The sequence below is a fragment of the Pristis pectinata genome, chromosome 14 (genome assembly GCF_009764475.1).
Source record: "Pristis pectinata isolate sPriPec2 chromosome 14, sPriPec2.1.pri, whole genome shotgun sequence".
NCBI classification, from domain to species: domain Eukaryota; kingdom Metazoa; phylum Chordata; class Chondrichthyes; order Rhinopristiformes; family Pristidae; genus Pristis; species Pristis pectinata.
The window spans coordinates 22,175,038-22,247,126 of NC_067418.1; the positions used below are offsets into that span (position 1 = coordinate 22,175,038).

At 39.9% G+C, this 72,089-nt stretch overlaps 1 long non-coding RNA gene across 1 annotated transcript; it reads right to left on the reverse strand.

The window, feature by feature from the left end:
- Positions 1-16,395: 16,395 nt before the first annotated feature.
- LOC127577881 (uncharacterized) lies at positions 16,396-23,752 on the reverse strand. Its single transcript, XR_007957457.1, has 3 exons — positions 23,721-23,752; positions 18,219-18,457; positions 16,396-16,514 (listed from the first exon to the last, which is right to left on the reverse strand). It is a non-coding gene; the product is annotated as an uncharacterized LOC127577881 (long non-coding RNA).
- Positions 23,753-72,089: the final 48,337 nt, after the last annotated feature.

A 72,089-nucleotide genomic window follows, 5' to 3' on the forward strand; every position in this document is an offset into this window, starting at 1 on the left:
ACCTTACTGCACAGGAGACTCATTAATAGGAAGAGGAAAAAGAGTTGAAAGAGGAGCCGGATATGACGACAATTCAGGCATATTTGTAGTTTTAAATCAGTCCAAAAGAAGAAAAAAATTAAACTAAAAACAGCCTCACCCCCCACCCACAAAAGCCCGAAAACTGGCCAACAGACAGCCAGAATGCTACTCAATAAATCCCTTAACCCCACCTCTTTTAGTGGCAAATCTCCAAGTTAAAAGGAATGCAAAACACCACCAGTAGTCAAAACATGAAGATACAAATACCCAAACAACATTTCAAAATTATAAACAGGCTTGCTGAGAAAATTCTACGCAGTCAAAAATACTGACCGTCGACATTTAAAAAACACAATCTTACTATAATTTCAAAAGAGAAAAAGCAACCAGTCACCCAGTCAGATTCTTAATTATTACAAAAATAAACCATTAAAAATATTAAAGTAGAGTAATATAAGGGAAAAAAAGAACTGTAAAATAGAAACATGATAAGTATCCATGTTCCAGAACCAAACATGAAAGCGTTAACAAAGGGCAAAAAAAGATCTCCAGACTTAAGATGTCCAAATCTTTCAGTTAATTATTACCTTGTAGACCAAATAGGTATAAAAATCAAAGAATAGCACATTTATTGACCATCTGAAGTCAAAAGGTAATCTTTGAGAAATTCTTCAGCTTCATTCACGGAATTAAACCATTTGCGTGATTTGTCAGGGAGTACAATCCTCAAGCGAGCTGGGAACAGCAATGCTGGTTGATACTTCCCTTGATAAGACGTGACATAATCGGGTTATAACGCAATCTCTCTTTCATAACTTCTGGGCTGTAATCTTCAACCAGACGAAACTTCCAATCTTTATATTGGATCATTCCTTGATGACGAGCGATTCGAATCTAATGCTGTTTAGTACTCACATAGTGAAATCTCAATATTACTGGCTGTGGTTTTTGCTCTGCTGGGGGTTTTGGTCTTAACGCTCAGTGAGCACGATCAAGTATGGGACGTACAGAGGAAACTTTAGAGCCAAACACATCCATCAGAAGTTTGGAAAAGAATTCAATAGGATTACCAGTTCCAGCATCTTCGCGAAGGCCAATAATCCCCAAATTGTTGCTCTGACTGCAGCTTTCTAAATCAATAATCTTCTGTCTTTGCTGTTCCAGTATTTGGGTGGTTGCAGTTAAATCCTTCTCCATTAAGCTCAATCTGTGATCTCTCTCTTTGCCAGCTTCATCCAGTTCAGCAATTAATTGCTGTTGTTTAACATTTTCCTGTTTAGTTGTTGTTAGTCTGTTTTCAATCTCCGTTAACAGCGTTTCCAAAGTGGAAAATTTCTGATCAAGTTTTTTATCCAGGAGTTTAGAAATAGCTTCCAAAGTAAGATGAGGGTCTCCATTCCCTTTGCTTTCAGCTGCACCTTTAGCTCTGGTGTTCATTTCCGGCAATTAAAAATCAAAATCAATCTTATAAAAGTATTATAAAAGTCTTATTAGGTGGTGGTGTACAAAAAATTAAAAAGTGAATGGAGCAGTGCCAAGATGTGACCTACTCCATCTAGTGCCACCAAGAGAGTCCTAACCTTTGAGGTGGGATTGGAAGCCCATCTTTGCCTGGTGAGATAAAGCAAAGTGCAGGGCCACTAAATCTGTCAGCTGCAATGAACTGTGCCCTTGTGTTTAACATCATTAAGTAGGTGTCAGTCCCAGTGCATATGAAAGAAATAGCTGGTCATCTACAGAATTGTTGTTGTAACCCCAACACATCAGGTGAATTTTGAAATCTCCAGTGTGAACTATTGGGTGGAATGGAATTCAGTGCGGATCAAATCTACTCATTGGTTGGCAGCTTCAATACATAAACCCACGATCTTGATCACAGTTATTTAAAAGTCTTTTAAAAGCACTTGCACATATCTTTTGAGTTCATCCGTCATATGGGTGGCTGCTTGTGATTGTGGTCTTGGGTTGATATTTTGCAGTGAAGGGAATGTATCCATTAATTTAATAACAGTTTCCCATGTTCTTTTTGTGAATTACATAGTAGATGATAACATCAAAATTATATAAACCTTCACCAGAGTGTTAAGTTATCTGTATCTTCCTGGAATATTCCTTTGCTATTATGCCTAATGATGGTCCGATCGCTGTTTTGCTGAGACACCCGTAAGGCTCATTTTCAATGTTGCCTCTTCTTTTCGAAATGGAAAGACAATTAGGATTGCTTGGTCATAGTTGAATGACATAACAGGGAAAGTCACGAGAAAATTGTCATCTTCTTCCTCAACTGAACAATCCATGAATAGAAAGTTTCACCCACCTCCATGGATTACCACCAGTCATGCTCTTTTTCCACCACAGTTGCTCATTTCCCGAAAAGTGTTTCTTGTGTCAGGGAGAATAAGTGGATCTGTACAACCTGCTGGTGAATTGAGGTTTACCCCAAGCATGCCTCTGCAGCACACACACATCAACTTCGGTCTCAACCCCAAATGTCAACTGTCCATTTCCCTCCGTGGATGCTGCTTGACATGCTGAGTTCCTCCAGCATTTTGTTTGCTGTTCCATGAAGTAGTGGAAGACTTCTCCTATTTCAGTCTGAACCTTACTAAAGTACTAATGTTCCAAAAGTGGCATAACTCAGACCTGAACCAAAGGATATAAATCAACTGGCCTTATTCCCTCTGAATACTGGAAGACTGGTTCACATGACTTCTATGACCTTTCAGGTTTGTGACATTGTAAGCATCTAAGAAATTTAGAGACAAATATAGCTTATGTTTTCACTTTACAAATACATTGGTAACACTATTCAAAAGTGTATAGGAAAAGATAAACAAAGTTTCATTAGCAGTTAAGCAGATGGTTGCAGAAAGCTGCTTGCAGGAATGAATAGTGATGGACTTCAGAAAAGAAAAGTGTCAATAAAAGAGAAACAAAGGACTGCAGATGCTGGAATATCTAAATGAAAAACACTATGATGCTGGAGGAACTCAGCAGGCCAGGCAGCATCATTTTTCTTTCCTTTCCTAGTCTATCTCTCTTTTTTCTACCCCTTTTTTCCTCCTTACTTTTGACTCATCCCCCAGTGGATCTGCTCTCCCCTCCTCCCCCACACCTGCCTATCACTATTTCTTACCTGCATCCACCTGTCACCACCTTGTTCCCACCCCACCTCCCCTCTTTTGTCCACCTATCACTGCTCTGCTTTTCCCTCCTATACATTGGGCTTCCCTTTTCCTACCTTCAGTCCTGAAGCAGGGTCCTGACCCAAAACATTGACCACCTGTTTTTCTCAATGGATGCTGCCTGGCCTGCTGTGTGTCCAAAATGAAAATGAGTTCATTTGCCAAATGAAGGATACATTTCATTTAAAGCTTTCTATTTTGAATTTCGGTTCAGTAATTCAGGTTAATTTAAACTATTGCCTGTCAATAACTTGATTAGCATTATGGAAAAAAAATTAAGATTTTCTTTGTCTATATTCATTGTCTTATTGGCAGTTACTGATCAAATCGCTTACTCTTTGGATAGGAATGGCACAGCCTTCAGAACAATTAAAGCTACTTCCATCCAAAAAAGATAGAAGTACACACCACATAAAAATTCATTCTTTTCAAGATGACAAGGAGTGATGAATCTGAGATGTGTTTCAATGTAAGAGTATTGGGGAAAATCAGTGAAGGAAAATATGCCAAAATCAGGGAAGACATCTGCTTTAATTGTGGGGGAAATCCATCTTTCCTGACAAATTCAACAGCCTTCACCTACCTTGGGGGGGGGGGAGTCACAAGTTTAATAGAAATAATATTTGTCACTTTCTTTTTCTTCTTGCAGCCTTTACTCGGGATGGTGGATACTGGGAGATTGGGAGGAATTAGAGGTGGTGATGGCTGGGTGTGGTATGTCGAGACCGTTGGAAGCTGTAACTCCCAAAAGGGACAGTGACAACTTGGGGAATAGGGTAAAAGTGAGGGGACAACTGGGGAACACCTAAATTGACATAGATGATAAAGGCCCATAGATTTGAACCATTACAAGGAAAATATTAATTCTCTATATTATATACCAGTAGAGCCATGGGACAATATGAAAACATAATTATAACATTGATTTCTGTATGGAATTTACTTCAGCAATTTATTCTGGAAATGTACTGCCCTTTAAAGTTGATATTAGATTGTGAAAGATTAGGTATTAAAGGGAGGCTTTATGCAAGTCATGTGAATTAAACTATAGTATTTTAGGTGTTAAAGTGTTTCTGGAAATGACAGGTCAAGTGAAATCTTCTCACATAGAAGGTAACCAAATAAAGAGCTAGGCCTAGTTACTTTTGTTCAGCTTACTATGAACATTTGATATTATAAGGCACTTATACGAAGCAACATCTCCATTGTTGTGTTAGAAAGTTTTAGTTATGACTTGCAATTCAATAAGGATTGGAATTTTTTCCTAAATAGTGCTGTGCCTCACTTCTATGTAGGAATTTTTCAGGGAGATATCTAAGTTAGCAGGTAATTTGCCATGTGTTGTAATTTGCTTAAATTTACAGAGAAGTAATAAAGTATGTTTTTAAAGAATGCAATGCCTTGTAGAAGCTCACTGAATTTAAAGCCTAATGATGAATTAAGGAAAAGACAAATGAAAATGGAACAAGCTCAGAAAGGCAACTTGCTCACTATGGACAGTTGGGCTGAAGGGTGTGTTTCTGTGCTGTATAACTCTGCAATTATTAGTCATGTGTACATCGAAACACACAGTGAAATGCATCTTTTTGCATTACTAAGAATGTGCTGGGGGCAGCCTGCAAGTGTCGCCACTCTTCCGGCGCCAACATAGCATGCCGACAGTTCCTAACCTGTACATCTTTGGAATGTGGGAGGAAACCGGAGCACCCGGAGGAAACCCACGCAGACACAGGGAGAACATACAAACTCCTTACAGACAGCGGCGGAATTGAACCTGGGTCACCGGCACTGTAATAGCATTACGCTAACCGCTATACCGCATTCCAGGTTCCAGGCACGCTAACCGCTAACCGTGTTCCAGGCAGATAAACTCCGATTTCTATGAAAGAACAAATATAAATGATAAAAACTCCAGCCTGGGAGCACAACTAATGTAGGAGGGAACATTTCCTTTGTTGAAAAATTGTTTAATGAAGCTAAGCGAAGGCTATTTCTATTAAGCTCATTTACTCAGTGGCCAAACTAAAATTGTACAATTTGGATGAAAGTTCTGGGCTCAAAGAGTGACGCTATGGAAGTAACCCCTTGCTGAACTTGTCAAAGACAGCAACCTGCTTGATTAATACAAATAAACTGGTTTTTATGAAGAAAATTTGTCTGTCATCAGTCCTGAAATTACCTATTACTAAGTCAAACCTGTTCTACTCCCATAGTTGAAGTAAACTAATATTCTGATTAATTTTACAACTTCCTTGGTAATTTTGTGTTCCTACAAAACAGCACCTCTCAGAAGTAACCTTTACAAGTCTAAAAAGTCTTCATCCTTTCAGAAACTAAAGAAATAAAGATCAGTCCACTAGCGTTTCCCTGTACTAACTCTTGTGCTTCTGTGTCACTCTCGTTTCTTAGATTTAAGAACTGGACACAAAATTGGAGTTTTGGTGTGCCCAGGTTACTTCAAAGTTTGATCATTACCTCCTCTGACATTTAATTCTACCATTTTAACTATACATTACGTTGGTTGAACTTGCTGAGTGGAAAATCTATTATGATTTTACTATACTTGCAAATTTAGGGCTGTAAAATGATGATATCATTCACTGAGGGAGGATTACTGCTGCTAAAAGTCTCCCACAGACAGAAAATGTTTTAGTTCTATTGTTTGCCCTTGAGAACATGGATAGGTTGATGAAAGTCAATTTGGGATTATCCACCCATGAAGCTGTTAAATGCCTTTCCTTCAATGTTATGTTGTCTATCTCACTTAAATAAATGTGAAGTTTAGTCCCAAATAATACCTGTAATTGTATGCTTTATGTACTGCATTATGAGTTCACAAAAGCCTGCGCAAAGGCAATACTTTTGACCGTGAAATAAAACCTCTTTAATAGCCTACTTAACTACACTCTTTTTCTTTTCACAGATTAGCCTGAGCTGTCTGGTGTGCAGAGGATATTTGCATTGGAATCCATGTAGACATCCAGCACAACTTTCTCAAGCACCAGTTCACAGAAATGTGCTTGAAAGAAGGGTAGGACTGCAGTTCAACTTTCTAGAGCATAGCAGTTTCAGGGGAGATTAAGGGGAGGTAAGAGAGGAGGTGGCATCGTCGTATTGGCTTGGTATTCAGGGACGATGTCCTGGAAGGCTCTTCAAATCAGACCATATGGATAGAACTTAGAAATGTGAAGGGCGGGGGGCAATCACTTTGTTGGGGTTATACTACAGATATCCCAACAGTTAGCAGGAGATAGAGCAGATATGTAGACAAATCACAGGAAGGTGCAAGAGTGGGGGATTTTAACTTCCCTGATATTGACTGGGATTGCCTTAGTGTGAAGAGTTTAGATAGTGTGGAATTTGTAAAGTGAATCCAGGAGAGTTTTTGGAGTCAATACATAGATAGTCCGATTGGAGTTAGTGCTGTACTGGATCTAATCTTGGGAAATGAGGCTGGGCAACTGATGAAAGTATCAGCAGGAGAGGATTTTGGGGATAGTGATCATAATTTTGAAGTTTCATGATAGTTATGAAAAGGGATAAGAATGGTCCAGAAGTTAGGGTCCTAAACTGGGGGTTGGGGGGGGGGGCAGTGAGGGCAGGGGTGCAAAGGACGTTTTCATTAACGTAGAATGGGAGCAGCTGCTTGTGGGTAGAACAACATCAAACAAGTGTGTCTTTTAAAAGTGAGATGGTGATAGTTCAGGTCCAACATGTTCCTGTAAGGATGAAGGAAAGGATGGCAAGGTTGTCAAGGGTTTGATGAAGAAAAGCAGGCATATGGCAGGTTTCGGCAACTGGGAGAGACCCTTGAGGAGTATGGAGATTATGGGAGATGACTTAAAAAAAGAAATTAGGAAGACAAAGAGGCCATGAAATATTACTGGCAGACAAGATTAAGGAGAATCCCAAGGCATTTTATAAGTATAGTAGAAACTAGAAGTTAATCAGAGAAAGAGTAGATTCCTATAGGGACCGGAGTGGCAATCTGTGCATGGAGCCAAGATATATGGGTGGGGACTTAAATGAATACTTCTCTTGTGTATTCACCAAAGGGAAATATATGGTAGACAGAGAGTTCAGGGAGAGGGACAGTGATATTCTGGAGCGTGTTAACATTCGGAAGGAAGAGGTTTTGGATGTCTTGGAGCAACTAAATGTGGGTAAATCCCCAAGGCTGGATAAGATTTATCCCAGGCTGCAATGGGAAGCAAGGAAGGAAGGACCATGATGGAGATTTTTGTATCTTTAGCAAATGTTGTTCCTTTATTCAAGAAGAGCCGCAGGAATAATCCAAGTAACTGCAGGTCCGAGAGTTTTATATCAATGATAGGGAAATTGTTGAAAAAAAGAGCTAAGGGACAGGATTTATTTACACTTGGAAAAACAGGGATTGATTCATGATAGTTAACATAGCTTTGTTTGTGGGAAATCATGTCTCACAAATTTGAACTTTTTGAGGGAGTAACTGAGCATATTGATGAGGTAAGTGTGGTAGATGTTGTATATATCGACTTCAATAAGGCCTTTGACAAGATCCCACGTGGTAGGCAGGTCCAGAAGCCCATGGAATCCAGGGCAGGCTGGCAAATTGGATCCAAAATTGGCTTGTTAATAGGAGACATAGGTGTTGGGGGAGGGTTGTTTTTCTGAATGTAAGTGTGTGACCAGTGACATATGCTGGGTCCTTGATATTAGTGACATATGCCAAAGATCTGAATATGAATGTAGGAGGTATGATTAGTAACTCTGCAGATGACATAAAATTTATGGTGTTGCATATAGTGAGGAAGATTGCCTTAGGCTACAGACTGATATTAATCAGTTGGAAAGACTGATGGAATGTAACTCAGACAAGCGCAAAGTGATGCATTATGGAAGGTCAAATAAAGGTAGTACATACACAGAGGGTGGTCAAGCCCTAGGCAGTGTTGATGAACAGAGGGATGTTTGGGTACTAGTCCATAAGTCCCTGAAGGTGGTAGCACAGGTAGATATGGTGGTGAAGAGGGCACATGGGATACTTGCTTTTATCAGCCATGGCACAGAATAGCATATCAGGGACATCATGTTACAACATTGGTGAAACCACGCTGGAACACTCTGTGTAGTTCTGGTCACTACGCTATAGGAAGGAGGAGATTGCACTGGAGGAGATGTAGAGGAGGTTTACAAGATGTTGCCTGGATTGAAGTATTTCAGTTATAAGGAGAGATTGGATAGGCTGGGTTTGTTTTCCTTGGAGCAGAGAAGGCTGAGGGGTGATCCAATAGAAGTATAGAAAATTATGAGGGGTATGGATAGGATAGACAGTAAAAGTCTTTTACACTTGGTGGGGTTACCTAAAACAAGAGGGCACATGTATAAGATGAGGGGGAGTTTTTTTTTCGAACAGTGGTTGAAATCTGGAATGCACTGCCAAAGGAGGTGGTGAAGGCAGGTATTTAACAGTTAGCAGGTATCACAACATTTAAGAAGCATCAGGACAATTACTTGGATCATCAGGGCTAAGAAGGCTATGGACTGAATGTGGGTAAATGGGACCAGTGTAGATAAATACAATGGTCAGTACAGACATGGAAGGCCAAAGGGCCTACTTTTGTGCTGTATGACTCCAGATCTCAAGATCTTTAGCATGCTCTAAGCATGGCCAAGGTGTCAGTTGTGATGTATGAAATGAAGCTGTATTAGGAAACCTGATCATGAGAAAGCCGTCAATGGCCAGTTCAAAGAATGGAGCAGAGAGTCAGGTAAATGCCCAAATTATTATGATTAACCTAAAAAGTAACTAGAAGAAGTTGAGATCAATCTGTGATACATAGAGGTTATATTTCCACATGGGATCTCACTGTTATCTCCCAAAGTTTGTCTGAATATCTGCAGAAGAAAAGGCACAAACTCTGGAAAAAACTCAACACTATGATAATGCACTAATAAATGGCTGTGCTCCCAATAATAATGAAGGTAACATAGTGTCTATAATACATTTATCTTTGCTTGGGAAATATAATTTGATCCTTTAAGCTGTCTAAGAAAGACCGCAGATGCCATTTCCCTGTACTCTTATGAAAACCAGTGCTCCCGGACGAGAGGCCCAAGGGTTGCACAGCCCTTTGATGCTTTGAGTTCTAAACGACAGCTAAATCCTAGTCGAGGGATTTACCTGTGCACCATGTGACAAGCACCATATTGTCCATGCAGCATCTCTTGTGATACCATTTGTCAACATCCATCTTCATCTTGGCACTGTTCCTTTATTCTTCCATTAACTGCTTGCCCTATAAAGCCATTAGCCTGGATGAGACAGCCAGGGTCAACCAGCAACTCTATTAGGATAGCCTGGCCTGCTGTGCATGTCCCATAGCCCTGCTATTAGCAACACAACACAGACAAAGAAACATGATGTGTTTCCACCCGCACATTAACCGATTTGGCCTCATCCTATCAGAGGCATTGCCTTTATTCTACCTATCCTTCCCCCACCTTCCTTACAATTGAAAACTAATCTGTCTTCTCTGTTTCCCAAAGGTACCAGACTTTGAAGGTCTCAGATCTGAAACATTAACTTGAGATGTCCTACAGATGTTCCAATCCAGATTGGAGGAATTAGTTACGGGGAGAGATCAGATAGGCTGGGCTTGTTTTCCCTGGAGTAAAGGAGGCTGAGGGATATGGAGGTATATAAGATTATGAGAGGCATGTATGGGATAAGATAAGATAAGATATCTTTATTAGTCAAATGTACATCGAAACACACAGTGAAATACATCTTTTGCGTAGTGTTCTTTGGAATATGGGAGGAAACCGGAGCACCCGGAGGAAACCCACGCGATAGTCAAAACCACTTTTCCCACAGTGGGGGTATCAAAAACAAGAGGGCATAGGCTACAGGTGAGATGATAGCATCTTAAAGGGGATCTGAGGGATAAGTATTTTTTACATAAGTTTCAGTGTGCCAGAAGTTTGTGAATTTTCTGGTTGCCTGTTAATTTGCTACTTGTCTTTCAGCTGTTGCTTATATCAGCCCTGACTATGACTTGTATTCAACAGAAATTAAATACTTTGAATGCACACAACATAACTAATCAGAAACTGCAACATAGATTGGTGAATTGTGTACATTGGTACAGGCCGTCACCAGGTTACAAACACCTGACTTATGGACACTGGTGGATACAAATATTTTTAAATCCAACAGTCTGGCGTACATACATATGTTTGTTCCTACAAATGGCAGAAATAATTTCCCCTCTCTCTCTCTAGTTTTCGTAATTATTCTTTCTTATCAGTCATGTGCTTTTGATGCCATTCATTACAATACCGTGGAGATGCAGTTACCATATCAAGCGATTTTTGTGTATTTTCCATCTTATGGGCAAAATCGACTTCAGGACATTTGTAGAAATGGAAGCTGTTTGTTGCCTAGGGATGGCCTGTATAGTATTGAAATTACTAGATTAGTATCCAGAGGCCTGGACTATTGATCTGAAGGTATAGACTTGAATCACAGCATGGCAGCTGGGAAATATAAATTTAAATTATTAAATCTGGAATTAAAAAAGCTTATCTCAAGAAAGGTGACCAAAAAATGACGATTATTAAAAATCATCTGGCTCACCAATGCTCTTCAGAGAAGGAAATCCACCATTCTCACCCAGTGTGATCTTTTATTGTGAATCCAAACAACCAAAATTATTGATTCTTATCCAGCCTCAGGAACGGTCTCATAAGCCATTGCGTTCAATGGGCAGTAAATGTTGGGCTTCCCAGAGATGTCCCAGGAACGAATAAAAAGGAATTGAATGTTCATTCAATAATTCCTTTAATGCTACTTTCATTCTATTAGCAGTAAACTGTTACCTCTATGTACAACCAATATCAATAAGTGGAAACTAACTCAAATGAGACTTGATCACATTGTGGACTTAAACAGATTGTTAAGCTTGGCTGTGCTGAACACAGAACTGGAGGACCAAAGTACAAACACGCCTCAAGCAAAACCAGAATAGATATATGGAAAAGCAATTAATCCCTTGCACATTAACATCTACAAGATAAAAAAGGGTAATTATGGCTTCTCAGTTGTTGGAGTGAAGACATGTCATCAGGAAAAGAAGCACAAGTCCAGCTTGAGCAGTGGGGATGTAATTATAGATATTGCATCAGTCTTAAGATTTGCTTGGTTAACATGTGGAGGGATTTCACAGAACTTCCACACTCCAATTCTAATGCTCTCATTTAACCTTATGATATGACAGACTGTGTAAAGCCCAGTTATCCCAGAATGGCATGTGGCACTTTACATTATTAACTACATAGACTGGGATTTTTGGAAAAGAGATATATGCCTGATGGTTAAATGGGAGGAGAGCAAAGAGTGTTCAAAATTATGAGAGTGTTTGCTTCAAAATATTGCTAGTTGGTAGAGGGTGACTAAGTGAAGGGTTAAAAATATTTTAAAAAACAATAATAAATCCATGTCAGTGATTCAAGTGAAAGATAATTTCTTGGAGATTGTTCAGAAAGTAGAATTCATCACCCAGGGAATGATCTGTTTAGAGGGAAGCTGGGAAAGTATATGAGTGAACAAGGAATGGAAGATTATACCGAACAGATTAAATGAAGTGAGCTGGCAGAAAGCTTGTGTAGAGCATAAATAAATAGGTCACTTCTTACAATATTTTGTCTGCAAAATAGTGAGTTGATGCTGTGACTGTACCTACTCATTATCTGTTTTCTTATGCTTATACAAATCATTTTAAAGTGGTAAAAGTGGGAACATGGGAAGAAACTTTTATTTAAATTTACAGTAGTTACGATCCAGAACTCGTAACCTATAAGATTGGTGGAAGTGGAGTCAATCAGGTTCAGAAAGAATTGAATAGGCATTTGAGGGGAGAAAATGCAGAGTTACAGGGAAAGAGCAGGGGAACGGGATTAACTGGATTGTTCTACAAGGAGCAGACTTGCTGGGCTAAATGGCCTCCTTTCGCCATAGCTTTCTAGGATCCACAGACTACTTGCATGTGTTGGAATATATGTACAAATCCACTTATGATCCACTGATTGCAAGCAGTATCTACTAATTATAATGGGCAGATAATCCAGTGAAGTTTTTTTCATTTATTAGAAATAATTGTTTTGAACCTTGAAAAGCTTATTTTCAAATCAAGTATCACTTTATGTTTGGTAAGGGTTTAAGTAAACATCAAAGTAAAAATAAGATGGTTCATTGCGATGGAGGGTGTGGGAATCTTGGGGAGTGATAGTATTTATTTTCCTGCTTGCACAATGCAGTATGAAGTCATGGTGATATTAACTGACAAGTTCACATTATCTTTGTCACAAGGCCAGCTCTTGTTCGTACGAGACAGAAAGCAGCCTCACCATCCAGGGTACATACACCACTCTGGAAAGGGGTTCTGCGATCTTCATGTGCTTGGAATGTTAAAGAGAGAAAGGGCATGTGGGGAATTTATGTTGTGCCTACTCTTTTTCCTCTTCCTGATATCAATTAAGTAAATTATCCAGAAGAGGTCTTCACCTCTCTGATCCTCCACATTGGCTTGCGCTTAACAAGACAGCTGCAGCTCATAGGCTATAGCTAAAATTAAACTGGAGCTCAGTAAAATCATTAGATTCTAATTCCCATTTGTGCCATCAGCTTTGGGAGGGCAGGAAGTATGTGTTCCTATTGAAAGGTCCAGTATCCAAGCCAGTTTAAGAACACTGAATAAGCTGAGCTGTGGACTGGTAATTAGGTGGATAGATAGGTCTAAAATCTTTCATAAGGTATCACTTTTATAAGTGCTACAACAAAACAACAAGGTCAGGGTCACCTCTAGAAGGTGTTGCACTTTGACTAATTTCTTTGAGATCAAAATCGCATCCATAAAAATCTCTAATGGCAAAATTGCAGCATAAACATAGAATTATTTAGCCTTCCAAGGCAATCATTGTCCATTCATCCACGAGGAAAATGGAATCATATTCTTCTTGAAAATTATTTCCTCAAATCTTGTTTTTTTTGTAATCCATATTTCTGAAGTAAAAGCAATCAAATCAAATAATAATAGGACAAATTGTGATGATCTGAAATTTATGTGGTTGCATTTTATTTTAAAACAACATTCCTTGACACCATGACACAAATGCATTAATTCATGGGTGGCTCAGCACTGATGTTAAATGCAATAAACCAACGTGGTAACATTCATTGTGCTCCTCACCAATGCAGTCAAAATTATATTAGAGAATAAAAGATTTTGGAGAAAAGGGCTTAAATGACATTATAATTTTTAATCTTTCCTACCTGCAATATCATCTTTGTCAGTGACAGACAAAAACTCAGAAAACAATCTTTAGATTCAATATTTTCTGATTGCAAATACCTCACATATAAAGTGCCATTCAATGAAATCATGGCTTATCTTTTATTTCAGTGCCACCTTCCTGCACTAATTCCATAGCTCTTGATTCCCTTAATATCTTAAAATTTACTGATCTCTACCTTGAATAAATTCAGACTCATAGTCCTCCTAGGTAGACCACTCAGCCAAATAACATGTGAAAAGAGTTAGCACCTTGGATTAAAGAAAGGGGCAATTTATAAATTATTTAAATGGCACATTGGATCAAATAAATGCTTTGAACAATGTGAAGAATAAACTGAAGACAGGTACCCATTAATGAAGATATCTTACCCAATTAAAATAAAACTACAATTAATTTACATGAAAAATATGTGACAAACCATTATTAAAACACTTTTTGAAAGATAGATGTATAGTAGAATCCATCACAAAGGACCCTCACCATCCAGGACATGCCCTCTTCGTGTTACTACCATCAGGGTGGTGGTACAGGAGCCTGAAGACCCACACTCAATGACCATCTGATTTCTGAATGATCCATGAACCCATGAACACTACCTCGTTATTCCTTACCTCGTTATCTCATTTTTCCATTATTCCACCAAACATGGAATTGAGGGATCCAGAAAATAAAAAATACCAAATTGATGAAATTATTCTTTAAAAAATCAAGAGTGATTTTGGTGCACAAAAGCACAACCTACACAATGCAATTTCTGACAGAGGCTACAACTGCTGTATTAACCTGATGGTGGATCATGGGAAATGGAACTCAGCTTTAATGTGCACTCTTCATGGAAGCTTCAACAACTTTACGTGGAGAAAAGTGAAAATGCAGAGGAGATGGGACACATTTAATCCAGCACAGAACACGTACAGATCAGAACAGTGTCTCTGGAATGGAAATCTGTAGCAGGCAATCAGATTTGGTCGCCAGCAAGCAGATGTCAGTCAGGTGGGACGATGCAGAAGCAAAGCATTAATGTTCCAGCAAGGCCAATTTAAATCACATGTGGCTGGCAACTTGGTGCAGGGTTTGTTCTATATTTCACTCCGAGAGAAAAATGCAGCTTGCTGTTTTGCACATATTTGCATCAATTTCAATCATTAATGAAAAAATATTGTGCTCATCACATGTCCAAATAATGCAGAAGAAATAGGACCGTGCGAGGATGAATTGCTTCTGTTCAATTTGTTCATGGGCAGAACTTCAAACAAAAATGGGTGCATGACACAGTAAAATGTACATTTCAAACATAAAAATTAGACTCAATCATGTGGCTTTTGCATTTTCCTTAGACTCCAATTATTTACACTGATTTACACCATTTTAAATTTGGCTGTAATCTTCCAAGCTTTGAAAGAAACTTGGGACCAACCTGTCATCAACATGCAAATACATTTGGAAAATTTTTAGATTTACTTTTCGAGCTCTATCCATGGAAGAAATACCGAGCTTGTGTATTTTTATGCCTGTTGCATAAATCATGACCATCCCCTTGATACAAATACATTCTTTTTCAGCTAAATCAGTAGGATTTAAGAATGCAAACTCCAAATGTGAATGCATCTCACAGTGAGCCAGCAGGTTATTTTTCACTATCTGGATACTGCTTCAAGTGTATCATCAACAATTAGCATAGGCCACAAAACAATAAAAAATTACATAGCATATGTTGCATGTTTTGCTTGCAGTATATAATGTTGGGAACCAAATAGAATTAAATGTTTTTTTGTATCAGATGACACATTTAAAAGGTACTTGATAGGTATATAGATAGGAAATGTCTAGAGGGATGCAGGCCAAATTGGACTAACTTAGGTGGGCATCTTGGTCAGCATGGATGAGCTGGGCTGAAGGGCCTTTTGCCATGCTGTATTACTCTTTGACTCTATCATGTCTTAGTCTACAATTAATACAGCTGTAGCGGTAATGAACAGCCACTTGGTGGTATTATTGTTATTCCTATTATTGCAATTGCTACTATTGATTGTTTCAACTGGAGGTCATCCAAATAAAAGCAAGCAAATAATATTGTTAAACAGCAACAAACTGGTATTACAATGGTTGAGGAAATAATTGTCCATATCCTATGCTGCTCCATGACTCTGATTTCCTAGATGCTTGCACTATTCTGAACTTCTTCTCAATACCAAGGATAATTCTGTGATCAGGCACAGTCTAACTCCGGTGGTCCACAGAATTTGGAGAGTGGCAGTCCAATCCAGACCTGGATGAAACTCCAGATTCAGCTTATCCACATAATTTAACTGAATCGTTTGCATACCTTTTCCCAAGTACAGCGTGTAACATCTCACGATGAAGGTGAGGGCAAATAACAGGGTATCAGGTGTGTAGCAATTCTGAAAAGGATGCAGCAAATCTTTTGACTTCCTGGAGGACCTTCCAGAATTGCCATCTTCACACAAACAAGAACCTAGAGGTTTTACAGGATAAAGTGGTTGAGAGGAAAGAGGCAAATTTGGAGCAGGACATTCTTACAGAACTAATGTGGAAGAGCAATAAAGGCTGGCCACTCAGGTGATCGCTAGTTCCTCGATATGTTGGTTATGAAAATAAAGGAAGAATTCCAAATCCAGGGAGACTAATGGGTATCCAGCAAAGGCAAGGGGCTGTGTTTCATGCTTCCAGCAGGTCTTCAGCTTCAACAGCAACTACTTAGCTTGAAAACTGTCACTGAAACAGAGAAACCTGAAGGAAAACATTGTGAATATTGTGGGTGCTGGAAATCTAGAGTAATAAATTAAAAGTCACAGCAGGTGGAATAAAAAAGCAAGTAACATGAAATTTGCACCTATCATTCACTGATATCATTTGAAGAAGAATTCCTGGCATCTTTACCCTGGATGAGGAGAAGGCAGCATGTGTTGGCTTTGTCAGCCACACCCACATCTTATGAATGAATGACAATTCCTTTGGAGAGAAATAGACATGGTTAACATTTCAGGTGGATACACCTTCATCAGAACTGAAAAATGCCAGAGTCAAATGGTTTTAAATCAATGCAGAACCAGGGAAAGAACAAAAGGAAACCTCTGTAATAGAATGGAAGAAGGTTCTCTTTGAACCTTCTGTTATTCTTTCCTACATATCTGAAACTGTATCAACAAATCAGTGATTGTGAGAAGGACAGGTTTCCTTTCATACACATATCAATGGATTGTTTTCTCAGCCACTCATTAAATGGCCCTTAGAATTTTTGTGCAATAATTGCTTCACATCAGCTTGAATGTAGAATGCTCAGTGGGTACCCTTAAATGTTACAACCCTGATTTTCAGATTTTCCTCTGTATTCTTTTGAAAATAGAAAGCAACATATAACATGCCCATACTGATGATAAATGAAGCAATCTACCATGAAGAACAAGCTCAGCAAACCATTGAGGTGTGGGTCATAAATGGAGTGAGACTTTGTCTTATGATTGTCTAATATAGGAGGAGCTGTTTTAACCTTAGCTTCTTGCTTGCTCACCACGCTAAATCGGTGTTAGCAGCCAGCAATATACATGTTCCTCTGAATAATATACTCTAACTATCAGTAACTTCATATGTCATGATGTTAATTTTCCAGAGGAATCTCTCAGGATTTCCTGTTCTGTCCTGCTCTACGTTCTATGATCACAGTCGAAGAACAAGTAACTATATCACATTTTGCTCTCTGTGGCTAGTGGTTCCGAAGGGAACTCACAGCACAGCACAGCAACTTGACTTGAAGGGCATACTGTAAGACTGATAGATAAGGGGTATGGAGTCTGCCAGTATATTTCATTGTTGGAATTCAATGGCTGGACCCAGTATCATTGGGATCCCCCATCAGCAAATTGGGGAAATAGCCACTTAAATCCTATGTTGAGTCAGCCCTTGCATAGGTGCAAAAATCCCATTGATGTCAATGGAGATTCTAGGCCTGTAGATTAAAATAGAAAACAATGAAATTGTCCTGATTATTTCCAACTGTTTTTAATTAACTACCTTTTTATAAAAAACTATTACTTTAATTTTTAAGGACTTAAAGGCATTTTATCAAAGCCTGTCAGAGGCACACCAGGACCCACCCAAAGTTGGGATGACCATCTTGCTGAACGACTCAAGGGTATTTCTCACATTTTTCACAACATAGGCGGACATTCAGACCATCAAGTCTATGCTGGCTCTCAGAACAATGCCTTAAATGCTATTGCTCCACTTATTCTTGCAACTTATTCTCTCTCACATGCACATGAACTTCCCTCTGATTCTTCTACCAGCCACTTTCACTAGGGGAAAACTAATCTGTAAATCGGCACACCTTTGGGATGTGGGAGGAAACTAAAAAACTTGGCAGAAACTCACATGGCCACAGGAGAATTGCAAACTCACCACAGGAGGTTAAGATTGAAGCCAAGTTGCAGAATCTGTGAGACAGCAGCACTGTCTGTAAGGAGTTTGTCCGTTCTCCCTGTGTCTGCGTGGGTTTCCTCCCACATTCAAAAGACATGCAGGTTAGGAAGTTGTGGGCATGCTATGTTGGCGCCAGAAGCATGGTGACAATTGTGGGTTGCCCCCAGAACACTCTACGCAGAAGATGTATTTCACTGTGTTTCGATGTAGATGTGACTAATAAAGATCTTATCTTACCTGCTGTCTCTGTGCCGCCCAAAAGGAAGGGCCAGTAAGATAGGTCCATCAGATGAGGTGCTGACATTCAGGAATCGCCAGTGGAGATTCTGTTCTGCAGGACAGGTCCAGTATGAACAGACCGACTGGTAGCCAGCAAGAACTGCGTAGCCAGCAAGAACTGCAGACCCACATCACTTTGCTGGCACAGTTAGTTGGCAAGCTTCAGAGTGGTATCCTGGTCCTTGACGACTGATGCACTGCAAAGTAGTGAATTGATAATGTAGCTGCAGTGCATAAAATGTGGCTACATTTACACAAAACAGGAATCACAAGGCAAAAGTGGAGAAAATGACTGGTTGAAGGAGGTGAAGCTGGAAAAAAAAATCCCTGCTGGAAATGCTCCCAGCTTCTTAAGTGCCCATATGGATGCCTTACTGTTAAGAATAAGGTGAGGTTGGGTAAAGCAGCTGCCAAGAGAGACATTTTACAGGGAGAAAGCTCAGGCAGTCCAATACATTTGCTTCAGCCCACGCTGAAAACAGTTTGGTGACCACAAGTGAATACTGCTAAGAACACCCACACGCAAACATCTTGTCAGAAAGCTCCCAGTATGACATCAACAACCTGCAGGTGATGAGCTTCTTGCAGCACTGAATCACCCTCCTGTTAAGTAGCCCCATGGTCTTGTTAAAAATTGGCCTATTCCTATTCCCCTTCCTCTTTCTCATTGCTCACACTGTCCCGGAAAGACTTGACATACGTGAATTGCATAGCCGAGAATCAAACAGCAGGCCACAGTTACTCTTTGTACGTGTGCAGGGCTCCACCACATCTGACAAGGTTTCAGTGTTTTGATTGCTCAATTACAATTTGAATTGTTTTAATGTGTTTAATTTACCAAGGCTGCAGGAGGTATTTCTGTTATTCAATTAAGAATTCTGATAGAACGTTTGTCTCATTAGAACAGGATTGGTACTGCACATGACTAGACAATTATTTCCAATTTATAAAATTGGTTTCGGGGGGGGGCGGGGGAAGAAGGGCCTCTCATAAACACCTTAAATGCACCATTAGTATAACAGATAAAACAATGGATTTGAAAAAAGTGACTGCTGACTTGCTTTGCATTGTGGATTCTGAAGAAAATGTGATTAATTGAGACATCAACCTGAACTGAAAATCCAGAATCCTATTATTATGACTGACTGTGGTGACTGAATTTACCCAAGGCAGCCTGTAAGAATCCAGTTGCATAGCAATTTAAAACTGTGCTCATAGGTACAGCCACTTGGTAAGATTGCATTTGTACGAAAGGTGGAAAACTATTCAACTTGCATTGCCTCCACTCCAGAAACAAGCTCACACCAACTTCAGTCATCAAGATCTAATGTGTGCAGACAACATTTCCATATATGTGCATTCAGAGGCCAAGCTATTAGATAAGGTAAGATATCTTTATTAGTGTCATGTACATCGAAACACACAGTGAAATGCATCTTTTGTATAGAGTGTTCTGGAGGCAGCCTGCACGTGTTGCCACAATTCCGGTGCCAACATAGCATGCCCACAACTTCCTAACTCGTACATCTTTGGAAAGTGGGAGGAAACCAGAGTACCTGGAGGAAACCCACGTAGACACAGGGAGAACATACAAACTCCTTACAGACAGTGGCCGGAATTGAACCCGGGTCGCTGGTGCAGTAATAGTGTTACGCTAACTGCTACACTACCATGCCTGCCCTACTAGTAGATTCCTTCATTGAAGCACACAAATAAAATAGTCCTCAGGGTAACCATCCAGAAGACGAAAGTCTGTCAGTAACCATTTCCTGCCTATCAGCACTCCCTAACAATCAAGATCCATGTTCAGTCCCTGATCAATGTGGGATCAATGTCTCCTATATTTTGGGAAGCAGTGAAAGGAGACATCAGCGACAAAATCTATCTCTGCCTCCAGTGTATCAGCATAGCGTTTGGCTGCCTGAGGAAAAGAGTGTTCGAAGACAGGACTTCAAACCAGGCATAAGGATCATAATTTACTGAAGATCAGTGATCCTGACCACCTAAATCCATTAGAAGCATGGATAACTTTATGAAGTGGTCCACTACATCCACTGCCTTTGCAGAGTCTCTGTTTGCTCCCAGTGCATAGCTTTGATGTTCAGAATATCATGCTGAATGCATCTTCTCCACTCTGAATGATCGTGGGCCAGGTTCCCAAGAGTCAGTGTGGATGATGTATTTATACAAGGAGGCTTTGGGCACATCCTGGGATCATTTCTTCTCTCCCTAATGGCAATGCTCAGACTAGTGTGTCTGTCTTAAGGAGTCAAGTAGAGTGTGGTAAGTATTTGGAATGAGCTGCCAGAGGAAGTGCTTGAGGCAAGTACAATAGTATAATTTGAGAAGAACTTGGATAAATACTTGGAGGGCTGGGGTTTAGAGGGATCTGGGCTGAACACAGGAAACTGGGACTAGCTAGTGGCAGCATAGTCTGCATGGACTCATTTGGCCTATATCTGTGCTGTATTGCTCTATGACTGTAGTGTTGGGCATGAAAATGAATTGGCCAGCCCAACATAGCTGAATGAGTGTAACTAAGGCTTCAATACTGAGCCTGGGAGAAGGCACTGACGTTGGTTTGCTTGTACTTCCTTAGAGGATTTTGCAGAGACCTTGCGTAGGACTGAGTAGTCATTTCAAAATTCAATGTAAGTAAGTCAGTGTCAAACTTAATTGCCAAGAGACTGCAGAAGGAAAGAGGGAAAGCCTTCATTTGGGAAGTCATCCTCCAAGGACATGAAACCCTCCTTGGTTGGTAGTATTGACGGCCCCTTCTGTCGATTCCTTAGCTAAGTCCCCATTCTTACCTCCTCTGTACCATCACATCCTCTCCTAAAATGTGTGAATTCACATCTTTTTGACATGGAAATTTATTATTTCACAATTATAGAGTGGCTTGTTATTTTACAATCGATGAAATTGTAATGTTGCATTTATGTTATAGCAGGGAATCTAGTGCCAGATTTGTAAAGTGTGGGAGTCAGAAGGTGATAGAGGGATAGTTGTGGCATGAATGTTAAGTTATCGGCTGGCATGCAAAAGGGCTGATGGATAATCCAGAGATGAATTCAAATCCAACCATGCCACTGGTGAATGTGACTTCAATTCATTTAAATATATTTGAGAGCTAAAACAAACTAGCACAATACTATTATGCCTATGGAATTGCCAACTAATTGAATAAAAAGGCTACCAGGTTTATTAAGTCCCTTTAAGGAAAAATCTGATAATCTGACCCAGCCTGGCCTTTATACCACTGTTATTATGTGGTCAGCTTTTAACTGCAGCCCTCTCAGTTCAAGGCCAAGTAGGGATGAGCCTTGAATTTCAGCCAGGCCAATGACCCACAACTCCTGTGAATCAATAATAAAAAGAAGTAATAGGGATCAATGGCTAATAAGGAGTTCTCATGTCACATTGGATGTATACTGCTTTAAGGATTGTAGCATGTGACCAATTGCTCACTGCATACATTGCAACAATATGGAGTAGCTGCTTGTTTCTTGTGTAGTGGATGTACAACAGATGAAAGGATCCATGTACTGTCAATTCTTTTATTTAATGAAGCACTTTGTTAGTTTAACTTACCAGCTATCCTCCAGTATCTTAGAAAGTGAAACTGATAGAAGTGCAGTTATGAAAGGGAGAAGCAGAAACAGATGCCTTATAGCAGACGTCATCTTGATAATGCATGGAAGAATCAGGCTTAACATAAAAAGTAGAGAGGGCAAATGGAATTAAGAGACAATATAAAAATAAAAGGAAAATAATGCTCTAAAGGCACATTAATAGGGAAAGTGTAGTGATAGGCAGAGCCAAATAGGAACAGAATAGAAAACAATTGCTGATGACATAAGACAAGAATGAAGCACAAAATGTGTATTTTGCATTAAAGGTTACCACACAAGAGGATTTCACCACAGCTGTGATTAATAAGTAATTACCACAGCATTCAATGAGGTAAATTGCTTGGAAATCAATGCATGGAAATGTAACAATGGCAGAGCTGGTGGCTCTGATCTTCCAATTCTTATCAGAAAAAAATTGACACTGAGGATGGATGGTCTACTTTGCACATTTGGTCATAAAATGGGAGAAAAATAAATTTGGCAATTGCAGACCAATTAGTTAAAGCTAATAATAAGAAAACTTTCTGAAACAATCATCTGGCACAGAATTGATAACCATGTGGAAAACTTTGGACCAACAATGGAAACTCTGCACAGGTTGTTAACAGTAAATCATCTTTGGTTAATTAGACTGAATTTCCTGATGACAGTACTCCTGTTGATAAAACAGAAAATGCTAAATGTCAAGTAGTATCTGTGGAGAGTGAAGCAACAGCTAACTTTTCAAGTCAATGTCCTTTCACCAGGACTACATTTGAGGTATATAAGAACTTCCAAAATTCATTTGACAAAGTATTATGCATTTCACTTGACAGCAACATTTAAGCCTTTGGATAGATGTGTGGCAGCTGTGTGGATACAAAACTGACTAAGGATAGAAAACTAAGAATTGTGATAAATAGCTGTTGTTTTTTGGATTGGTGGGAAGTCTATAATAGAGTTCTGTAAGGGTCTTCAATAGGACCATTGCTGCCTTTGGGTGTAGGTGAATGATTTGGGCTTAGGCTTACAGGTCAATTTCAAAATGTCCACCTGGTATAAAATTTGGAAGATATTTTAAAAAAAATGGTTTTGTACAAATGGTAATAATTTGAGATGCACTGTTTGATGGAGTGTAGGGACTTGAAGGAAAAGGAAACATTGTGGAAGTATGTGAGAAGCAGATGAATTCAACTAACTTGGTATTTTTTTTAAAGAGCTGCCCAGGTTTGATGGGCTGAGCAACCAACTTCTGTGCTGCGTGATTGTATGCCAGGAGAAAAAACAAAAGTAACAGGAAACAAAAGCACATAAAAATGTGTAAGGCCAATGCAAAAGTAATAAGTAACATTCAATTTCAGCAAGGAAAAAGTATAGAAGCTGCTTCATTTAGGTTGTACAGTGCCATGTTCTCAAGACATCCCACTAAGATGCACAAACAATTATTTTAGAGCAGTCACATTTTTTGTGTGCAAGCAGAAGACAATGTATGGTATGCACCAATGAGATGAAAGGCCAGGGAGTCTGTTTTTGGAACACAAGGACACAGTGAGAACTATTCTGATTTACTTCAAATTGTGAGATGGTACTTTTCATTTTTACCTTTATGAGTAGTCCAAGTCTTGTTTTAGAGTCTCACTGTAAGTCAGCACATTATATCAGATGAAGTATTCATGTTTTGGAGTGGGACCTGAGTTTACAATCTTCTGACTTGGAGGTGAGAGTGCTGTTATTGAGCTAAGATAATACTTAATCCAGTATTGAAAATGAATGCAGAGATCTTGTCATTCATTCGTGTAGGCAAGTATTCCCTGTGTCCTGAACTTGTTTGTTCAGAAACTTTAATTACCTTGTTAAAATGTCATTCTTTAAAGTTGCATCGATCAAAGATATTGGATGATACTTGTCTCTGTTTTCTAGTTGATCATCGTTTACAATTTCTTCCAGCTATTGCTTCTGAAAATTAAAAGTGATGAAGTGATTATTGAGAGCATAAAACAATTTTAAGGGATTGGAAAATGCATTTTTGTTCCTGTTTCCCAGAAAAACAGTATCTGCTTGTACATAAAATAATATAAAATATAAATCTTTTCACTTCCTTTTCAGAAATCTCCAGGCATTGATGGCCACTGAGGTTCTCTTAAAATGTAGTCATTGTTGTAAGTGGAAAACAGGGCAGTTTGTGCACAACAATCTCCAACAAGCAGAAACGTGATAATGTCCAGATAAGTGATGCTTTAGGTAATTATCACCAGTGATACAGGGCACATCTCTCACTCTTTTTGAAATACTGCTGTGGGTCATTTTACATGCACTTAAGAGAAAAATTGGATTTGGGTTTAATGGCACAAACAGATGGCACATCTGACAGTGCAGGATTCACTAATACTGCTCTGGAATGCCAGCCTAGATTTCTTAGTTCCTAGCATCCACAATCTTCTGGCAAGAGGACTACCAATTGAGTATTATGATAACTGAGTCTGTTTCCTCAGATATTTGTCCTTGGTTTGCATCCAATCCAGATGAACATGTTGAAACTTGCTTTTTTAACTGTTTATCTTTTTCTCGTAAGCGTTGAAATGGACATTCTCTCGTCCTTTCTTAGCATGCATGAAATCAAATGAATAACATACTGAGTTGACAATCTTGCTCAGAAGCAGAAGTATGGAAAAGTTACAGCATTGGAGATGAAGATGCTTCTTTGGAAGCTAAGTGACATCATTTTAGAATGTAAAAAAGTGTTGCTCTGTGATTAACGCAGGTTAGGTCGGAGCAGGATTTTTTGATGCTGACAGTGGAAAGTAGAAGATGAAAAAAAATTCTAATTTCCCAGTATTAGCCTTCACGCCCTGAGGAAAAGGATTGATGAAAAATTCCATTAAAAGAGTCATGAGGACTAAAAGACTTGAATCAAAGAATTTCCACAGTTTTAAAAGCTAAATATGGGAAGGAAACTGACAAGCCAACATCCCTTGTAAGCTCAGGACTGTGGAATTCATCCTAATACTTGTTTCAAGGCAACTTGCCATATACACAATGTTTGCAAATATCCTTTGAAGGTTTTTTAAGGTTTTGGGTAGCACATAAATATTGGTCAATAATTTGGAGAAATACTTCAATTTATGTGAAAGGTGAATTTCTTCAAAATTTCCACTTATTTAGTTTTATCAGGGTGTGTCTCTATCTATCTATATCTATATCTAGAGAGAGAGAGACACACACAAAAATAGGCCCAATGAAAAAATTGTGGAAAAGCAATTTTTTTCAAATTTACATCATTAGGTGACTCCATTTCACGATGTGTCTGCAATGATCCCAAAGCTCTCAATTCTGTCTGGCCACCTTTTCGACAATAACACAGTGGATGGAGTTTCTTGCACTTGGCCAGTGATTCCAATCAGTGTGGAAATACTGCACATACAGGAGATCTGAATTAAAGAAAACATATGTTGGAAATACTCAGTAGGTTGGACAACACTCAGAGGAAAAAAAATAGACTAGGGATTTTAGGTTGATACTCTTCTGATGAAAAGTTATCAACCTGAAATATTAATTCTACTTCTCTCTTCACAGCTGCTTTCTGATCTGCTGAATATTTCCTGCATTTCCTTTTTTCATGTCAGTATGAATTAAACTTGGTTGTATCATTTTACCTTTATTCCCTGATCAGTAAAGGAGAGCATGGCTTGAGTAACATTACCCAAATTCTCCCAGCAGTTTGCTTTTCACTACAGATTTCAGCATCTGCAGTCTCTTGTGTCTCCTTGAGTAAGATTATTATCATTAATTCAAACTGATCCCTATTCCTTTTGTATTTTCTGCCTTTGTCTGAGAAGAACATGCAAGAAGATATTAAATTATCCAGAGAAGCTCTTCTGGTTTAGCACATATATAGACTGTTTAATCTGATTTTCCAAAACTGGATTTTGCATTTGAACTGGGTATGAACTGTTCTAATCCATAACAGAAATCAATACAAAGGGCAGAAGTTGTAAAGGAAGTTGGTAGGAAAGTTGGAAAAGGGCAGTTTTTTTGTACTTTCTTGGAGCATATTATTCCATTTACTTATGGACTGCAGCAGTAAATCTATGAATAAAGCAAATGTTAATTCCAAATTTAATAAACTGGTGACAAACAAATGCAGCTCTGTATAACACCAAGCATTTTACTTCAAAATGTTAATGTATGCAATTTTTATGCAGAGAAATAAGCTCGTGCATGACAAGAAATTCCGGAGACCATGCCAAATAAAAATTAGTGAAGGAATACACCAGTTAGAAAATACTAGGATTGAAATAAACAATCCAACAATCTTTCATGGTGGGAGGCAGAAGCACTGTGAATAGATGTTTATATTTTGACATATAAATAGACATACTTTTTTTGCATTCATAAATATTTCATTTTCTTCCACAATACACTACATTAAAAGAACTAAATTAATGAGCTTTGACAGGGAGTGCACTTATCAAGTGAAACATGAATAAGTCAAAAGCTATTTCCTTTTGAAAATACCCATCAAAATATTTTTTTTCACAAATGCAGCATATAAAGATATTTTTTAATCAAGACTTATTCACATGTAATTTGTTCCCAAGGTGACATTTCATTTCTCATTTGGATTGGTTTTAGTTGCTTTCATTGTGCAGTTACCAGATGACATTTAACAAAGGATCATATCCAGAAACTGCTGTGCTGTGAAATGGTATTTGCTTTATCTGTTTGTGCACCACATAATTTAATTGTTTTTTTTAAAGTCTTGTAATATAGCAATATGCCATGAAGTAAATGTTTCAATGAAGTTTGGAAATGAAATTTAGAAAAAGTTTGATTTGTAAATTGATTTGTAAATATATACTATCCTCTATGGCATTTTTTTTTCATTTATCCTCCCCAAGCTGGTAATAGATTTTGCTATATATAACGTGGGTCATCACTTGGATGTTGATTTTCACTGAGATATACTTGTATTTCACACTTGATCATAATTTTATGATTGTTACTTAGATGAAGGTCATGAAGGATAAATGCGATGGGGAAAATACAATGCTAATTTTACTCACATTTGGACCTTGTTTGAGAGAAAATATTGAAGGGGTCCAGTTGAGAAATATTCCCAGAGGCTAATATTTCAATTCTGGTCTTATTCTCTGATCAGAACCTGTGCTATAACATGAAACATCCCTTTTCAATGAAGAGTCCATTTAATCTCATGGATACTAATTTATTTGAAGACCAGAAAGTACTGAATCAGTGGCCATTTTTTCATCATCCATTGTAAAGTAATACCAAAGGATAAATGTGATAATGCTGAAAATGTGCACTGGGTTTGCATCCATTTATGCTGCAGCAGGATCCACAAGAAATTACTGCTGCCAGCTCATTATCATGATTTCAGTGATTGCATGGTATAAACAATGCTGTTTATTGCCTTCACACAGTTTTGTGAATGGCACTAGTTCAAACTATGTTATAGCTGGTCTGTATTTCCTAAGGACATAGTTCATTGTGGCAGCAGTTTGTGAGAAGATGTAGCAGAAAGGGAAAGGAAGTGTTCTCTCTGAATTACCAAAGCAGGACTGTATTGTTCATGAGATACCCTGAAGAGGAGGGGAAATACTTGCAGGAGGTGCTGCTGGCATATATTGAAGTGGCAGTGGTACCAGCTGGTGAATACAGGGAATAGCAGATCTAACGAGCTGAATATAGTGATGGAAAATGTTCATTGAACACACACTTAAGTCAAGATTAGCAATTCATTCACAGGCAGCATATGTTATCAATGCAGCAAATATCATATCCCACAGTTGATACATAATAATATCCATTTAACCACATCAGCCAGACAGATTGCATGATTCTCTTTTGCAGGAGATGATGACACATTAGCAGTGTCAGTACTAACAAACCAATGGGGAACATAATTGGCTGCAAGGTCATGCTCTCCTGGAGGACAGAGTGCTGACTATAAATGGAGATGCCAACAGTGCTGAGACCATTGAGAATGATGGTATGCCTGTAACTAATCCTTTTCCTCACTATCAGCTCCCTCAAATCCCACATGCTCTTATGATTGGCTATCCTTCCCATCTATTTGTTCTTCACTTGGGCCTCATTTGAAGAACTACTCTGCTGACATCTAAGCACTTCCCAATGGAACTATGTAGCTCATTGCACCATCCCTAGCCGCCTCCTATAAGCTTATATTTGCTTTTCCCCTCAGACTCAAAGCTGAGTTTATTTTCATATGCACAAGTGCATGTATGCACAGGTGCAATGAAAAACTTACTTGCAGCAGCATCACAGGCACATAGCATCATATAAGCAGCATTCACAAGAAAGCTAGCTGCCGCCAAAGTGTTGCATCTCTCCAGTGCCATCTTTGATCATTTCTGACAACGAGGACCCTTTCAGAGAACAAGGAAACCCCAAACTTCAGGTGGTAATTGAACAATTAAACTCCAAGGTGAAGAGAGAGCATCCCTCAATCTGACACCTGCAGCACCAGCTCAGGTATAGACACTTTGCAGATTGTAGAAGGTACTTAGAAACAGAATCTACAAGTGGTGAGCCACTCAACACAAGTGACCTGCAACTACATATAATCTGGATGCCAGCACCCTGGTTGATAAGGTCGATTCCGAGTTCTGCTGCAGAGAATTCGGACGAGCCTGTTGATTGAGTAATCTATTTGCTGTTTTTTTTAAGTGCGTTGTAATCCAAAAAAAAATCAATTTAACTTGGAGTAATCACTTCAGCAATCATTTCTGGTGAAAAAAGTGATAATTGCAAAATTGAACCAGACACTTTTGGTTACAATCCACATTAATGTATTCTACATTCCCTCAGTGTCAGGTATTAATCTGCCCACAGTACAGTTTTCAAGCTCTCACAACACAAGTTGGATCTCAGAGCTCTAGTAAATGACTGCAGAATACTGAAATGCTCAACAATTCTGTGTCCATTCAGAAACACAATCTGCTGAAGAATAGCATCTTGCTGCTCACTGAGTACTGAGATCTGTTCATACGTGACATTCTTTTGTTCAAAGGGATCATGATGCTGGTCCCTACTGATATGTTGTTCATTCTGAATAGTTTCAAGCTGCTCCAATGTGGCAGAGACCAGACTTCCACCTGGATCAGTATGAGATGCCATAGAAGCATTGACATTGGGTGATCTCTGCTGTGTCTCCACCATAAATATTGCCCAGACTAGAATGTGCCGTTTGAAGGGATTGCTGCCAAGCCCTGACAAAGACTTCAAAGTGGAGGGAGTGGTCTACTGGATCAACAAAATCTTTTGTGAGTCCTGGTAGCATCTTTGTGAATCTTATCTGTACACTTTCCAGCTTAAGGACATCCTACCAACTGTTAGATGATCAGAACTACACAAAATACTGGAAGTGCAAGCTCACTAACATCTTGTTCAGCAGTAAGATAATATTCCAACTCTTGTACTCAATACCCTGACCAATGAAGGCAAGCCTTCTTTGCCACCTGGTCTACCTGTGTTGCCACTTTCAGGGAACTATGTACTTGTCCCTCTGTTCTGTGATACTCTCCAGTGCCCTGCTATTTACTGTGTAAATCCTGCCCTGGTTTAAATTCCTAAAGTGCTACACAACACTTAAATTTCATCTGCCGTTCCTTGGCCCACTTTCCCAATTTATCTAGATCCTGTTGTAATCTTAGATAACCTTCATTGTCTACAATAGCACCGATTTTGGTGCCATCTACAAACTCACTAACAGTACCAAATATATTCTCATCCAAATTGTTAATATAAATGACAAACAACAGTGGATCTAGTGCCGATCTCTGCAACATATCACTGGTCACAATCCTTCAATGAAAGACCAAGCCTCCACTGGCATGCCCTCTGACCCTGGATCCCATGTGACCTAACCTTCTGGACCAGCCTGCCATGCAGAACCTTGTCAGAGGCCATGGTAAAATCCATGTGAATAATATCTACCATCCTGCTCTCATCAATCCTCTTTTTAAAAAAAAAACTCACTCAAGTTTGTGAGACACTATTTCCCATGCACAAATTCATGCTGCCTATCCCTACTCAGTCCTTGCCTGTCCAAATGCAAATAGATTCTGTCCCTCAGGATCCCTTCCAGCAACTATCTCACCACTGATATTGGGCTCACCAGCTTGTAGTTCCCTGGCTTGTCCTTGCCGCCCTTCTTAAATAAAAGCACAACATCAGCCACCTTCCAGTCTTCCAGTACCTCACCCGTAGTTAACGATAATATAAGTATCTTCCAGGGCCTCAACTTTTTCTTCCCTGGCTTCTAAGGCCCTGGGGATTCATCTATCTTTGTGCACTTTAAGGCTATCAGCACCTCGTCTTTTGTAATGTGGCTTCTTGCATTTGGTCAGACAGGCCTGACAATGCACTCACCACAATGAAACCATTCTGAACGTGGTCCTCAAGTCAGTTAGTCCTCTGGGGCAGTACTGATCCATAGACCTGCCCTTCGATGAGCCTCGTAAACAAATGCCCAATGGTTGGTTGCTATTCTGTAACCAGCCTGTGCCTGGTGAATCTCCCTATGATATACTTCCCTCTTATCTAATTTGCTCTTCCTCTGTGCTGCTTAAATCCAAGGTCGTACAAGAGCCTTCTCTTTATCGTGATCATTACTCCGTCTCCTCTCCCTGCACTCTTTCCCTCAGGCTCATCAACCTCCTTCTGCTCTTCCTGCTTGGTATCTTGATCTTGTGGTGATGGGAAACTGGGAGCCTGTCCTTACAGCAAAGACAAAACTGAAGATAAGTCCACTTATCAGCTGCACCTAGAACACCTTATGACGTTAAAGCATTTCACTTGGTGATATGAGAATGAACTAGTCACTGTGAAAGTGTTAATGGGCATGCGTGACAGATTTCATTTAGCCTCTGCCTGTGAGGTGATTTCAACATTGCTCTACTGGAGGAGGATTCTCATTGTGGAAAAGCCAACAATGCCCCTCCCATTTGCCTCTTCTCATATTGTCCCCAGCCCCTCTGATGCACAAACCCTCTCGCCTGACCTGTATGTCAGTTGTAACTATTTTGTGGGCTCTTTGAGTAAATTCTGAAGTTCCCTACTTCCACCCTACAGCCTCTCTCCTCCATGGCAGTCATGACTGGTGTCTACTGTCTGGTTATCATGGGCAGTATGCAATAATGGCTGACACCTTTCTCTGATATTTGCACAGCAAAACGTTGGCAGCTGCTCTGAATTTAGAGTGATCCCACTGGGATTGAAAATGGGATGGGGTGGAACTTGGTTGGTGGCACCAGATCAAGGGCCATTGAATGATTTCATTCTGTTCCTCCCAGGTCCAGAATGATGTCAGTTAAAGGAATTAGCCTTAAGGAAATCTTATTTGGCGGTCATCTGTGCAATCAGATACAATTCTGTTTAGCAAATACAAATCTTCAAAGAGGCATTAGGCCCCACATGTTTGCATGCTTGAATCCTGCATCCCAATGGAGAGGCCTTTATCAATGTAGTAGGTGACATGCACCTGGGGCAGAATGAGTTGGCATATGCTAATCACCCTAGTGAACCCTTGGTGTATAAACTAGGCACTGGACTATCTATTGTCTTCACCAATTACAACATATTAGCATCTTGTTTGATGGCTCATCACCTCAATCCCCATATGCAATGATAAGAAAGTGCTGGAGCCAACTTGAAAATTAGTACACAACTTCTAGGATAGTTGGGTCTAGGCATAGATTGCAACAGCTGTATCAGGAAAGGCTTCTCACTTTGGACTTTGATTCAAAAAGAAATTGTATCTTTTATAAGCTCTGTTATGGAGATAACAGTGGTACTTCAGCGTACTTCAATCTAAATCACTCAGACAGGTGATTATTCTTGGCTAAACAGGCAGTATATTCAACAAAACATGAAGACCTGCTTTGCCTCTATTTCCTTCCCAACTCATTGATTCCTCTTCAATTCTCTTGCAATTTCAACCGAAAGTTATCATCCACATTTGTGGAAGATCAATAAGTTTATGGTGTACATCATTATGTGTGTTTTGCATTACCTCTGGAAAAGAAAATGATGAGCTCACTTTAAAATGTTCTTTAACTTTGGATAATTCCTGCTGACTTTTCCTGTTCATAAAATAGTTTTCTTGCATATTTTCATTGGTCATAAATTTTCAAACAGAAAGTTATGGTAAACTCTGTGACTGCTGTTAGAATTCTATGAGGTTAGGTATATGTGCAAGTGCAAGCTGACAGACATAGCAAATCACTTCCACTAAACATAATGGCTTCAATATCATCTATGAACTCTAGATTTGTTTTTTGTCCACATTGATGTAGGTGCCAGATAGAAAGCTTCATTGCTGGCTTATAAAAACATTGAGTTGCATAGATGTTGTAAATATTTTGTATTTTGTTATTGCGGTATAGCCATCAATTTCAGTGGCTAGCAACTGAAAAGCTTAAGATTTTTGGCAAGAGAAAAACATTTTGAACAACTTTATTGATAGCTATTGATAATTATCTGTTTTTGATTCATTGTTGTGATAATGTTCATGATTTGCTTGTCCCTTTTGATAAAATGTTCTCTGGTCATAGTTTGTTGAACATCTAAAAATATTAAATTTTATTGCATTGTCTGTAAATATTGTGCAGAAATTTGTAAGTCTGATGGCTGGAATGACTAGGAATGCACACTGTCTTGTGTGTATAGGTATGTGCACATGTGTTTATGGCTTATGTTTAACTTTACTTTTTGACTCAAAATATGTTTTGCTGCTAATTATCTTCTACTTGTATGTTCTTGACAAATGTAGCCTATAAATCCTGCTGTTCCAACAGTACTTAAGAAATGTTAAGAGGGAAACCAATGAAGGGACAACTGGTGTTGGAAAATCCTATAATTAAGGACAGGATAACTGAGCATCAGAAGGATCCACCATGAGGTGCCAAATTATAGATCTTGAGGACTGGGACTGAATAGTTTGAAAATGTATTATGTGAGCAAAAATTGGTAACTTTCTTGTTGGACCATTATCATTTCCTATGGAAGGCTGATGATATCCTTTATATGACTTGAATTTGGAATTTTTGTTTTGGCAATTTCACAAATGTTTTGTGCTGTAAATTCCTCTTGTAAATAGAACTGAGATGTGACCTTTGAGGTTCAGTGATCAGATAATACCTGCTTTACTTCTGCAAGATCTACTTGTCTGTGATTTTGAGATATGTACATTTATTTAAACCATTTCCACTGGTTGAAAAGAGAGCAAGGTCCATTGAGGGGAAAGTTAGGAGAAACTTTCATATGTAAAGAGTGATAGAAGTTTGAAAGTTCTTCTGCAAATTGAGGCAAGGCAAATTGTTCATTCTAAGATTCAACGATGAATGTCAATTAATGGTATAAAGTAATATGGGGACAAGGTGATGCATGAAAGTGTACTGCCAATCAGACATGTTTGCATTGTATGCCAGCACATGCAGGAGGGGTTAAGTTGATTGCTCCACTTCCTGTGTTTACTGGTGTAGACAATTAGTGTGGTTTACATGGCTGATCATTTTGATTCAGGCCATGTAACCACGGGCCACTGCAGCTATCAATTTTGAAGTATGAGTGGCAAACATTCAGAGCACAGTTAACAAATTAGCATGCTGGCTTTAACATGCAAAGTCAATTAGATCTGGCATGTAAAATGTTCTTAATTGAAATTATTCAATATCAGGAATTCACGATTCCAGTGCTACTAATTAATTTGAAATTGGAGCACATTGGTAAATTGCCACTTAAGCTAGGTCTTCATTGCCAACTATAACATAATATCCATTAAATTTGATTTTGAAATCTGCTATTATCATGTCCATGCTATAATAAAATTCATAATTAAAGGTCAATTGTTCTATACCCATTCTAAAATTTCATTGCATATTGAAAGAAAAATGGAACATGTTTCATATAAACCTTGATATCCTAAAGCACTTAACCCAATGTTCCAAACTACTTTTGCAGTACAGTAACAGAAGATACATGCATTCCTCAATTTATGAATTTTTGCTATGCCATTGACTCTTCAGGATGTCAACTATTTATGAATGCACTTTTCCTATAACAAATGCACTACACTCTGCCCACAGAAATATACTGTGCTGAAATACCATAATGCATATTGCCCAGTCTTTTTGAATGATTGAATTCCAGTTAAACTGTTTTCAGGGACTGCAACCCTATCTTAAATGGAGCAATACTTCTATCTGAAACACAATCACATTGTATACAATAAGCTCCTGCAAACAACCATGCAATGATTAGATAATCTGTTATTGAAAAAGGATAATTATTGGCCACAATTCTGGGAGCAAAGCTTTCTGCTCTTCTTTGAGGTAGTGGCATGAGATCTTCTATATATATCACAAGGAATATGGAGCTCTGTCTTAATATCCCATTTAGGAGACAGAACCAACAGTGCAGTATCATTCTGCAGTGTGCTGGAGTATCAGTATTTAGTCTTGTGCTCGAGTTTCTGGAGTAGGACTTGAACCATAAACTATTAACATTAGATGCAAGGACTCAACCAACTGAACTGCGATTGACATTGATAATTTACGGGTAAGGCATAGGGAAAAACATTTGATTCCTGTCATATGGTTTGTTTTTTATTCAATGTGTATCCTTAATGTTGAATATATATGACAAATGCAACATCAAATGACTTATTTGATAGATATCTGATCCTGTGGGCAATTTCATGACTTTGGAATGATGTTAAAAACATCAGGGTGCATTTTCCATGATTTTGCATCCATCTGAATGAAATTTCTATATTACGTATGGGGAAAGAAAATCATTACATTATTCCTCTTGTCATTTTGCTAGAGCATTCTCATTTCCAATGGATGGCCATTTCTTACCCTTGAATACAAGATATTTTTGCCAATTTTAGAAATGCTTCTGTGGTGGAACTTTTTTTTCATACATAGTACCGAAGTCTGACTCTTTAAGGTCCAGTCAACTGAAATCATGTGCAGCACAATGTTCCTTTGACTATCAAGCTGTATGGATTTATTTAAAAATATTCAATGCTCCTCCTTCAGGCTGCTGTTGGAACCAAATGCCTTAAATCCTTTGACTTAAGTTTTTGTTGTAACATGTTTTTCCTTTGTGATTTAGGTTGTGAAAGTACACAGTGGGAGCAGATGCATTATTTGAAATTCTTCTCTTTGCTATTTTTGAAGAAAAATTAACCCATTTACTTTAAATAAATTCACTTATGTAGCAAAAGGAACATGAGACAAGGTTAAGCATTCATGGGTCGATATCCCATGGAATCATTTCATGGCCTAGCTTTTTTGATTAATTAGATGTTATAAACCTCCTTCCATGTATAGTCCAGTGTATTGTTTGATGCATTTGTTGTGGTCCTGTTTTTTTTCCTTTAATTCTCACTTGTTTGCACAATATGAATAGAGATGGACTAAATTTAGTCCATGCAGAATTTAGACGCATGATTTGAAAATTCTGGTTTTAAGGCAGCTGTTATTAACAGCAAAGTAATCCAGATGAAAAAATAGCCCATCAATAATAATCCATTAGTTGGTTGTGCACACATTTGGCTTAATTTAAACAATTGTTTAAATAGCTGCAATAGAGATATAGGATGCAATCTTCTACTAATGTGTTATGCTCCTTCCTTCACTCAACCAGAAAAGGACATTAAGGCAGTTGGTTGCAACATACACTTGTAGAGCACTGGGGAAATAACACACAGGAAAGATACTGATCTTCAGTACCAATGGGAACTGTGTGTTTTTTAAGGCTGCAGTAACATCTCTAAAGGTGTCATTCTGAAAGGTCATGTACTGTTTATTCATCTTGGTCATACTAAGTTGTGAGATTGGCCTTGATTTAAAAAAAATCCAAAATTATAGCTGAACAGAAGTTGCTATTTCTACCACAATTGGCAATTTTATGTGCCTGTCTGGAAATGTAGGAGTGAAATGTGCTTAAAACAAAACAACGAAAGGTACTAAAATACATACATAAGTGAGGTGCAGGAAGTTTTTGAGCAGATTCTCAGTTTTGTCAAAGAAAACAAAGGGGCTCTTTCATTAACTCTAGTTACCTGTGTATTCTGCATGATCCTGTTATGGAGACTGCCAGTGAAAAGCAGGCTCTGAGATAGAAGCAGTCCTGTAAAATGGTACTGGAAATACCCTGGAATGCTGAAATAATGCTGTGAGTACATAAGGATCACTACCAGAAGACAGCGAGGATCAAGGCATTGCATAGAATCCATAAGACCATGGAGTTTTGTGTAAATATCATTGACAGAAAAAAAGAGTTCCTCTGGGTTAGTGCCATGAATTGACAAGTCCAGAGAATTGACACATCTAACTCTGGGGTCTGGCAACAGCACCAACAGACATGGTTACTGATCCAACAAGCTTCAATAAGAACCTATCTGCTTAGAAATTGAAAAACCAAAGTGGTTTGCTGCATAGATAATTATGCCCATCTGTGTTGTGAAGAGTGTGTTACACGTGGTCAACTTCCTTGGAAACTCCAGCACAGCCTTCAAGAACAGACTTTATTTTGTATTTCTCAACAGAGAAAGGGGTCAAACAGGTCCGGAAGGAACATTCATTAACCCTTTTAACTTCACTTTCAAATAACTTCACTCTGTCTTAGTAATATTGATTTAATATAGACCCAAAATATTGCAGGGCAAGGTATCATCAATAGTGTTAAAGTCAAGTGCATGAAGGTCTAAGCAGATTTGCTATAAACATCTCCTGCTGCTTGGAGAGAAGTACTGTTGGTCTGATTTGCAAATTCACTCACCCTCATACTGCAGAACAATAGTGCTGACATCAGGATGCCAATGGTAACAGACTTCATTTTTCACTGGGAGCCAGCACATTCTTCACTCCATTATGATAATACACTAATCCCTCAAGGGGCACTCTGACTTAACCTGCACAATATCCTCCCTAATATCAATTACTTACTAACACAACACAGAAATGTCTTTCAGCAATTTAAGTCTTGTACTCCCATTCCTTTTCCTTTATTTCACCCATGAAATTTGGCACATACTGCTCAGATGCTCATGTTAAGCTTATTTGTTTTAGCTTCTTGTACGAAGAAACTACCACAGAGTTCCCATCAAAGGCAAGCCACTAGAAGGGGCAGCTTCACCTTTAAAAATCTTTGAGGATAAGTCCTTGAAGTTAACAAGCAGCTATGAGCTGTTGCCAATCGGAGATGGCAAGATTTGTGACAACTTGTCAGTAGCATGCAGTTACTTTGACGTCCTTCTGTGCTACCACACTGATTGAACCTTCCACTCCATTTCCCTGTTTCCTTATTCTCATGAAAATAACTGCACAATCCTTAAACCCTCAGTGTTTTCTTTGGATCCACTGAAGTAACTGAAGCCACGAGAGGAGTAGGATGATACTAGTGGAGAGGTTTGAGCATTTTTTTTTCTACTTCATCGCTGAAGAAGATGATCAACATCCCCCTTCATTTTACCCCTCCTGAGTACACTACTGCACCATCTGCTTTCACCCTCCCAGTACAAACGTTGATCCTTTTGTCACACCAGAAGTGGGCAGTAGTAATCAGGAAGAAAGGGTGGGTGATTCATGGAGCATGTGGGGACAGGAAGAATGAGCAGAGAGTGAGAATGTGCCTTCCACTTTGTGCATGATTTAAAGGTTGACTAAAGATCTCAGAGATGTGAATCCAGAACTCATAAGGAATGACGCAAATTATACTTGCAAAGGATCCTCAAATCTTGAGGATGTGTAGAAAGTGAAACTATCGCTTTTGATTCTAGAGCTGACCTTTGGAAATAAAAGCTTTATCAGAGTGGTAATCATGAGAACTATTGAACTGTTTTTAAAATCTATCTGGTTCCTTACTACCATTCAGGGAAGGAAATCTGCCATCTTTACTCTGCTTCACATATGTGACTCCAACATGGTAAACTCTTAAATGAAAGAACCTAGCAAGCTGTTTCAGAACAATGTAGGGTGAGAACAGATGCTGACCTGGACACAAATGCTCACATCCTGCAAATGAATAAATAAAAACAAGATGACAATCTGAAGACACAAGCGACTGCAGATGCTGGAGTCTGGAGCAACGAACAATCTGCTGGAGGAACTCAAGGGTCGAGCAGCATCTCTGGGAGGAAAGGAATTATCGATGTTTTGGGTTGAAACCCTGCATCAGGACTTAGTGACAATCTGAATGACAACTTCATTGCAAATTGCAGCAGATTCTTTGTTTAAAAACTGGCTGGCGATCAGAGTGCCCTCTGCCTCCACAGAAGAATAAGTCTGATGCTTTGGACATAATAGGAAACCGATTAGAGCACAGCAGGAATTGTGGATTTGAGATCTTGGCTGCGACACTGCCTCAGGGCATACAGGATCTGATAGCTGACATTAGATTTGCAACGCCACTGATCAGTAGGATACAGCTTCAGTGTAGTGCTCCTTCAGTTCTCATTATTATATATAAGATGTTCTAATATGCTAAATATGTTGTTGCTAATTCAAAGTCAAACAGTTGTCATCCCCACAATGTGTAACATTAATGTTCACCAAAAAAACCTACAATGAATCTCCTTGGTTTTATATTTGAATGGTTTGAAGGAAGGTTTTTATTCCTTCCTTTGGTTGCTGTCTGTCTGATTGATACTTTGAATAGGGAGTATCTTTTCTTATGCCTGGGCAGAGGGATCATAATTTTTATTTCAAAGATATACTTTATTGATAAAGGTATATTCAGGAAATATAATCGATACACATCTTTCCTTACAGTCATTGTGCAATCAAACCAATACATAGTCTTGCAAAGCACCAATGCCATTAACATTTCCTCTTTAAGCAATATGCCGATGAAGTTTTTGAGTGGCAGTTACAAGGCCCCACCTATTACTTCTCTGCTTTTCCCTTCTTTTCCTATCTTCAGTCCTGAATAAGGGTCCTGACCTGAAAGGTTGACCACCTGCTTTTCTTCACAGATGCTGCCTGGCCTGCTGAGTTCCTCCAGCATCAGAGGGTTTTTCACCCAGCCCCTCAGTGCCCAGTGGCAACAGGACCTTGGACTGTTGTTCTTCCCACAAAGCCAGTGCTGTGGCTTCACCAAGCTTCACTGTGTCCTCAGTACCCTGGAATGTGGTGGTCAGCAGCATTTGCTTATGGACACCTCCTTATACTGGAAGGATAACAAGTTTTAGGTAGACCAAAGTGTGTTATTTACCAAGTTGATGACCCTCAGGAGCAGTCAATGTTTGTCTTAGTATGCATCCCTGGGAAGAGCCTGTAGATCTGTAATGCAACAGGTTGAAACAAACCTTGAGAACCCTTGAATCCTTTTCCAGACCCTCTTGGCCAACAGTCCACAAAGAAGTGGGTGATCATATCAACTGCACTGCAGCAATTCCGTGGGCAATGTGCATGGAGTGAGATCCCGGCTGGGCAACAAAGCATCTGATGCGGAGAGCTTCTCTCACTGCCGGCCAAGTGAGATCTTGGTTCTTGTTTGAAAGTTCTGATGATGAGACATTCTGTCAAATAGCTTAGACAGTCTGCTCAGTTTTGCATCAATGATTGAAGTGCTTTTGAGGAAACCTCTTTAAATTGAAAATTTTGCTTTTATTAAGAGGGCACGCTTCATTTCCAATGCGATCTGCATCTTTCCGTTGCCAGTCATTTCAACTCCTCCTCCCACACTATCACTGATATGTCAGTCCTTGGCCTCTTCCACTGCCAGGAGAATTCCAAGTGCAAACTGGAGGAACAGCACCTCATTTTCCATCTTGGAACCTTGCAGCCTAACGGCATGAACATTGAATTCTCCCACTGTAGGTAATCCCCACCCCTTTTCCCCACAACGCCCCCTCCCCTGCTACTTCTCTTCTCCCCTTTCCTAGCCCCTTTTTTTCCTTTCTCTTCTTGCCTTTGACCCATCCCCCGGTGGATCTGCTCTCCCCTCCTCCCCCGCACCTGCCTATCACTTTCTTTTACCTGCATCTACCAATCACCTCCCTGTGCCCACCCCGCCTCCCCTCTATTGTCCACCTATCACTGCCCTGCTTTTCCCACCTATATATTGGGCTCCCCCTTTTCCTATCTTCAGTCCGGAAGAAGGGTCCTGACCAGAAACATTGACCACCTGTTTTTCTCCACGGATGCTGCCTGGCCTGCTGAGTTCCTCCAGCATCATCGTGTTTTTCATTTAGATTTCAGCATCTTCAGTCCTTTGTTTCTCTTCATTTCTCCATTTCTTGCAAGGTGAGCATGTAGAATGAATAATAGTGATTAGATATTATTATTTTATTCAATTATTATTTTGGTTAAATCATAGTATGGTAGATACTTTAGAGCAGAAAATATGAATTGAAACAGTCCCTGCATTGTGGTGGATTAATTATGGTATCATTATTTTCATGGGATTTGATAGCAGAGGGAGGATGTTCCTGATGGCTGAGGAGTCTGGAGCCAGGATCACAGCCATATGATATGGGTATGCCAAATAGAACCAGGATCAGTGAAATTTGTTCACCTAGAAGGTGATGAACTAACTCTCCCTAGAAGGCAATGGAGGCCAAGTCATTCAAGAACCAGACAGATGTTTCTTAATGCTAAAGGGATCAAGGGAAATGGGGGAAAAGTGGGAACAGGCTATTTAAGTGCATGATCAGCCATGATCACATTGAATGGTGGTGCAGCCCTGAAGGGCTGAATGGCCTCTTTCTACTCCTCTTTTCCATGAGTCTCTGAGGCAGAAGGTTGAAAGTTCAAGCTCCACTTCACAGCCTTCAGTGCATGATTCAGGCTGACACCTTAGTACTGAGAAAGTGGTAAACTCCTGAAAATGAAATGTTTAAACAAGTCTGCTCCATTTATCCTCTCAGATCAGCATGAAAGATGCCTCTGCACAATTCAAATGAGAGCATTAATCCCTAATGTCTCGGCCGAATCTTTATCCTCAATCACTATCCAGAACAGATTATCTAGTCATTTTCTCAGTGCTGTCTAAGGTATACTGTTATGTGTAAATTGGCTGCTGTGTTTCCTATATTACACCAGTGAGTGCACTTCAAAAATATTTAATTGGCCGCAAAGTGATTTAGAATGCCTTAGGTCATGGATGATGCTATATAAAATATAAAGCTTTTTAAAAAAGATTCCTATACCCTTCTATGCATCCAATGACGATAAAAATAATATTTTAAGATGCATTGTGTATTTAAGTGCTTGATATTACACAGAAATATCCAGGAGGGCGGTTCAGCTCGGTACCATTTCAAAATCAGAATTATTTTATTGATAAGTAATTGCCAGGGACTCTCATTGGATGATTAAATTACAGAACTTGATAGCTAATTGTAATTTTGCTCTGGTCTTGATCCCCATTTTCTTCTTGGCTGGAGAGCTGGATATTACATCTCATATTAAAGATGATAGATATGACATACATAAAGGCATCAAATTGACTTCACATAATATCAGATCCAAATGAAAAGATTAAATCAATTGTATGTCATGGGAAATAAAGGCTAGAGGACAGAGATTGGAGAAGCTAGTAACCACTGGAGGTATAATGAATGAATTTGGGCTCTTGTGCACTTATTCTTTTGCACATCCTTTTTGATCAGTAGTGTTTGACTAAATCTGGAAATTATGTAATGTGATTATTTAACAATGTAGTTCTGCTGACTTGTAGTGAATCAATCGTGATTTGTTATTATGAGCTTGTATTAAGAGCACTTCTACTTCACGGAGAATAGTAGGGGCATTTGTCCTAGTTCCAATGCTTTAAGTAGTCCGTCATAGCTCAATTTATTTCCTGGAAAGAAACCAAAAGATATCTGTCACTTATCCGTCACAATCCTCTAACCTATTTCTCTTTCCTGTCCTTTCAGTGGATGAAGGCTAATTTTGCCATGGGATACACTCTCAGTACTTTTTTTTAGACAGAGGCAGTGTTATATAAGTGCAAAATGGAGAAATCCAATACTGGAGCAAATATTATGAAAATTATTTCTTAAAAATACCTCAACACACACCACCCTGTGCTTTCTTCATTCTTCAAAAAAACTTCTGAAATTTATTGATCTGATGTGATGCCAGTATTTAAAAAAAATGCTAGTTGTTCATTTGTCAATCACTTAAATGAGCTGTGTTTGTAAGAGTGATGACCTTGGGTAAAAATGCAAAAATATCCAGATGGTAGATTCACTCTTTATGTCTTTAATAGAATCTATAGCAAACTTTATAGTTAATTTATGCACATGGGACTTTGGTGGTGCCAGACTCTCAAATTTTCTGGACTACTGGAGGTCAACATAGTTTTATTACACTTCTTTTAAAGATGTAACACAATAGAATAATACATTTTCCTGTGAATGAGGTGCTTAAAGGGAGCACAAGAGACAAGGCCTTGGTGAGTTGAAATGCAGCATGGAAACCGCGGCCCTGATGTCTAAGAGCGAGCATAGAAATCAAGACCCAGTGAGGCTGATGCTAAATAATTCGGATTTTGACATAATTGGAGAGTGGATTATTGGAGTTTTATTGTACTCTCATTCCGTTAAAAAGTGACAGATTACTGGTCTTTCAGTGTGATCATTTATGTGTGATATCATTACTCCTCAAGAGGAATATTTTACCATTCTTTTTCACCATTCGTTACTTAATTTGCAAAATTTCAGCTCAATGGTTGAAAGTTTTTGAGGCAATTTCAGGTCAATTTTTTCAGTGCCAATTGCATCCCATTTGTTCACAGGAAACACTTTCAAGTTTCCCGAAATGATTGTGGCATATGTTCAGTGGTGTACGTTGTTACTGTAAACACATTCCACCTTATCTGCCAGAGATGACTTATTGTGTTCATGATCTGTTAAATCTGAAGTATAACCCAAAGGAATACAATAATGTGTTATTGCTGACACATGAATTAGATGTATATTTTGGAAGAGTTGCTCATTGTCAGCTGTGGAATATTTTGTTGCACTTTTGCCTCTAAGTCTGGAGGTTGTGTTTGCATGTCCCACTTGAGATTTGAAGAGGAACAGAAAACAACTCACTTAAAACAGCAAAATGTCCCAAGCTGCTTCACAGGAGAGCCATCAAACAAAATCTAACACCAAGCTGTATCAGAGAGAAAAAGAATTGGGTTTAAGAGGTCGGGGACAAGTGAATCCCTTGATGACTATAAAAAGATTAAGAGGGAAATCAGGAGGGCAAAGAGAGGGTATGAGATGGATCTGGCAGGTAAGGTTAAGGAAAATCCCAAGAGGTTCTATAGCTATATTAAGAGTAAAAGGGATGGCTAGGGAGAAAGATGGCCCCTTAGAAATCAATAGGGCTGCCTGTGTCTTGAGCCGCAGGAAATGAGTGGGATTTTTTAACAAATATTTCTCCTCAGTGTTTACTGAGTCAGAAATCATGGTTGCTTAAGAGATAAGGGAAACAAGTGGAGATGTTTTGGAGAACAATCGTATTACAAGGGAGGAAGTATTTGCAGGTGGATAAGTGCCCAGGGTCTGACCGAGTGCATCCTTGGGCTTTGTGGGAGGCTAGAGGAGAAGTTGCAGAGGCCCTTGAGGAGATATTTGCTTCATCATTAGCCACTAGTGAAGTTCCCGAAGACTGGAAGGTGGCTAATGTTGTTCCGTTGTTTAAGGGTAGCAAGGACAAGCCAGGGAACTACAGGCCAGTCAGCCTGATGTCTGTGGTGGGGAAGTTACTGGAGGGAATTCAGCATTTGGATAGACAGAGTCTGATTAGGAGGAGACAGCATGGCATTGTCGTTGGAAAGGAGTATTTTTGAAGAGGTAACCAAAAAGGTAGATGAGGGCAGGGCAGTGGATGTTGTCTATTTGGACTTCAGCAAGGCCTTCGACAAGGTCCCTCATGGTAGGCTGGTCTGGTAGGTTAGGTCCCATGGAATCCAGGGAGAGCTAGTTAGGTGGATTCAAAATTGACTCAGAGGTAGGAAGCAGAGGGTGGTGGTTGAAGATTGTTTCTTGGAATGGAGGCCGATGACTAATGGTGTGCCACAGGGGTCGGTGTTGGGACTCTTGTTATTCATTATTTATATAAATGGTTTGGATGCGAATGCACAAGGCTTGATCAGTAAGTTTGCAGATGACATGAAATTAGGAGGTGTCATTGATAGTGAAGAACGTTATTGTAGATTACAGGGGGATCTTGACCAGTTAGGGAAGTGGGCTGAGGAATGGCAAATAGATTTCAATACAGATAAGTGTGAGGTGATGCATTTTGGAAAGTCAAACCAGCATAGGAATTATACTATGAATGGTAGGGCAGTAGGGAGTGTAATAGAACAGAGGGACTTAGGAGTACAAGGGCATAGATCGTTGAAAGTGACGTCACAGGTAGGCAGGGTGATGGAAAAGGTGGTTAGCCTTCATTAGTCAGGGCATTGGGTATAGGAGTTGGGACATTATGTTGCAGTTGTATAAGCTTGTGGTGAGGCCGCACTTGAAGAATTATGTACAGTTTTTTGCCACCTTGCTATAGGAAAGACGTGGTTAAACTGGAAGGAGTGCAGAAAAGATTTACATGGATGTTGCCAGGACTAGATGACCTGAGTTACAGGGAGAGGTTGGGCAGGCTACGTCTTTATTCCTTGGAGCCTTGGAGAATGAGGGGTGACTTAAGGAGGTTTATAAAATCATGAGGGGCATAGAGAAGGTGGATGGCAAGTCTTTTCCCCAGGGTAGGGGAGTCCAAAACTAAGGGGCATAGATCTAGAGTGAGAGGGGAAAGATTTAAAAGGGACCTGAGGGGCAACTTTTTCTTGCAGAGGGTGGTGAGTATATGGAACGAGCTGCCAGAGGAAGTGGTTGAAGCAGATGCAATAGAATCATTTAAGAAGCACTTGGATCAGTACATACAGAGGTGGGATTTAGAGGGATATGGGCTGAATGCAGGAAATTGGAACTAGATGGGTGGGAACGGTGGTCAGTATAGACTCATTGGGCAGAAGGGCCGGTGTCCATGCTATATTGCTCTCCGACACTGTGTGAGTAGAGCAGATGACCAAAAGCTTGTGCAAAGTTTTGGATGAAATCATGAAGTGGGAAGGTTTAAGTAATGAATCCCAGAACTTGGAATCTTTTGTGAGAAACAAAGAACTGCAGATGCTGGAAACTAGATGAAAAACACAATGATGCTGGAGGAACTCAGCAGGCCAGGCAGCATCCGTGGAGAAAAGCAGGCGGTCAACATTTCCGGTCACGACCTTCTTCAGGACTAGAGATAGATTTTGGGTCTTTTGTACCTGAAGGCACAGCTGCCAATGATGAAGTGATTAAACTTAAGGGTTGACGAAGAGACCATATTTGAATGAGCATGGATATGTTGGAACTGCAGGAAATGATCGGGATACAGAGGGATTTGAAAACACAATTAAAGTTTTATTTATTCAGGAGCCAATTTAATTCAGCAAGCACAGGAGTGATGAGTGAGCTGGGTTTGGTGTGAGTTAGGATGTTTGACATTCTTCAGCTTAAGAAGAGTAGAATGAGTGTGGAGAGCCAGGAGTGAGTTGCAATAATCAAGCCTGGAGATAATGAAGGTGTAGATTAGGATATCAGCAGCAGGTGAGAAAATGTAGGGATGAAGTTATGTGAGGTATTGGTGGAAATAGGCAGTTTTAGTGATGAGGTGCATTTGGGGTATTACTTAGTCATATTTGACACCACAGCTGTGAATAACCGGGCTCAGGTTCAGATGGTCGGTGGAGAAAGGGAGTAAGTTACTGGCTGAAGAATGTTGTGTAAAATGAAGACAATATCAAGAGACTTCAGATATTCAGTTGAAGAACATTTCTGCTAATCCCCTGCTGTATGTTAGACAAAGCAGTCTTTCAATTTGGAGATGGTGGAGAATCCAGGGTAAGTAGTGGTGAAGGGACCTGGATGTTGTCAACTTAGATGAGGAAAATATAGGTAAAGTTTCCAATGATTTTGCTGTGGTGCAGCATTTAGCTAATAAATAGGAGGGAGCCAACCATAGATCATTGGGGTATACCAATGGTAATGATCTATGCACAGGAAGAACCTCGTTGCAAGAGAACCTTGAATATAATTCTTATGCAAGAAGGGAACAGGAATGGCACTGCAATTAAATGTGAGCTGACTGTGCAAATATCATGTCATAGGCTGCTGACTAAAGTTCATTTCAAAAAAGACCATAATTTGGGCTTTTGTTTCCCCCTTGAAAAGGGACAAGTTCAGTGCATCATATTCCCGGATTTGAGAGCTCACCAACATCAACTAAATGAGACTGACCCTGGATCTAATGCAGGGTTAGAGTTGACCAAATGTTTTGCAGGAAGCAGCGATGCCTTGCAAACCTTCTGACAACAGTTCTGATCGTGACAAAAATGCAGACTAATGTGTCCAGGAGTCACACACCACAATCCATTTTATCACCTTAATGAGGAATTAAGTTTGTTCTGTTTACAATTACTTTCATCCCTTTTTATACTCCATTCCTTGGCCTCAGACTATTTCTTAAACTCAGTAATTTATTTCAATTTATCACACCTTCCTTTAGCACAGATAAGATGACACTGACTGCCCTTGCCAGCTCCCACTACTGACCCAGGGGTTCTTCACTTTCAGCCCTCAGTATTTTGGCCCCAGAAGTACCTCCAATATGCTTCCATTCTCTTGCAAGGGCAGGAACACAGCACCCCTTTGTCAGTGGTGCGATGGTGCTTGGGGTATTGGAATTGGTTTATTATTGTCATGTACCGAGGTACAGTGAAAAACTTGTCTTGCATACCATTCGTACAGATCGATTCATTACACAGTGCATTGAGGTTGTACAGAGTAAAAACAATAACAGAATACAAGAGTAAAGTGTCACAGCTACAGGGACGTGCATTGCAGGTAGACAATAAGGTGCAAGGTCATAACAAGGTAGATTGTGAGGTCAAGAGTCCATCTCATTGTATAAGGGAACTGTTCAATAGTCTTATCACAGTGGGACAGAAGCTGTCCTTGAGCCTGGTGGTATGTGCACTCAGGCTCCTGTATCTTCTGCCTGATGGGAGGGGAGAGAAGAGGGAATGACCCGGGTGGGTGGGGTCTTTGGTTATGCTGGCTGTTTCACCTAGGTAGTGAGAGGTATGGACAGAGTCCATGGAGGGGAGGCTGGTTTCCGTGACGCGCTGGGCTATGTCCACAACTCTCTGTAGTTTTTTGCAGTCCCGGGCAGAGCAGTTGCCTTACCAAGCCATGATGCATCCAGATAGGATGCTTTCTATGGTGCATCGATAAAAGCTGGTGTCAAGGGGACAAGCCAAATTTCTTTAGCCTTCTGAGGAAGTAGGGGCGCTGGTGAGCTTTCTTGGCCATGGCATCCACGTGGTTGGACCGGGACAGGCTATTGGTGATGTTCACTCCTAGGAACTTGAAGCTCTCAACCCTCTCGACCTCAGCACCACTGATGTAGACAGGTGCATGTACACTGCCCCCCTTCCTGAAGTCAATGACCAGCTCTTTTGTTTTGCTGACATTAAGGGAAAGATTATTGTCATGACACCGTATCACTAAACTCTATCTCCTTCCTGTACTCTGACTCATCGGTTATTTGAGATACAGCCTACTACGGTGGTATTATCTGCAAACTTGTAGATGGAGTTAGAGCAGAATCTGGCTATGCAGTCATGGGTATATAGGGAGTAGAGTAGAGGGCTGAGAATGTAGCCTTGTGGGGCACCAGTGTTGAGAATAATTGTGCTGGAGGTGTTGCTGCCTATCCTCAGTGATTGCGGTTTGTTGGTCAGAAAGTCGAGGATCCAGTTGCAGAGGGAAGTGTTGAGTCCTAGGTCTCGGAGGATGGTGATGGTAGGGGGCAATAGTAGGGAAGGGGCTTAATTTTACGGTACAACATGCAATAGATCTTACAGAAATTCCTTTAATCCTCCAAATTAAGAGATAATCCGGGTGATAGGAAACTGGTACTTTACACAGGCCAGCAAGGGATTACAAAGATATGTATGATTTAGCACCACTGTAAAACTTATTCAGAACTTCTTCTATTTTCCCAGGGTTATCTTAACAATCTGTTCAACACCTACTGTTTACAGCACAGCAATTTAATGGCTTGGTGCATCAGTGAATCAAGTGCTTGCTGCACATCTGTTCCAAAGTCTGAAGTACTCCCTTGTTATCATTTCTCTGGTCAGCTAAACTTAAATAATATTAACTAGGCCCCCAATATTTTCAATTGGAGTTTTCCCATTTGGGATTAGCCTCAAGAGACCAATTAAATAATTTGTGTTTCCTTCTGATTATTTTCCTCTCTGACAAAGTGACGATACTTTATACTTTACCAAAATGATGTGCCTGTAATTGAGAATTTTCCACTTGGGAAATCATGGGAGTGGAAACTCTTCCCTCTCTGTTATGGAACATATGTACACCAAACAATTGATTCAATGCTGCAGAAAATGTCTTAATTACTGTGTTGTAAACAATGGGAAAAGAATAGTAATAAATAATAACCCAGGGAAATAATTTTTTTTACAGTTTTTCAGAAATGGACCTTGATTTGCAATAATTTGTGGGCCAATACATTCCAGCATTTTTATTTTCTGAATTTTTCCTATCCCATTACCTCTAGTCTGATTTGTGCTTGACTGTTTTTAATTCTGTGTTGAGAAATGAATTTTCTTTGACTGAATTGATGTTCAAAACTACTTGGCTCCTTAATTGCCTCTCATGGTGCAATGGGCAATGGGTGGTATAGAATAATAAAAATATCTATTGTCATATTTACAGTTACTCATTATTTACCTCTTAAGAGCTTGATTACATGTTTATGTTGGCAACTGAATTGATCTCTTCATTAAATGTCTGCTTTTAACAGCAGCTGAGAGAGAATTTTTAATTGACTGCATGTTGTTTGATGATTAGATTTTCTTAAGCAAGAAAAGTTAAAAATTCTTTAACTTTTTACGTACCACCATTACCTCTTCATCTTACAGGAGGGCTATTGCAGGAAAAATGCTTCAAACTTCAATCCACAGCAGAATAAAACAGCACTGCCTTGCAATTCATCAGAATCAGTTTTATCATCACTGATTAATATGTCGTGAAATTTGTCATTTTGCTTGTAAAAGCTCAAAGTTAAACCTGCTATGAAGTAGCAGGAGTAGAATGCACACTTCCAAAAATTATTTCAATGGGACTGAGTTTTGGTTGAGGAATTGACCACACAGCCTTATCATGTGGTCCATTTAGCTCCACTGATTATGGGTGAATTTCCAAACAATGAACTTAAAATCCTGAGCTGAGTGCACTTCACTTGATGCACTCTGTCCAAGCTTTATCCTTATTTGATGGAAAAAGCTGGCTGAACAAGTCTCTGAGCAACGCAGTGTTTTGCTAACCTCATGGTGTTGTAACTCCGTCTCTTGCACTTTCAGATTAAGATGAAGGATGACACAATGATGAAGATAACACTAATCTTACCTTGTCGTGTGTCTGTGTAGCCTCCTCCTGTCAGAGCAATGACTCACTATGTCCTGTAAACCTGTCTAATTCCTGTTTAGAACAGTAGGTACATGAATCCTGCTGATGTGAAAGAACAGTAGATATGTACAGAATGTAGAGAAGAGTACATACAAATGAGGGAAACCCAAAAACATTTTAAGGAAAAATAGAAACCTTAGTTCAAACTTACTAGTGTGGTGATCAAAGCATTGAGGTGTCCTCAAAGGGAACACAGTTCTGAATTTCTTGGCTGAGGCACAGAAATGAGGGAACCATGAATTCATTCTGTTATTTTCAACACTGGCAGAGTACTGTTTCTCCTTGTTTCCTGACCTCAGTTATTTACCTTTTGTACTCCATAGTGTTTGTCCTCCTTTATTTTCCTCCTGATGTATGTCCTCCTGATGTTCCACTCATGCAAAACTCAGGCAATTGAGGAATTGTGGGTTCAAAATCAGGGGCTCGTTTGCATGACCCACCACCCAGCAGTTATGAGAGTAATTGTTTGTGATGCATAGATAATTGGCTGGATCATCTGTTCGGCTAACAGGAATAACTGCCAGTACTTAACTTTTTCTGATTAGACAGTAGTGGGAACTGCAGAGTGATTTGCCGTTCATCTGACCTATTAATGCAGTTTACAACAAAGGTTATATTCCTTTAAGACATGGAAACCAAAAGGAAATGCAGTCCCCTGTGACCAACAAGAGAATTTAAAGGTGTTATTGGATCACAGGACAAAGCTTATAAAGCTGCCTGAAAGAGCAATAAGTGAGAATTGGGAAAAGTTCAGAAAGCAGCAAAGAATGACATTGATATGGAAAGGGAAAATAAAATATCACGGTACTCCTGCAAGAAACATTTAAATGGGCTGTAAGAACATCTGCAGGTGCGTGAAAAGGAAAAGATTAACAGACATTTATGTGGGTACTTAACAGATGGAGAAGATAGAGAGATTTTATTGCAAAAAATAAGGAACTAGTCACAGAAAATCTTTTGGAAATATAGAGAATAAAAGGTCTGAAGTGAAAGAGAAGCTGAAAGAAATTAGCACTAGTAAAAGCATGGAATTTGAGATAGGAAAAACTAGATGCTGGAGGAACTCAGTGGGTCAGGCAGCATCTGTGGAGGGAAATGGACAGTCAATGTTTTGGGTCGAGACCCTTCATCTGGACTGGAATTTGGGAGAACTAAGGGACTGAAGGCTCGTTAAATCCCTGCAACTTCATGAAAGAGGCAGCAATGAAGGTAATGGATGCTTACCTTCATGAGATGCCACTGTTATCTTCCGCAATCTTATAGATTCACAGAGAGTTCCCACAGATTGCAAGGTGGCAAATATAACCCCACTATTTAGGAACCTAAGGGGAGAGAAAACAAGGGGTCACAGAACAGTGGTTGGAAAAATGCTGGAATCAGTCAGTAAGGAAGTGGTAAAAAAGGCACTTAGAAAATAATAAGATTACACAGAGTCAACATAGATATATGAAACGAAGATGATATGTGACAAACCAGTTAAAGTCCTTTAAAGTGTTAAGCAGCAGAAGAACTTGGGGAGAACCAATAGATGTGGTATATTTGGACTTTATGAAGGCTCTTAATATGTTTCCACACAAGAGGTTATTAAACAACACTGGAACCCATGGGATTGGAATTAATACACTGGATATTCTGAAATCCTCGTTTAGCTGAGATTTTTCAGCAGGACCAGACTAGTGAAAGATGAGAAACAAAGGACTGCAGAATCTGGAATCTTGATGAAAAACACTCTGATGCTGGAGGAACTCAGCAGGCCAGGCAGCATCCGTGGACAAAAGCAGGCAGTCAACGTTTTGGGTCAGGATCCTTCTTCAGGACTGAAGATAGGAAAAGGGGAAGCCCAATATATAGGAGTGAAAAGCAGAGCAGTGATAGGTGGACAGAAGAGGGGAGGCGGGGTGGGAACAAGGTGGTGATAGGTAGATGCAGGTAAGAGGTAGTGATAGGTAGGTGCCGGGATGGGGGGAGAGCAGATCCACCGGGGGATGGGCCAAAGTATGGAGGAAAAAAAAGGGATCAGAGAAAAAAGAGATGCTAGGAAAAGGAAGAAAAGAAGAGGCATGGTTGGGGGTGAGTGGGGGGGGGGGTGTGGGTTTTACTTAAAGTGAGAGAATTCAATGTTCATGCCATTAGGCTGCAAGGTTCCAAGATGGAAAATGAGATGCTGTTCCTCCAGTTTGTGCTTGGAATTTTCCTGGCAGTGGAGGAGGCCGAGAACTGACATATCTGTGACAGTGCGGGAGAGGGAGTTGAAGTGACTGGCAGCGGGGAGATGCAGATCGCAGTTATGGATGGAGCGCAGGTGTTCTGTGAAATGGTCACCTAGTCTGCATTTGATCTTGCCAATGTAGAGGAGGCCACTCTTGGAGCATGAAATACAGTCGATGATATTAAGGGAGGTGCAGGTGAATATCTGTCTCACCTGAAAGGACTGTTTGGATCCCTGGATGGAGGTGGTGTAGGGGCAGGTGTTGCACCTACGGTGGGGGCAGTAGACAGTTTCTGGGGTGGGAGTGGGCTGGGTGGGGGGTGGGGAGGAATGAACTAGGGAGTCGCGGAGAGAGTGGCCCCTGCGAAAGGCAGAAAGGAGTGGGAAGGGGAAGGTATGCTTGGTAGTGGGGTCCCGTTGGAGATGGAGGAAGTGGTGGAGAATGATTTGTTGAGGTAAGAGACTACAAGCTGAGTGAGATTTTAGCCATTCCCTGGGTCACTGGCTCAGGCTGGAACTCGGGACCAGTGGGTAAAGTGGGTGGGCTGGAGGGGAAGTGAATTGCATACCCATATAAATGTTTGCTTATAATATCAGCCATCAAGGCAAAAAAGGGCACACAAGTAAGTATAAAACAAAATCAGGCACCATTTTAAAATTTACTTTTAAAAATGTTCAAATTTCTGCTTTCTCCCAGAGGTTTGACATGAAAATCCTGGTGACATTTCTCAGCTGTGAAATTTTTGGAGAGTGGCAACTGAGTATGAGGCTCTTCTCCACCCCAATAAAGAGAGTATGATTAGAAACACCACCATTTGTGAGAAGAGGGATGTTACACCTTCAGCACAGTGGAAGGCGAGTCACAAGACCTTCCCCAATGTTCATTCTGAGGTGTTGAGCACACTGCAGACTCTATCTGCCAAACTTGGTCAGAAGATTGTCAGGATTATGACTAGCAGACGTTATAGCTGCAGTTACAAGGTGAGTGGTGTGCAGACATTGAGTCAGATGCTCTGGCATGGCTAAGTGACCTCTTGCCCATCGCCCATTCCAAAAAAAAGATTTAGGTAAAAAAAGTAGATTATAGACCATGATATTGTCATCCTAATAGGATTGTTTTTGTGGATTGTAAGGTGCTGCACATTCTATTGAAAATTCTTCTATGATCACTACCAATGGAAATAATATATGGCAATAACTTGTCTGCAGTATTCATGGAATCTCAATAGTTTGGTTTATTATTGTCACGTACCAAGATACAATGAAAAACTTTGTTTTGTGTGCCATCCAGACAGATCATCCTAAATGTAAGTACATTGAGGTAGTACAAAGGGAAACACAGTAACATAAAGCAGAGTATCATGTTACAGTTACAGAGAAAGTGCAGTGCAAGTGGATAAATAAGGTGCAAGGGCTGTGACGAGGGTGACGAGAGATCAAGAGTTCCTCTTTATCGTACAATAGATCTGTTCAGGAGTCTTATAAGTGGGATAGAAGCTGTTCTTGAGCCTGGTGGTATGTATTTTCAAGCATTTATATCTTCTGGCCGATGGAAGGGGGGAAGAAGAGAGAATGACTGGGGTAGGAGGGGTCTTTGATTAAGTCGTCTGCTTTCCTGAGGCAGCGAGAAGTGTAGACAGAGTCAGTGGAGGGGAGACTGGTTTTCATATTAGACTGGACTGTTTACACAACTCTGCAATTTCTTGCGGTCTTGGGCAGAGCAATTGACCTACCAAGCTGCGATGCATCTGGATAGAATGCCTTCTATGGTGTATCTATAAAAACTGGTGATAGTCTTTGGGGACATCCCGAAATTCCTTAGCCTTCTGAGGAAGTAGAGGCACTGGTGTGCTTTCTTGACCATGGTGTCTACATGGTTGGACCAGGACAGGCTATTGGTGATACTTACACCTTAGACTTTGAAGCTCTCAACCATCTCCACCTCAGCACCATTGATACAGACAGGGTCATGTACTCCACCCTGCTTAATGAAGTCAATAATCAACTCTTTTGTTTTGCAGACATTGAGGGAAAGGTTGTTGTCTTGACACTATGCCACTAGGTTCTCCATCTCCTTTCTGACATCTAGCCCACTACAGTGATGTCATCTGCGAACTTGTAGATGGAGTTAGAGCAGAATCTGGCCACACAGTTATGTTTGTAAAGGGAGTAAAGTAAGGGGCTCATAATACGGCCTTGTGGGGTAATGTTGAGGATAATTGTGACGGAGGTGTTGCTACGTATCCTTACCGATTGTGGTCTGTTAGTCAGGAAGTCAAGTTCTTCTTTAAACTAAAATGTCTGGATTATTCATACATGATTAGTGATATGCTTATTAAGGTACTGCTTACAGAAGAAAATTGGACTCATCAGTGAAGTTGTTTATCTGTTCATGGGTTGTGTGAGGGTTAAGGGTTGAAACTGATCAGTGTCAATAATGTGTTTAGTTGTAAAACAAACCATGCTCATCTGCAGCCATGCAGTAATGCCAGTGTAGTCATCCACAGTGCTTTTAAATGGAGCAGAAAATTTTAAAGGCAATGAAAGATGTTGTATTTTCACAATTCAAAGTCTGAAGGATAAACATCACCAATACAAAGCGTTCCAAAAGTTGCATAGATGTGTATTTGAAAACTGATGAATCATGCGCAAATTAATAAGAAACAAGTTTTCTTTAGGCAACCACCAGTACAGTGGCCAGTTTCTCCCAGTACAGGAGTTTGGTATCAATATGGTATCTTTGCATCTGGAAGCATGGGTTGCAAAATTTGGATAGCCAGCAAAAATGAGTGCAGAGACTATTTCATGCAGCCCACTAACATGCATGACTGAAGCATGTTGCCTATAGCTGAATACCTCAGTAGGGAACCAACAAGTCAAGAACTGGAAATGTAAGCCTTTCTCCACAGTTGCTGCCTGACCTGCTGAGCATTATCAGCATTTTCTGTCTTTATTTCAGATTTCCAAAAATTGCCCTGTTTTATTTCAGGAAGCCTGGACTATTTAAAAGTAATCTCTGCCTGCTTGAATATGTCCAATGGTTGTAGTAGGTGCTGGCAAGTGTTCCAGAACTCCTTCTGACCTGGGGCTTATTGACAGATGGGACCAGGAGTCAATCCCAGAAGATCTGCATACAATACCACAAGAGGTTTTATGATCAGATGCAGGAGATGACCATGGATCCATGACCATACCCTCATAGAGGAGGCAGCTAACACATATCTGTGGGCTTTTGGGGGCCTGAAATGATAGGAAATGACAGAAGGCAATCTTTCTTCAACCCACAACTTTTTCTGATTTACAAGTTGTAGAATAGTGTTAATATCCATCTGGTCATTTCTGCTTCTCCCTTAACCACAGTCCTACTCTTGTATTGCAATCATACTGTATATAGTGCAACCTGGACAAACCATATGAAAGAGTGAGAAGACTGGCTCTGTTTGAAACTGAGAGAACAAGTCAAATGCAGTATTGGCAATCAGTGAGACATGCGGGATGATCAGATTGCAGCCAGAGCAACGTGGGCTGCACAGGTGCCAGATTCCTGGAAACAAAGGTGAAACAAGTTCAGCTTAGATAACCACAGCCGAGGACTTTGGTGCAGGTTACAGGAGAATGTGAATGATACGCAATGGGATGCTTGGTGCATTGGCAAATCTGGTGGAGAACTTGCCTTGCAATATCGAGGAGCATGGAAAAAATCCAGCATTAGCCTTGCACAGGGGTTGGAGTCCCATTCTTTCTATTGTAAAATTTGTGGGCAACTCCATTAGCATATTTGTGAACCCAAATACACTTCAACAAATGACAGCTGCTGACTCAGCTGCCATTCCAGCTCAAGCACAATCCATCCAAACTTTCCTTACTGCATGTTACGGACTCAGTGAAAGTCCCTTTAAGATAGAGAGTGTGTGTGTATGTGTGTGTGGGACGTGCTTACGTCAATAGAAGATAAAGGACGTAATGACGTTGTTGAAGAAGTCAGAAGAAGAAGGAGAGAGGGAGAGAGAGAAGGGAGAGAGACACCAGCTTGCTAGTTTTCTCTATCGATGGATGAGAAACAATAACTGTGTCTGCCACTGAAATCCATGTATGGAAGTTGGAAGTAATCCGGTGAAGTTCACTTTATTGCTGACCTGTAGAAGGAAACAGGTATTTGTGTGGACAACCACGATTAGGATGCTTTTCGGGGTGAGGAAGTCACTACTGAGTAAACACTGGAGTGTTGTTTGGGTTCCATCGTGGAACATTTGGATTTCATATGTACTCTCTCTCTGTTTTTCTACATCTACGTCTTATCTTCTGACAACGGTGGTTGTTGAAGAAGCCCTTGCTCATGTTTCACCTTATGGCTTGCGGAACTGAACTTTAAGAACCGTTCCAGAACTGGGAGTTTTGGACTTTGCCACACACACACATGAAGAGTTTAGTTTTGGGGTTAACGTTCGAGGTTTAACATTTTTGAATTCTAACATACTAACATTTTTACTTTTATTTTACGTATTATCATAAGTAGTGATTAATAAAATAGTTTTTAACACTGAATCACGCTCAGTGTGTTTCTTTTGTTGCTGGTTCGTGACACTGCAGCAGAAGCCCAGATACCACACCCAGCTCTACGGTCTGTCAAAACTGTTAAGCTTCTGGTGTGCTTCTGAACATCCCTAACTTCTGGAAATCCAGAAATATTAACAACTAAGTAAGCAATTAAAATATTCAAACAATTATTTCTATGAAGAAATAAAGCCTCTTGAAATGCTTAGAAACTCTTAAGTACATCACTAAAATACAAATAACTAAAAAAATAAAGCTATGTTTTGCCTTATTCTTACTTTTCCTCTTCACAGCCATACAATGTCCATGGAAATTAATCAGCTTGTGTGTCCTGGCATGGGGTTCTTGAGCTGATTCCCCAAGCTGGTGGTCCATTGTTGGACTTAAAGTGTATTGGCCTGCCTGTTGTCACATTAGTGGATGTTGAGGGAACAGAATCTCTCCTGGCTGAGGTTGAACTAAGAGTGACAATGGTGAATGCAATTGCACCCTCCATCCTTGAGAAGCTGTTTCTTCATTTGCTCTCCTATTCTCTTGGGTCTCTTCAGATAGAGGGTGTCAGTGACCTGGGCAACTTTCATATGATAACTCTAGTTGTAAAGGAGCTTTGACAATGAAGCATTGTGCATATGGAGATTATGTTTCTAATTGGTGGATGTAATGTGGTAAAAGAGTTAAGTCTTCAGTGAATTTTAAATTTGGAATTTCTCAAAACATGCTTATTGATGCCAATATACATAAAAGCAAAAAAAATTAGAATCCTCCTGCAGGCCTACAAATTACCACAATAACCCTTCAAAAGAATTAATCTAATCGGACAACAGGGCTAGTTTTGTAAATGGGGAGCTTCCAAAGAGATGCTTAAAATTAACAAATACAAAAGATTAAAGAGACTCAGTTTGTGCTCAATGTATTTGCACTTGAATTCTGTGATTTTATTCGTGTTGATTTGGGCAATTTCAGGCTAATTGTATGAAATCAACCAAGCTTGAAAACCTTCACAAAACTCCCATAACAAACTACTGTCCAACTACTAGGACAGAGTGCATGTTACTGGACTAGTATTTCGGCAGCTTAGATTAATAATACACAACAATCTTTATAGAAGACAAGAATTGTATTTCAATTAGTAACATTTATACGGGAAACATTGAGGTAAATGTGACCTTGAAACTGTTTGGTTTTTCATAAAAACCCAACTGGTTTAACATCCTTTAGGAAAGGAAATCTGCCTTCCTTACTAGTCGGTCTATTGGTGGCTGGAGTTCCAGACCAATATGATTGACTCTTGACTGTCCTTTACGTAGCAAAGGAAAACATGACCAATGGTGGTTCAAAAAGGAAGCTACCTTCTCAAAGACAAGCAACAGCGAGGATAAATGTTAACCTTGCTCTTTGTATTTCTTCTGAGCTAAAGAACCAAAGCAAACCTCAGAACTGAATTTAATAATTGCAGATATGACTTATTCAGTACAATATTTAGCCATTTTAGATTGAATCCGATTTGAGAGTCGAGCTGTGCAAAATTGTGCATATGGAGGAATTTGTGCAGATGCAACTGCTTGCAAATAGGATAAAAAATAAATTTCATTCTTCTTTAGTTCAAAGGGTATTTAGGTGAACAGCCGTGATCCTTATACTTTCAGAATGCTCTATTTCAGTCTTCTTGGTTGTAAAATGTTTTATTGGCTTATTGAGGATTCAGTGTGAAATGTTGGGAGGTGGATTTTGTTGTTCAATTTTCTGATGTGTGAAGTGTTTCCTTTTATTAAATTTAACTTGAATTGTTTGAAATGGTTTGAGCTAATACTTATCAGATTCATAGAAGCCTGAGCTAATTAGTACTTATTTACTAATTACAAGTAAAAACATAAATCTCTCCTTTTAATCATGATTACATTCATGTTAGTCCAAAATAATTTCCAGTAAATATGAGAGTAAAATATTAACATTACATATATAAAAAGATTTCCCATTATATTAAAGGGAAAGTGGTTATAAATTTAGCTTAAAGTCACAAAGCAGAGACTTCTAATGAATGGTTATTTTTCAGAGAAAAAGACCCCTGTGCAGTAATCATTAGGACAACTGTTTTCCTTGATACATTTTAATTTCAAAGCCTGCTGACAACCCAAACACTCAATATATGCAACCAGTCAAGCAGTAATAGGAGCTTTTAGGAGGTAAAGTAAACACATAAAATTTGATAAAAAGCAATAAAGTGATAGATTTTGGTAGGAAGAATGAAGAGAGGCAATAGAAATTGTACAATTTTAAATTAAGTGACTGTGGTTCACATACACATATCTTTGAGGGTTCCTGGTATGTTCATAAATCACTCCAAAATTAGGGAATCAGCTTTATTCATGGAGGTGAAGGTTACAAAAGCAGAGAAGTCATGGTAGCAGTTATTATTCACTCCTAAGGCCCGAGCTTAAGTATTGCATCCAGTTTTGTGCACCACACTTAAGAAAGATGTTGATAAGATGCCAGAAATAAGGAATTTCACATGTGAAACTGGAGAATTTGGGCTTGTTCCCTTTAGAGCTGAGAAGTTTAGAGGCTTTTCTTGATCATCTCTAATAAATCAAGAAAGTTAATAGAATAAATAAAGGGTCAGATGGGTTGATAAACAGAAGGCATAGACTAATGATAATTGGCAAAAGAACCAGACTGACGACAGGAGATTGATCTTGTGCAACAAAGTTTAAAATGCAGGTAGTGAAACAAATAGTAACTTTCAAAAGAGAATTGGATTCATATGCCTAATAGATAAAGAAAAACTTGCAGAGCAATGAGAAAAAGACCATTGAGAGGGAGTAATTGGATAACTCTTCCATAGAGTCAGCATTAGATGAGTTCAATGTGCTCCCATACTGTGAAGCTCCATAATTATATGTCCCTGATGTATGAGTATTTTTAAAACTATTTTCAATGTTACATTTATTTGTTGAGCAGTTCCAAGACAAAATAGAATATTATTTTGTACCTCCTGTATCTATCTATTTATTGAAGATGAGTTAATTGTAAACTGTGATGCATTTTGGTGGTCAGAGCTGATGCATGTGCTGGACCTGTACCCACTTCCTTACTTTTGTTGATAAAACACCTTAGTATGAAGCATGTCCCATGCAAATGGGCAGAGTTGTTTGTGGCTATTGATGAAAAAAAATCTGCTGGACAAAGTCAACAGGTCAAGAAGTATCTGGGGAAGGAGGGGCAAAGGAGTTGATGACATTTTGGGTTGAAACCCTGCATCAGTTCTTTTTTACAACCTATTTGCCTTCCACAAATATTGAATTTTCACTGGAGTGAAATTGATTGAAACAATTGTTTTAAAAGAATTTTTATACTGTCTATCAAGGACATATCCCATTAGAGTTTTGAAAGTTTTTACAAAGAATTGCCAAGCAAGTTAACAATAACAGAATCAAATTACTTTGTGGCTTTCATAATCACAAATGGGATGAAATACTTAAAACCACATTATGCAATTTCATCTTAGTCCAGTACTTAATGTATGTGTTGTGACACAAGTATGATTGATTATATAAAATAAAAGGTTACAAATTGTAAAATGGGTAGCGGATACCAGTTTATCTCAGGAAAACGGAAAGCTTCCACCTAAACCTTACCAAGAAGGGCTGAATGGCAGAGGCAAAGAGAGAACTCGGGATTGCTTCGAGTCTGCTGACGGATCCTTGGAACATGTTCAAGGATTTGTCAGCAGACCTAAATGAATCTGCCTCAGTCATCACCGACTTCATAAGGGCGTGAGTGGACGAGTGTGTACCAACAAAACATTCTGAGTCTTCCCCAACCAGAAGCCCTGGGTGAACCAGGAGATTTGTAATTTGCTGAGGGCTAGATCTGTGGCATTCCGGTTTGGTGACCCAGAGGCCAATTAGAAGTCCAGGTACGACCTCCAGAAGGCCATTTAAGTGCAGAGAGGCAATTTCAGACCCAACTGGAATCACAGATGGACACTTGACAGCTATGCCAGGGCTTGCACAATATAACTTCCTGCAAGGTGAGATCGGGTAGCAGAGTGTCAATGACCTATCACTCCTGGATGAACTCGATTCCTTTTATGCATGCTTCGATAGGGAGAACTATGACACACCCACACGAGTCCCCAAATCTCCAGATGACTCTGTAATTTCAGTCTCTGAGGCCGACGTCCAGCAATCCTTTAAGAGGTGAATCTACAAAAGCCGTCTGGTCCAGACGGTGTACGTGGCCAAGTATTAAACTGGCTGGAGTATTTATGGACATATTCAACATCACTTCTGTGGTCTGAGGTTCCCACCTGCTTCAAAAAGGCATCTATTTTACCGCTGCCCAGGAAAAGCTTGGTGACCTGCCTCAATAACTACCATTGGATAGTGCTTACATTAATCGTGATAAATGCTTCGAGAGGTTGGTTATGGCGCAAATCAACTCCTGCCTCAGAGTTGTACAACAGGTGCCACAACGCAACAGGTCAACAGCAGATGCAGTTTCTCTGGCTCTTCACTCTGCTCTGGAACATCCGGACAACAGGAAATCATACATCAGGCTGCTGTTCATCGATGACAGTTCGGCATTCAACACGATTATCCCCTCCAAACCATCACCAATCTTCAAGAGCTGGGCCTCTGTACCTCCCTCTGCAACCGGATACTTGACTTCCTCATCAGCAAACCTCAGTCAGTGAGGATTGGTGACAACATCTCCTCGCTGATTATCAACACAGGTGCACCTCAAGGCTGCGTGCTAAGCCTCCACTCTACTCTCTAAACACACTTGACTGTATGGCTAAGCACAGCTCCAATGCCATCTTCAAATTCGCCAACGACATTACTGTTGTTGAACAAATCACAGGTGGTGATGAGTCATCTTACTGGAGTGAGATGGGACACCTGGTTGAGTGGTGCTGCAACCACAACCTCTTGCTCAGTGTCAGCAAAACTAAAGAGCTGATTGTTGACTTCAGGAAGGGGTAGGAGGGTGAATATGTGTCAGTCTACACTGGGGAATTGGTGGTGGAGAGTCAGCAGCTTTAAATTCCTGGGTGTTAACATATTGGACGATCTGTCCTGGGCCCAGTATATAATGCAATGATAAGGAAAGCTGGCCAGAGTCTTCACTTTCTTTGGAGATTAGGAAGGTTCAGCTTGTCACCAAACACTCTGACAAACTTCTTCAGATGTACTGTTGAAAGTATCCTGACTGGTTGCGTCATGGTCTGGTACGGCAATTCAAATGCACAGGAATGTAAGAAGCTGCAGAGAGTAGTGGCCTCTGCCCAATACATCACAAGCACGTCCTTCCCCAACATTGGGTAGTATCCACAGGAGGTGCTGCCTCAAGAAGGCAACATCTATCATCAAAGATCCCCATCATCCAGGCAGTGCCATCTTTTCACAGCTATCATCGGTAAGGGGGTTACAGAAGCCTGAAGTCCCCCACCACCAGGTTCAAGAACAGTTACTTCCCTTCAACTATTCGGTTCTTGAATCAACCGGTACAGCCCTAATCACTGCAGTTTAGCAACCCTGTGACCACTTTTATCACTTTGTACTAAAATAGACTTTGTTTTTTTTTCTAATGGTGTAATTTCTTGTAAAAATTTTGTATAATTTATGTTTTCCGTGTGAATTCTGCTTGTATGATACCATGTGCCTGGGATGCTGCTGCAAGTAAGTTTTTCATTGCACCTCTGCATTCATGTACTTGTGCGTATGGCAATAAACTCGCCTTTAAACATGAAGCTATGCCATAATTGTTTGCTTGTCTCAATTAGTTGTACTCTGGTCTCTGAAATAAAAACTTATGTGTTCAAGCCCTACTGTATTACTAGAGTACATAAACTGGGTTCATGCTCTGGAGCAGTACAAAGGATGTGATGAGAAGCTTGAATTACAGCATTTAACTCAAAGTGCTGAAGAGAGGCCCATAAATGACACTTTGTCTATGAAGGAGACCTGGCTAAAAGGTCAACTAATAAAGTCAGTTGTTTGTTTATTAATTTGTTATTTATGGAAGATTCACTGTAATATTAATTGCATTCCACAAGTAATTTGTTAGTTGTTATGAAGAACTTTGGGCTGCCTGACATGTCACAATTGCATATTTCTTTTCTTCTGAGGAAGATAAGAGTGTAAATGCTGATGGGTCCTCAGATGGCACTGTAACTCTTCTTCACTTTTTTCAAGTGCCTCATTTTGGTGCATGGTACCATGAGAAAGCTGTACCACAGTACCTGCTCCTGGGAGAGGGCAGGGCAACATTGGCCCTCAAGCTTGCTCTGTCACTCAATAAAATTTAATTGTAGTATACTTTGAGGTTGTATCTCTATTATTCATGCCAAGTGATATAACATTAAGTGGGTGTGAGCAATCAATAAAGCATTTTTGGTGAGAAGCTTTATCCTGTTTACTTGTCTGACTGGACAAGAATATAGGGAAGAACACATGGATGATACAATAACCTAAAACATTAAAATGTGAAAGACTTCAGCAGTTCTCTGCTGTGCTTTTAAGCTTTGCTTTACTAAGCTAGAGATTGTAAATCATTGAACATCAGTGATTAAATTGGCTTATTATTGTCATACATACCATCCATACAGATCATTTCATCACATCAGTGCATTGAGGTAGTATAAGGGGAAAAGCAATAACTGAATGCAGGATCAAGTGTTACATTTGTAGAGAAAGTGCAGCACAGGCAGACAATAATGTGCAAGGCCATGACAAGGTAGATTGTGAGGTCAAGAGTCCACCTTATCATGCAAGGGGACTGTTAAATCATCTGAAAACAGTGGAATGGAGGCTGTCTTCAAGCCTGGTGGTACATGCTTTCAGGCTGTTTATCTTCTGCCTAATGGAAGGGGGGAGAAGTGAGATTGTCAGGGGTGGGTGGGGTCTTTGATTATGTTGGCTGTTTTACTGAGGCAGTGAGAAGCGTAGAAAGAGTCTATGGAGAGGAGGCTGGTTTTTGTGATGTGCTGAGCTGTGTCCATAACTCCCCACCATTTCTTGCGGTCTCGGGCAGAGCAGTTGCTACACCAAGCCTTGATGCATCTGGATAGGATGTTCTCTGTGGTGCATCTATAAAAATTAGTGAGAGTCAATGGGGACATGCTGAATTTTTTTTAGCCTCCTGAGGTAGTAGAGGCATTGGTGCACTTTCTTGGCCATGGCTTCACCAGGCTATTGGTGATATTCACTCCCAAGAACTTGAAGCTCTCAACCCTCTTGACCTCAGCACCATTGACATAGACAGGTGCATGGGCACTCCTGAAGTCAATGACCAACTCTTTTGTTTTGCTGACATTGAGGGGAAGGTTATTGTCATGACACTATGTCACTAGGCTCTCTATTTCCTTCCTGTACTCCAACTCATTGTTATTTGAGCTTTGGCCCACTACGGCGGTGTCATCTGCAAACTTGCAGATGGAATTAGAGCAGAATCTGGCCATGCAGTTGTGAGTGTATAGGGAGTAGAGTAGGGCACTGAAGATGCAGCTGTGTGTTGAGGATAATTGTGGCAGAGGTGTTGCTGCCTATCCTTACTCATCGTGGTCTGTTGGTCAGGAAGTTAAGGATCCAGTTGCCAAGGGAGGTGTTGGAGTCCCAGTTCTAGGAGTTTGGAGGCAAGTTTGCTTGGAATTATGGTATTGAAGGCGGAACTGTTGTCAATAAATACTAGTCTGACGTAGGTGTCTTTACTATCCAGATGCTGCAGAGATGAGTGTAGGCCCAGGGAGATGGTGTCTGCCATGGACCTGTTTCATCTCTAGGCGAATTGCAGTGGGTCGAGGCTGCTTGGATGTCTGGAATTTTTATGTCTGTCATGACCAGCCTTTTGATGCACTTCAGAGATTGAGAATCTGGTTGAAATGGGCTGGATATCTTTTGAGGAAAGGTTTGCTAAGCTAGGCATGTAAAAGGTGACTTGATTGAAATGAACAAGGACCTAAAAAGTTTTGACAGAGTTGATGAGGATGTTTTCTCTTGTGTGAGGATCTGGAGCTGTTTTAAAAAAATAAGGTGTCACCCATTTAAGGCAGATGAGGCAATTTTTTTTCTCTCTGAGAGGAACATGGGTCTTTGGAACTTTCTTCCTCAAAGGGCAGTAGAAGCAGTCATTGAATATTTTTCAGGTAGAGGTACATAGATACTTGATTAGCAAGCAGGTGAAAGGTTACCAGGGTGAAGCAAGAACACGGCTGATGCTGCAATTAGATCAGCCATGGTTTGACTGAATGGTAAAGTAGATTTGGGGGTTGAGTGACATGTACTTACTTAGCCATTTGTGCCATTTCATTCTGTTAATTATGAAGACCATTGCACAGAAAAATAGCCAATTGCTTACTTTCACTCCAAAGCAATAGGTTGGAGCTCTGACTGAAACATGAAGGAGATGTGTTTCTGTAAGTGGATACTGTTATAATTTTAAAATGCTGAGGCAACTCCTAGTATACAAAACCTTGGCAATGTTGTATTCAATAGTCATGATCCATTCAGAATGCAAATTGTGAAAATGAAGAACAAGTGGACATAGAAGATGATTGATTTCAAATTCCCAGGTGCCATGTGAAGGAATTCTACTTATCAGTTTTCAGATGCAATGGAAAAATAGAAGCTGTTAGCTACAATGAGATTTTGACTGTAAGATCACACTGATGTCAGGGAAATTCTATTATCGTAGACACAAGAATCAAAGTTTTTGTTTTTGCCTTCTGAATTCCCCTCACCTTTTACCTTATTTTTGCTCCTCTCCCAAATTCGTGTATCACATTTTGCAGAAATCCAAGCTCTGGACCACCTCTGAGAATTTCTTCCAGTAATATACAAACCATCTCCAAGGATAAAAGCAGTATGGGTGCTCGCTCTGAAGTCTCACTCCTACACTTCTGAGAAAATACAAAGCTTCCACTTGATACCTTGACCGAGCACCATGCTGAGAATGTGAATTTTTAAGTGAGCTGACAGGATGCAAACTAGATGCTTCAGGGGATAGAAAATAAACTGCAAAATGAAATTGGTTTAGAGTTTAAATACAAAACAAGACTAAAGAGGTGGGATTAGATATAATGCAAGTGAAAGAGGAAGTAATAGACATAATGAAAGAAGAAACATGTTAGAATTGTCAGTCAGAAACATACTGTCCTTTAATAATGTTTGTTCAAATGTTCTTGTTAGATATTTTAGTTCATATTATCCAGTGTAATATATTTTGCTAGGATACAGTCAATGGCACTTGATGACATGCTAAATGGTAGAATGTGCTGTTTAATTGCATAGCAACGCAGGAGTAGGTTGCATTGTGTATGTAGAAATGGCATTTGGAAATGACATGTCTATAGTTCTGTGTAATCATACAGAGGAGCAGTGTTGTGCTTATTGCACTCTCTGGCTTTGTCCTGAATCTTCTGTCTTGTATCCTGGTTGTATGTTTTGTACTAGTATCTTACCAGCATCATTTTGGAGTACATGTCAGCAAACATCTCAAGATTATATACTTTGTGCTCATTTTTAGGGCTAGTTAATACCTATTTAGTATATTTGAATGGTTGTAGGTAAACCAATAGTTTGTGTTAAATATTAACAAATCTGAATGGATGTACTGGTACACATCTGTTTAAATGCCAGAAAAGCAAAGACTGCCAGACATGGGGTCAAATGCAGAGGTCCTGGCTAGTGTGTGGTGTGATAATTGGTTCTCTGATCCTGTGCTGGTTAGACCCTAGGTGGAATCTAACTCCCCATTTACTTCTCTCTGCATTGTAGGGCTGCAGGGGAAAAGAAAGAAGTTGCTTTTTAAAAATTATTTTGATTTAATGTTTTTACTTCTTTGTTACAGTTAGAAAATATGTAATTATGTTTTTATTGTTTGAATTACTTATTTCATTCAGAAACTTTAAAAAAAAATCCTCTCAGCTTTGACAGCAATCAAAGCCAGCACAGAGCTGGACTTTTCCATTCAGCCATTGGAGACTACATTTTGAACTCAGGTCAGCAAAGTAGATGGGACAAATTTAGGTATGGATTAACTGCAAGTGGCAATTGTGGACTGCTAGCCTGTGCCTAGAAGATAATAGAATCAAAGAGCTAGACAGCAAGGAACTGGCCCTTTGGCACGACTTGTCCTTGCAGACCAAGGTGCCTACCTGAGCTAATCCTAGTTGCCTGCATTTGGTACATATGCCCCTAAACCTTTCCTATCCATGTACCTGTCCAAATGTCTTTCAAACATTGTAATTGTACCCGCCTCCACCGCTTCCTCCAGAACTCATCCTATATACTCACCACTTTCTGTGTGGAAAAACCTGCGCCTCAGGTTCCTTTTAAAACTTTCCCCTCTCACCTTAAACCTATGCCCTCTAGTTTTAGTCTCCCCTACTATGGGAGGAAGACTCTGACTATCTACCCTATCTATGCCCCTCATGATTTTATAAACCTTTATAAGGGAGTCATCCCTCAGCCTTTCTCGCTACAAGGAAAATAGTCCTAACCTATCTAGTCTCTCCTTATACTCAAGCCCTCCAATTCTGGCAGCATCTCAGTAAGGCCCAAAGGGTTACATCTTGCATTGATATGAAAAATATTGTCCTTATTCTCAATGCTGATTGTGTTGATAATAGGTCTCAAAAGTAATAATATTTCTTGAAAACAGATTAAACATTCAGATTGGAAAGCCATATAGTTAGTGTCTGCATTATTGCTGAAGCTTTTTGCTGTGCAAGCCTTTACTAACAATTTAATGCCATAGTTAGAGCTGACTCTTCTAAGAATGGAGAATGAAATTACTCATATAAAGTTAGAGCTTCTGATGAGTGTACAAAATATCCCTTGAAAGTGATAAAATTTTGCGGTAGCATTTATCTTAGACCATTGCATCTTTTCTAAATGTAGCTGGCTTGCAAAGGGGAAATAGTTTTGTTTCATCTGCATGGAGGACAAGTTATTTTTGAGTACTTGTGAAGGATGCATTAACTTCAGAAAGAGGGCAGACATAGAGCATTACTTGGGTTTAGAGGATTCTGGATTACATTCATTTGTCTGCGCAATTGGAGAAGGAACATCTATTTCAGGTATTTCAAATTATTAAAGCATTGTAAAGAAAGAATTAAATTTTCCAGAAGTCATATTTGATTCCTCCTTGGTAGGTGCAAGAGTGTGTAACCCAAAATGGTGGTTATAAGACAAAATAGTGTCAGCTTGGAATGTGTTAAAGTTTTGAGAATGTACAGGAGTACACAGCCTTGAGATTAGAGAATGATGAAAACATATTCTACTGCTCAACATGCTATCTCTAAATGCTGTCTCTGTCTCTAAGTGATGTGCCTGGGCCAAAGGCCATGAGGGATAAGAAGGCACAGATTGGTACCATGACTGAATGGAAAAGGACTTGGGAAGAGGTTTTGAAGAGTACAAAAAGGGGCTACTACATTTTTACAGGGGGAGTCTCGCCTTGGGCTGGAGCTGCGACCAGTCCTGACTGGTTGCGACCCTAGTCTAAGGGACAGATTGACACAATCAGAGAGGAGGTTGCAGAAGAGGCTGCTGGACACCTGGGGTTCCCTCTGGCATTGTATCAGATTGGTTGATAAGTATTCTTTTATCCCTTCTGTATTTTATTAAGTATTCTTCTTTCTTTCTGTATTTTATTCTTTATAGAATTCTAATGAAGTAGTTTTTATAATCTTTAACATGTGTATAGTGCCTCCTTTGTTCGCAGATACCCCTTGCTGTTGAATCAGGAAAGAACAAGGGATGAACTTTAAAATATTTTTGTTACAAGGATACAGAGGAAATATTGATATAATTAGACTTGGTAGTACCCATGTGCATCAACCATTTACATTTCAGTTTCTGGAATATTTCTTCTTGCTGTTTGGTCCTTTCCAGTCATAGAGTCATAAAGCACTGAAATATATCCTTTGGCCCACTACGTCCATGCTGAACATCAAGTACCTATCCATACTAATCCCATTTACTAGCACTTAGTCTGTAGCCTCCTATACCTTGGTAATTCAAGTAGTCATCTGGGCACTCCCTAAACGTTGTGAGAGTACTTGTCTCCATCACCTACTCAGGCAGTCTTTCCAGATTCCACCACCCTCTGGGTGATAAAGTTCTTCCTCAGAGTCCCTCCAAACCTTTTAATCCTTATCCTAAACCTAGGGACTCTGGTTGTAAGTACCTCTGATATGGAGAAAAGTCTCCTATTTTCCCTTCAGTCTCTTCCACTCCAGAGAAAACGAACCCAGCCTATCCAACCTCACCTCGTATCTGAAACACTCTATCCCAGGAAATATCCTAGTGAATCTCCTCTGCACCCTCTCCAGTGTAATCACATTCTTAGAATGTTATATATTCTATGCCCTGGCTAAGGAAGGCATGTATTCCACATGCCTGATTCACCACCTTATCTCTCTGTGCTGTCACCTTCAGGGCTCCTTGAACCTTTACACTGAGGTCTTTCTGTTCCTCCATTCCTTCCCAGGCCGCACCATTCATTGTGTATTTTCTACTCTCACAGTTATCAGGATTAAATACCATCTATCATTGCTCAGCCATCTTACCAAATGATCAATATAATTTTGCAGCTTCAACTAACATCCTCACAATCGACACCATCAGCATTTCTGTGTCATCTAGAAACTTATCAATCAAACCTCCTACATTCATATTCAAATCAATAAGTATATAACAAGCAGTAAGGGTCCCAGTAAGAGTACACCACTGGCCACAGGCATCCAGTGAAAAAACATTCGCCATTCCAATCAGAAAGTTGATTCATATTGCAGAAATCTACTGTAAATTGTGTGGCAGGACCACGTCAATGAATTCAGGCTTCTATGCTAACCAGATACGAATGTATTAGCTTACCTATATACCGTAACTGGGAAATAAGCAGTGGGCATGCAGCTTCCCATATAAGGCGCTGGAAGAGGCAGGGCAGGGAGGGAGAAAAGGACTTCAGCAGGAAGCCACATCTGCCAGGATGTATTGTGAGTGTGAGATAGGAGAACTGAGATGTGTGCATGTCCACCATGGACATTCTCAATAAGATCTGTCACGCACTGAAGTCACATTACAACTTCAGTGTAAAGCAAGAATTGCAACACCAGTAATATTAGTAATCAAATATATACATGTGGCTCCATACAGGCCGAAGCTGGAGATACTTGCAACATCATGCAGTTTGCCATCTGCTCCTGGTTGAGGGAAATCACTGATGCTCTCTGTTCAAAGAAACCAGCCACATGTTATTCTCTTGCCAACAGGAAAAGAGAACATGTGAGGTTTGCATACTTCCCCATTGTAAGATGTGCCATTCCTATTTGCATACTGTTTAGGAGGTGCTAAATACCAACCCCAATCTAGAACAAAAACAAAATAAACCCTTCCCTTCATTATTGAGTTGGTATGTGACCACGTTCGTCAATACCCAAAATTTTATCAGCAGTCAAAAATAGTAAGTAAAACAATAAATATTCTCAATCAAATTTATAAATAAAATAATTTGGACATTCCTTCTTCTTTGAGCTTTTGCTTGTCCCAGTACTCTGATACAGTACTCTAAAGTAGCTTTAGAACTGCCAATTGAAATCTCCTGCCATATACAGATGGCCTTGAGCGTCTCTGGGCCAGGAAAGGCTTGGCTGGGAATTGCAGCATTCTAGCATAGGTTGTAGGGTCTGGATATTTTGGTGAGAGACCATTTATTCTCTCAGGTCTGACATTCAGGCAATGATATTTTCCCAAGTTGGAACAAAAGATTTACGCATCCTGGGGCCCTGCCACCTCCTTGGGGCAAAGCCCAGATAATCTGGATTGATATGAATCCCATTGTTCATTGTAATCCATAGCCAAGATAGCAGTAGTCTGAGTTGACATGGCTGAAATCAGCAGAACATTCTTTTGTTTCAGTGAAAGCTTGGGTATAAGGTGCTGTATGAACTCCAATTGTGTTATTGGAATTACCGTCACTTCCATTTGGTTCCAAGCTTGGGGCAAAAGCCCTTTGTCGAATTGGTGCCAGACTTTCTGGCAGCCTCTCTAAACCCCAAGCATTTCATTGAGCTTTCCCAGACTTCTTCCATTAAAGTCCATAAGTGGGTCTTTGAGGCAAAAATAGAGTGCAGGATGGAACTTTCACTACCCTGCTCATTACCCCGGCTTCAGATCACTTGTGCTGCCATCTCCCTGCAGATATGCCCCACCTCTCTGCTATTCCCCAAATTACACACATAGTTGGTTTCTCAACTGGTGGCTGCAAGCTGACAAGGGTTTTCACCTTTGCTATCTTCTTGCTGTTTTTTCACTCATCAGCCAGTTAGATGTTACTTTGCTTTGCGTGAGAAAGTGAAAATCGTCATGCAGTGTATTTGGATGATGTGGCAGCCAAAGCCAGCAGTGTTTGCAAGCCCTTTGAGGTATGGGTATGGCAGTTGCAGCAACATTAGGTATGGATCCTGATCAGGATGAGAATGAAGTGAATTGAACAGTATTTGATGAAGCAGGGGCAATTTGTGGAATGTGATATTTGAAGGCGCATTAAGTGTGATCTTGACTATTTATAAAAGACCGTTGAGCATCTTACAGTATTGCTTCTCTGTCCTAAAGGTTGATCCTGGCATTGATGTGCAGATCTATTTACTCCTTTGGTACCTGAGCATGTGTCTGTCACTTTTCCTTGCACCCTGTATATCTATTCATCTTTCCACCTTCTCCTCCAACAGCCTGTAGTGCAATGTTCACAAACTGTTGATTTCCCCTCTCTCCTTTCTTGTACAAGTATATTTGAACTCTTGCTCTAACCACATTACGCCTCCCTTGTAAGGGATGCAAGCTAACCTTAGCTGATGCTAGCCTTTGCTGACCACTCATGATTTTGACCCCTTGTTGAAGCATTCGGCCAATGATGGGTGTGGGTTCAGAGGGCCAAAGGGCCTGTTTCCATGCTGTATAATTCTAAGACTCTTTGAAAAAGCAAAGGCACAGCAATCACTCAAATAGGTACAAAGTCAGCATGCTGCAAACATTAAATTCAACATTCATGGGTCAATCCCTTATCACAATCCCCACATCCATTTTGGAGGTTATTAGCCCATTATTTCTTTTGATAGGAAATCAAAACAAACTAACAAAATCTTATAGACCAGGGACGATTTTTTCACACTGAGCCATGTTGCAGTTTAGAAGTCTCTGTCCCAGTAGTTTGTGGATGGTAGAATAATTGTAGCTCTTCAAACTGAGAATGATAGATTTTTGTGAATTGAGTGCATCATCTGAAATGCAGCTCAGGCACATATTAGCCATGATCTAACCGCGACGAGAAGGCTCAAGAGACTGAATGACCCACTCCTGTTTCTTTATTCCTAAACAATATCCTTCCAAAATTAAAGCTTGCGGGGCTACTATGTTGTGTCACATGCTATCAGAAATGATATATTTAAGGCATATGCAAACTTTGAGATATTCAGCAGCTAATTTATCACAATCCTTTGCTTCTGGTTGCTAATGTGTTTTGAAAGAGGCTGTTGGTTCAATCAGCGAATCCAGGTTTTGTCAGTCATATTGATTAATTAAATATCCTTGATTTGAGCAGAAAATTCTTTCAAGAGCTTCCAGTGCACTTATTAAGTGTAGATTTATTCAGGCTGTCTAATTTAATGAGTAAATTTCATCAGTCTGAAGATGGTGTGATATATTTTAGATTACAAAATTGTAGATCAAAAAAAGTAAAAATGTTATTGTCTCACCGATTCAGGAACAATCACTGAAACTATCACTCATTTTAAAGCTTGTTGTTTCATCAGAAAAGTCAAATTCCAATTGTATAAAATCAGCAAAAGTTTGTACATTGCTGCA